This window comes from Gobio gobio, assembly GCF_949357685.1.
Source record: "Gobio gobio genome assembly, chromosome: 5".
Classification (NCBI taxonomy): Eukaryota; Metazoa; Chordata; class Actinopteri; order Cypriniformes; family Gobionidae; genus Gobio; species Gobio gobio.
Genome location: NC_137101.1, coordinates 6219410 through 6291498, shown reverse-complemented (window position 1 = coordinate 6291498; position 72089 = coordinate 6219410). Strand labels below are relative to the sequence as shown.

The 72089-nt window shown below is 37.4% G+C and overlaps 3 protein-coding genes across 14 annotated transcripts in view; 2 read left to right on the top strand and 1 right to left on the bottom strand.

Moving 5' to 3' along the window:
- cpsf6 (cleavage and polyadenylation specific factor 6) overlaps positions 1-5328 on the bottom strand; it is a 20060-nt gene extending 14732 nt beyond the window's left edge. For all 12 annotated transcript variants that reach the window (XM_079817478.1, XM_079817484.1, XM_079817487.1 and 9 more), the window contains exons 1-3: positions 5224-5328; positions 3535-3744; positions 1606-1709 (exon numbers count right to left, since the gene is read on the bottom strand). In XM_079817478.1, coding sequence (XP_079673604.1) covers positions 1606-1709; positions 3535-3744; positions 5224-5283 — 374 coding nt within the window. In that variant the 5' untranslated portion in view covers positions 5284-5328. The remainder of the gene's footprint in view (positions 1-1605; positions 1710-3534; positions 3745-5223) is intronic.
- Positions 5329-7846: 2518 nt separating this feature from the next.
- yeats4 (YEATS domain containing 4) lies at positions 7847-10832 on the top strand. Its single transcript, XM_079816544.1, has 7 exons — positions 7847-8079; positions 8170-8289; positions 8384-8450; positions 8563-8657; positions 10111-10200; positions 10276-10363; positions 10513-10832. The coding sequence occupies exons 1-7, from the start codon at positions 8029-8031 to the stop codon at positions 10680-10682; spliced, it is 681 nt and encodes a 226-aa protein (XP_079672670.1). The 5' UTR covers positions 7847-8028; the 3' UTR covers positions 10683-10832.
- A 2564-nt stretch (positions 10833-13396) lies between these two features.
- frs2a (fibroblast growth factor receptor substrate 2a) lies at positions 13397-49072 on the top strand. The gene is made up of 7 exons (XM_079817969.1): positions 13397-13770; positions 40890-40999; positions 41201-41292; positions 44202-44388; positions 44919-45056; positions 45133-45296; positions 47982-49072. Exons 3-7 carry the CDS (start codon positions 41227-41229, stop codon positions 48930-48932), a joined length of 1506 nt encoding a protein of 501 aa, XP_079674095.1. The 5' UTR covers positions 13397-13770; positions 40890-40999; positions 41201-41226; the 3' UTR covers positions 48933-49072.
- Positions 49073-72089: the final 23017 nt, after the last annotated feature.

Below are 72089 nucleotides of genomic sequence, written 5' to 3'. Positions count from 1 at the left end.
CTTCCCACAAACATAGATATTAAGTGCAAACAATAACCATAATGCCATAATCAAAGTAGGCCTACTCAATATTCAAAGTGCAAATAGAGACCACATTTTTCTTCAAGCATGATACAGAGCTAAGAGATGGTTACAACGAGATAGCTTATATATTGGGAGATATTCGCTTGACTCAGGGAGCCGCTTTCAAACAGCGGTAACGTATTGAAATCACGTTTGAATGCGCGCTCGCATTTACTTTCACGATCATGTGTACTCTTGGAATAGCATTCCCAGGGAATAGTACTGGTGGTGCTTAATGCGTATTTTCAAATATAAGTCTGATGCTTCTGCTGCGCAACGAATCCTCCGCCACGGTCCAGTTCACTATGTAACACACACACACACACACTCGTAACACGCTCAATGCGAGTGCTCGTCTTCTCGACATGTGATCAGTGCTGTGCACTATGTACGACTCGGAACCGCTCGTGTTGGGTGAACTGATGGAATTGAAGTGACTATTATCCACCTGAATTAAATTGTTTTTATTACTATAAAAGCCAAACTAGATTGGAGGCGTAATGTAAACGTAGTGTTGGCATATTCTATCCTAACTTCACCCTCACACTAGTCATTACAATATGACACGAGACAGCTTTCAACTCGACGAGAAATCTCGTCACAGTTTAGTGGCACGAGATCTTGTCACACCCCTACTCATAACTCATTTTTATACGGTTTTTGACCAATATCCTCATATACAGCTGTTTGCCTCTTCATCTTCAGACAGTCTACCTAAAAACATACAGCTGGGTCCTTTCAAACTCTTTTTAATTAGCTCATCCACAGTTATCGAATCTTCTAGCTACTCCCTATTTGTGGCATGGTCTGTTTTGACACATTTATCACATGCTGAAGGACAAAGAAGAGATTACTATTATGCAGGTGCAAGTCTCATTGAGACCTACAGTCTCATTGTGCAGTGTTTGTTACCCATATCTTGAAGGCTAAAAGAAGAGCTTAATATTGTTATGCAGGTGCAAGGTCAGCTAAAGGGAGACACAGTGTAAATCACAGAGGCTGGTCATATATTTTGCAAATATATCTGAAATGTCTAATAAAACTATCCGGTTGTTAAGTCTGACGTCACGCAGCAGAGCTTCCGGATCGAAACGCTCTCATACCACAAGAAAAACAACAAACGGTGGTAATATACACATACAATATGGTGTAATACTACAAAAAAAATTATAACCTTTATCTCCATACAAAAATTCCAGATGCTCAGACAGTGATCCATTTTTTATAAATCGTTAAAATATGAATGTCTGTGACGCTGTGAGCAGAAACTGTTGTGTAGACTAAGTTTTTAAAATGTTTGACGTTTAATATGAATAAATAGCGCTCATAAACAGCCGTCAATGGCATTCTCAAGTGAAACTAATTGAGGCTTGGACCCAGAAACGGTGTTCCTTACGTCACGACTTAACAAGCGGATACTATAAAGTCACTCCAAAACACAAGGTTTCAAAAAGATATAGGTCAACCAATACGTGTTGTTAAATGTTCGATGCAGATAACTAGAAACCCATGTAGTCGAAAGACAGAACAGATTTGACTTACCCCTTTGACTGGCCATTTGCTCTATTCTCAAAAAACTTTATCTCCAGCACATCATTGATGCCTATGGAGCGAATAGCATCTGTCAAATCTTCATCAGTGGTCCACTGTAAAGACGAAAGCATGCGCGTCAAACAGACAGAATGCAGTACAGAGGGAGACAATTAATATTCAGCGCAAAAACATCCATTTAGCGGAAAAATCTGCTGTTGGATGCTTAAGTCAACACGTAATTCAAGCATTTTATAAGAGTACTAACTGTTAAGGAACAACAGCATGTATTTGGAATATAAATGTAATTGAAGTCTATTTACAGGATAAAGATATAACAGTAACAGGTGTCCATAATGAGCGTGTGTGTTCCTGCAGAGCATTCCTCTTATCTAGTCTCACAGAGTTTGCGTTTTTGTTTTCTTTAAAGCTGCACTATGATACTTTTCCGTCCGCTAGAGGTCGCCTGTTCAAAACAAAGGCGTAGTTTTATAACGGCAAGTTTGAGTGCAGAATCTTGGGACATGTGGTCTTCACCTCACAGCCGGTGGGAAAGAATCGGGATAGGAGTCGGACAGAAATCATGTTCATGGATGAGATTATTAACGTTACTGTAGTGTGAAGCAGAGCAGGACCGAGTGTTGTGGAGCTGAGGAACCGCTGGAGCGATTATTAATAAGATAAACACAACACACGCCTCACGAGCAGCGGGACTTTTATTATGCCACAGTTGTCAGCGACATTTCCGGTCATGAGTATGAGGTAACGCAGCTCTGTATCATATTAGACACATCTGAGTGTGTTGATAATGATGTTATGGCGTTACTCTGAGCGTTCTCTCAGCGGCTGCTATGACACTTGTTCACACTGCAGTGAGAGTAAAGCGTTTCTGCAGAATAAAACCAGAAACCGAGGGTAACGCAGATATGACGCCATCAACAGGCGACTCCCTCACACGTCCCGGTTCCTTGGTTAAAATAGCAATTTTCTCACAATTTACAAATAGTTACTTTACTTTATTGTTTATTTTTACAGGGACAATGCACAATTAATAGTAATTACACCAGAGTTAGCTAATAGCTTACTTACATCTGCTGTCACTGGGCCCTAGTTGGAAACATTTGGGATATTTTAAGTACTCAACTGAACAAAATATATAACGTTGGCCTTGTCGTTTTTGGATATTTTACTGATTTTTTTTTTTACATAGCGCACCTTTAATATCATTTTAATGTAAGGGTTTTAAACTGTTTTTTGCTTAGTAGCTTTTTTGCACACAATGTATAGCACAGAAATACACTTACGAAAATTAACCATGTTTTTATTATAGTAAATCCATATATTTTGGCATAAATATATAACCATTTGCATAACCACTCCTACACCATAATTAAACTATGGATTTAAAGCAAAACCAGGGTTGATTTGTGGTTACCATGGAATTACTACACTAACCCCGTTTTATTTATTTATTAATTATTGTTTTGGTTTTATTCGTTGTAAAACCATGGTTTTATGCATGTTTTCGTAGTACTCAGCTGACACATTTGTTTGATGGACAATAGCGTGGATGTGGAATAGTGCGTTGCCAATAAAAATATATATATATTTTATTGGGCATTATATCCGATTCTTGAGCATCAAATCATAGAATGATTTCTGAAGGATCATGTGACACTGAAGACTGGAGTAATGATGAAAATTCAGCTTTGATCACAGGAATAAATTACATTACAACATATTCAAATAGAAAACTTCTCTTAAATTTCAGTATTTCACAATATTGCTGTTTTCACTGTATTTTGTTCAAATCAATGCAGCTTTGATGAGCATAAAACACATTTCCAAATTATTCCCAGTAGTGTAGATTATAATATATTGCGGAGATGCCACTGATTATATGTCTAGATATTTTGTAAATGAAGAGGTAATGAGACTAACCCATGTGAGGTTGCCTATGTACAGAGCGATTCTTTTGCCAGTGTAGGTGTAGACGACGTTCGGTGGAGCTCCTTTGGAGCCCTCATTGCCTCCAGGTGCAGGCAGGTTATCCAGGTAATCTCGGTCCTCAGGTGCGTCCCCGTTGTTGGCAGATGGCGAGATGACATCATCATACAGGTCAATCTGGTCATGAACAGGATAATCTGATTCCTGTATAAGGGAAAGACAAACATGAAAAATGCTTTTTTTTTTTTTTTATTATTATGTAGTGTGAAGACAGATGTTTGAGAAAATATGAGGGGTCACTAACTTTGTGAAATCTTTCACTGTTTTTTGAACATTTGTGACACAAAAGGGATGTCGCACCAAAGGACATTAACACATTTATAGCAGCTCCAAAAAAAGTGTAATATTTTTACAATTCTGAGACAAAACTTTAACATGGGCTTCACAGTAACATGACCTCGAATGGGATCCTTCAACCAAATAAACTTGTCAATGGAATTGCCTGATTTAAAATCAGGATATGGTGTCACAACGGAGGACAAAATGCTTTTAGAAATATAGGGATGAAAAAAATGAGTGTCATTTAATAAAATAGACACTTGAAAAATTATGCATGAGGTATTTATTAACCATTTGAATGCTTTACTTGTTCATTTATAAAAGTTGTAACTTATTGAACCATGCCTGAGACAGTCAATTTTGAGATTTGGCTCAATTTTAAATAGTTTTTATATCAACAGGTCCACGTAAGAAAGAAACGTTTAACCATTTTCTGCATTTTAAATGACGACAATACTAATTATATTACTTTTTATTTTGTGTGACAGTGAAAATGCCATGTCACATCAACAACACATTTCAGAAAAAATATACTCATTTAGGTACTAATAGTTATTAATTTTGTTGTGTTTTAAACAAAACGTAATAATACTGAAGTGACCAACATTGTAAGGAATAAAGCATAATTTACAGTACTATAGATAACATAAATAAACAGAAAATGTATATATATATTTTTAAATAAGTGTAATAAAATACATATTTAGAATATGGCCCCTTTATGAAAATACATTAAACATATTTTAAAAACACACAATGAGTAAACCATAAAAGCAAATACTACTAATAAATAAATCTTGTGCTCAATCTGCATCCCTAAAATATGAACTCCTGCTTCCGAAACTGATGAATTGTATTAAAATTACCGGCCCAACGTCACGTCTGTGCGTAAATAAAACCTTTAACAGCCTACCTGCTCAGCTTAAGAGTGTTTGATACTGCGTAAACACGTTTGAGGTGACATTTATTAATCATAACTATTAATCTGCCCCCTTGACGCGATATTTTGCCTCGCGCTAGGCCTGCAATAGTTGCACGAGACCACAAACAATGAACACACGCGACGCATTGACTTCCTTTCGCGCCACAAACACCCATTCCACATGCAAATATTAACATATAACAGATATTATTTTGTTAGATAACTACAGATACGATATTTATCAGTTTAACCCTTTATATTCGCGTATACACAAACGCGGCTCGACAGCTAGATGCTAGTTAGCAGACGGGCTAATTGCCCAGAGAGAACTGCACGATACTATGGATCTCTCTTTAATCTGTACGTGCAACGCGTACGATATATATTATTAAGCAACTCTAGATGTTTAAAGTAAACCCAACCTGATTAAATTCCTCTTCTACATCAGCGTAAATATCGATGTGGTCAACACCGTCCGCCATTTTCTGTTTCCCTCCTCCTCCTCCTCGGTGCTCTAACTGCGCGAGAAGAAGAGACGCCTATACGTGAAGTCACAAGCACCGCCCAAAAAACGAGTCATGTCTGATGAGCGATGCACAATTTCAAAATAAAAGCCCAGTTGAATTTCCCTCGCGCTCTTTTGCTGTTGCGATTCAAATGTCTGTGTATTTGTGGTTCGTATAAAGTGTATAAATTGCACAAGTCAAAATTAACCCATTATGTTCCCTTTAAATGCGGGCACTCTGCTCTGTCCCAGTCAACCTATTTGATATCTGTTATTGAAACCTTTCTTTTAATCATGATTTTATACCAGTGATTTAATGAGATATTCTATTTAAAAGATTTTTTAAAAACTAATTCTGACTTTTATCATAATTCTGACTCTTAAAAAGAAAAAACTAGTTCTGAAAAAAGTCTGAATTTTGAGATAAACTCGCAACTCTGACTCTTTAAAAAAAAAAAACAGTTGTACACTTTATATCTCATATTTCTTTCATTTTTCTCAGAATTGTGATTTATTTATGTGAATGTATGTGATTTGTATCTTGCAATTTCGACTTTATAACTAGTACTGAAAAAAGTCAGAATTTTGAGAACTTTTAGTTTTTTTACAATTGTGCTCTTTATATATCACATTTCTGACTTTTTCCTCAGAATTGCGAGTTTATATCTCACAATTTGGACTTTTATAACTAGTTTACAGTTCTGAAATTTTTTTCAGAATTTTGAGATATAAACTAGCAAATATGACATTTTTTCTTTTTTCTTTTTTTTTTTTTTTTTACAATTGTGCGCTTTATACAATTCTGACCTTGTTCTCAGAATTGCGAGTTTATATCTCTGTCTATAACTAATTTATCTCAGTTCTGAGATAAATTAGTTATAGACAGAGATATAAACTCGCAATTCTGAGAACAAGGTCAGACTAGCAAATATGTAAACTAGTTATCTAAACTATAACTAGTTTATCTCAGTTCTGAGGGGAAACAATCAGAATTTCAAGATATAAATGAGCAAATTTTATTTTTTTTAACTATTTTGGGCACTTTATATCTCACAATTCTGACCTTTTTCTCAGAATTTGGAGTTTAATTTGGACTTTATAATTACAGTTTTGAGGAAAAAAAGTCAGAATTTCGAGATATAAACTAGCAATGCTGACATTACGTTTTTTGTTTTTGTTTTACAATTGTGCACTTCATATCTCAAAATTCTGACTTTTTCTCAGAATTGCGAGTTTATATCTCAGTTTTGAGGGAGGGGGGTGCGGGGGTGAATTTCTAGATATAAACGAGCAATTTTTACTTTTTTAAACGATTGACGCTTTATATCTCACAATTCTGACCTTTTTCTCAGAATTGCGAGTTTATATCTCACAATTTGGACTTTATAACTAGTTAAACTAGCAATTCTGACTTTTTTTTTTTTTACAATTGTGTGCTTTAGGCCTATATCTCACAATCCTGACTGTTTCCTCAGAATTGCGAGTTATATCTCTGTCCTTAACTAGTGTATATCTCACAATTCTGAGGGGAAACTATCCGAATTTCGAGATGTAAACAAGCAGATTTAACTTTTTTTAACTATTGGGAGCTTTATACTGTATCTCACAATTCTGACCTTTTTCTCAGAAATATTAGTTTATATCTTGCAATTTGGACACAACTAGTCCTGAAAAAAGTCAGATTTTTGAGATAATCTCACAATTCTGACTTCTTTTTTAAACAATTGTGCTCTTTATCTCACATTTCTGACTTTTTTCTTCAGAATTGCAAGTTTATATCTTGCAAATTTGGACTTTAACAAGTTCTGAAAAAAGTCAATTATGCGCTTTATATCTCAAAATTCTGACCTTTTTCTCATAATTGGGAGTTTAATTTGGATTTTTTAATGACAGTTCTGAGAAAAAAAAAGTCAGAATTTCAAGATATAAATTAGCAATTCTGAACTTTTTTTCTTCATATCTCACAATTCTGACTTTTCCTCAGAATTGCGAGTTTATATCTCTGTCTATAGCTTATATCTCACAGTTCTGAGGGGGAAAAAGATTTAATTTCAAGATATAAACGAGCAATGTTTACTTGTTTTAAACAACTGACGCTTTATATCTCACAATTCTGACATTTCCTCAGAATTGCGAGTTATAATTACAGTTCTGAGGAAAAAAGTCAGAATTTCGAGATATAGCTAAACAAACAATTCCGATTTTTTTTTTTTTACCATTTTCTCAGAATTGCGATTTTATAACTATAAAAAAGTCAGAATTGCGATTTTATAACTATAAAAAAGTCAGAATTGTGCGCTTATTTATAACTCACATTTTCCTCAGAATTGCGATTTCATATCTCACAATTTAAACTTTAAAACTAGTTTACAGTTCTGGAAAAAACAATCTGAATTTCGAGATATAAACTAGCAATTCTGACTTTTCCCCCCTAAGAATTGTGAGACGTAAACACGGATTTGCGAGGGGGGAAAGTCAGAATAGTGAGCTAAAAGTCACTCACAGGTGAACATTTGTTGGGACTCTTAATTTGAAATTCCGTCTAAAAACGTGTTCTTGTTGTAGACGGAATGAAAAGAGCGCTACATACAGAGGCTTTCTTCGTTGAAGAGCATATATATATTGTGCTTAATGGCAGTTCGATACAGTAATTCAGTTCTGTTCATAACTCTGCTCATATCATAGATGCCAATACGAAAAAACACTTTCCTCTCTGTATACTATGTTTAAGAGGATGGCTGAATTTGGTCCAGATTCGGGGGGACGGGTAAAGGTAGGCAAAGCTAATGCTGATGCCATTCGCTGTTTATTTACAATAACAGGTGATTTATGTATTCATTTACCATAATGACTTAATTCTCAGGGAGTGACTATCGTGAAACCCATCGTGTTTGGAAACGTTGCACGATATTTTGGCAAGAAAAGAGAAGACGATGGTCACACTCATCAGTGGACAGTTTATGTGAAGCCCTACAGAAATGAGGTTTTGACACTTATATCTATTTGTTGGCTTTTTAAGTGCTGTATGCATGGTAAACTTCATTAACAACGTGTTTTTTTTATTTATTTATTCCCAGGATATGTCTGCTTATGTAAAAAAAATACAATTTAAACTGCACGAAAGTTATGGGAATCCTTTAAGAGGTGTGCTATTCAGTTGATCTTACAGTATTATAGTACAATATCAATATTTCCTGGCTTAATTCACATGCATAGCTGATCAAACACTCATTTCACACTCTTCATTTTCCTTCAGTGGTTACGAAGCCTCCGTATGAGATTACAGAGACTGGATGGGGAGAATTTGAGATCATCATAAAGATCTTCTTCATCGATCCAAATGAGAGACCGGTAAATGGCATTATATGGCTTTTTTTCCTCTGTGTGTGTACGTGTGTGCAGGGATTTTCAATATTTCCACAGACCCCCAAATATGATCATCCTCATGATGGGACCCCCTTCCCCCCATTAATAATGTGAATAATTAATATTAAAAATATGTGTAAAATGTTATTTGGGAAATATGCTGTTTCTATTGTTACATCAAAAACATTTTTTATGTTAAATGTGTTATTTATTTAATTATACATTTTTAATCAATGCATATATTAAAATCAAATAAATACACACACACACACACACACACACACACACATATATATATATATATATATATATATATATATATATATATACATACATACATTTTTTATACAATTGTGGTTTTATTTTATTTACTTAATAAATAAGTAAGTACATACTTTTTTCAATTTTGGTTTAAATTAATAATTTAATTAAATAATACATATTTGATTCAGTTATTTAAATACATTTCTATTCATTTTTTTCAATCCAATCCATAGTTTTTTTTATAAAATAAATAAGTTCATACAATTATTAAGTTTTATTTAAATAAACAATTGAATAAATACAAATTGAATTAACATTTTTAATAATTGAATGAATGTATTTATTCTAATAAATTTGTATTTACTTATTTTAATCAATCAAATCTACATTTATTTATTATTTGCATATATTTAAATCAAATAAATATTTTTAAATACAAATATTTTTATTTAAATCCAATTGTATTTACTTAATAAATAAGTAAATAGATTTTTAAATTTTGATTTAAATAAATAATTGAATAAAATAATAAATATGTTGCTTATTTAATCAATCATATCTATATGTATTTATTATTTGCATATATTTAAATCAAATATTTTTTAAATAAAAATAGTTTTATTTAAATCCAATTTATTTACTTAATAAATAAGTTTAAAAAAATATTTTTTATTTAAATAAAAAATTAATAAATTAATATGATATATAATCATTTAAATACATTTTGATTTATTATTTTAATCAATGTTTTTTATTTAAATCAAATTTTATTTACTTGTTTTAATCAATCATATCTATATATATATTTATTTATTTTAATCTAACTTTATTTACTTTTTAGTTCATTAGTTAATCTTATTTTTATTATTTAAGGTGTCCTTGTTACAGTGTAATTATACAATTAAGTACTAAGTAATAGTAATTAACTACATGTACTTACTATATAATTAGGGTTAGGTTTAGGGTTAGTTGCATGTACCTATGCATAACGGACTGTTATTACTGTAGCAACTACATTTAAAATGTGTAACAGGGACACTGTAAAATAAAGTGTTACTGAAATGTACACAGTTTTTCTTTAAACACACTGCCTTGCAGCCCCTGCATCACTGTACCTTTAGATTAAATGAATAGAAAAAGCAAAGGTTTGATGTTGTGGTGTTTCTGTCTTCAGGTCACCCTGTATCATCTGCTGAAGCTGTTCCAGTCAGACTCCAGCGCCATGCCAAAGAAGACGGTTGTGTCCGAGTTCTACGACGAGATGGTGCGAATGTGATCAGAACAGCACGACATGACATTATAGTATGAATCATAGAGCCTAAAATCTGTGTTTTTGCAGATCTTTCAAGATCCTACAGCCATGATGCAGCAGCTTCTGAACACCACCAGACAGCTGACGTTAGGTGCTTACAAACACGAGACCGAGTGTGAGTGCTTCACTTACCTTTACAGCTCCACCACACCGAAGTGTGAACATCCTGAACGTCCTGTAAAGGAGACGGCATACCTAATATAAATGACAGAATGACAGCACTTCAAATCATGTGAACTAAACACTCTGCGTTTCGTGTTGCAGTTGCAGAGCTGGAAATACGAACACGGGAAAAAGTGGAAGCGGCGAAGAAGAAGACCAGCCTGGAGATCGCCGAGCTGAAGGAGCGACTGAAAGCCTCCAGAGAAAACATCAACTTCCTGAAGGGAGAGATTCGCAGACTGGAGGAGGACGACCAGATGAAAGAGCACTGAGCTCATCCGCGGGACTGGTTTTCGGGTTCAGTTTGACAGTATGTTTAGTAATGAACAGCTGTTGTTGCATTTTCTTGTCCAGCTAAATGTGTGGCAACCTTTGTAGTTCTCATTGACTTTTTTTTGTATGAATAAAGCTTGTTTTTTTTTTACAGAAGTCAGGCTTACTGTCCAGTTTTGAGTATGATATAACAATAAATTCTCAATTATATTTTAATAGTGCTTTTTAAAAATGAACATTGTTTCAAGCAGCTATAAAAAACATCATCCATGGCTGCATCCGAATGGCATACTTCCTTACTACCGGTAGTCAGCAAACAGCAGTTTTTCACCTACTACATAGTAGTGAATGTATGTTCGGATGCAGCCTATAATAAGATGTTTAAAGGATTAGTTCGCCCCAAAACTGAAAATTAGCCCATGATTTACTCACCCTCAAGTCATCCTAGGTGTACATGACATTCTTCTTTCACACGAATACAATCAGAGTTATATTGAATATGTCCTGGCTCTTCTAAGCTTTATAATGGCAGTGACTTGTTGGGTAATTGTTGAAGTCCATAAAAGTGCATCTATCCATCATAAAAGTGCATCTATCCATCATAAAAGTGCATCAATCCATCATAAAAGTGTATCAATCCATCCATCATAAAAGTGCATCAAACCATCATAAAAGTTAATCTATCAATCATAAAAGTGCATCAAACAACATGGATTGATGTATAAAAGTACATCAATCCATCATAAAAGTGCATCTATCCATCATAAAAGTACATCAATCCATCATAAAAGTGCATCTATCCATCATAAAAGTACATCAATCCATCATAAAAGAGCATCAAACCATCATAAAAGTGCATCAAACCATCATAAAAGTTAATCTATCAGTCATAAAAGTGCATCTATCCATCATAAAAGTGCATCAATCCATCATAAAAGTGCATCAAACCATCATAAAAGTTAATCTATCAGTCATAAAAGTGCATCTATCCATCATAAAAGTGCATCAATCCATCATAAAAGTGCATCTATCCATCATAAAAGTACATCAATCCATCATAAAAGTGCATCAAACCATCATAAAAGTGCATCAATCCATAATAAAAGTGCATCTATCCATCATAAAAGCGCATCAATCCATCATAACAGTGCATCTATCCATCATAAAAGTACATCAATCCATCATAAAAGTGCATCTATCCATCATAAAAGCGCATCAATCCATCATAACAGTGCATCTATCCATCATAAAAGTACATCAATCCATCATAAAAGTGCATCAAACCATCATAAAAGTGCATCAATCCATCATAAAAGTGCATCTATCCATCATAAAAGTACATCAATCCATCATAAAAGTGCATCAAACCATCATAAAAGTTAATCTATCAATCATAAAAGTGCATCAATCCATCATAAAAGTGCATCAAACCATCATAAAAGTTAATCTATCAATCATAAAAGTGCATCATAAAAGTGCATCTATCCATCATAAAAGTGCATCTATCCATCATAAATGTGCAAAAGTGCATCTATCCATCACAAAAGTGCATCTATCCATCATAAATGTGCAAAAGTGCATCTATCCATCATAAATGTGCAAAAGTGCATCTATCCATCACAAAAGTGCATCTGTCCATAATAAAAGTACATCAATCCATCATAAAAGTGCATCTATCCATCATATATGTGCAAAAGTGCATCTATCCATCATAAATGTGCAAAAGTGCATCTATCCATCACAAAAGTGCATCTATCCATAATAAAAGTGCATCTATCCATCATAAAAGCGCATCAATCCATCATAACAGTGCATCTATCCATCATAAAAGTACATCTATCCATCATAAAAGTGCATCAAACCATCATAAAAGTACATCAATCCATCATAAAAAAGTGCATCTATCCATCATAAAAGTGCATCTATCCATCATAAAAGTGCATCTATCCATCATAAAAGTGCATCAATCCATCATAAAAGTGCATCAATCCATCATAAAAGTGCATCAATCCATCATAAAAGTGCATCTATCCATCATAAATGTGCAAAAGTGCATCTATCCATCATAAATGTGCAAAAGTGCATCTATCCATCATAAAAGTGCATCTGTCCATCATAAAAGCGCATCAATCCATTATATAACTGCTCCACACGGCTCCGGGGGGTAATAACGGCCTTCTGAAGCGAAGTGGCGCGTGTGTGTAAGAAAAATATCCAAATTTAAATCTTTATAGACTAAAATAACTTGCTTGTACCTCCACTAGAGGCTGCTAAAGCACGACAATACAGCAAAGGACAACCCCTTTTTACAGTATTCTGAGATTTGACCACCAAATTAATACAATAATTTTATTGTATATTAAGGGTAAAATATTAAGGACAAGACTTGTATATAGTATATGACATAACGAAACAAGTTTTCTTCTTTTCTTTAGCATATAGACTATTTCAGGCTATACTTTTACCGGGCAAAAACGATTTATTTGGCTTTAGTGTTTTGAAATGGTGGACTAGGAATCCTTCCTCATAAGTTTTCTTGTATTTAAAGTAATGAGTGCCTCACACATACACACACGACCCGGATGCAGTAGTAATGGGGCAGACTCTCTCTCTCTCTCTCTCTCTCTCTCTCTCTCTCTCTCTCTCTCTCTCTCTCTCTCTCTCTCTCTCTCTCTCTCTCTCTCTCTCTCTCTCTCTCTCTCTCTCTCTCTCGGGCCTGATGAGAGTGAGAGCGGAGCGTCGCGAGCTCACATTGAGTCTGCGCGAGCGCCTTCACTTTCTGCTGCTGCTCCACGAAAATATCGCATTTATTTACGCAGAATTACACCGTGAAAACGGCTAGACTTCAAAATAAGTATCGGGATAACATTTCTAAGCGGTTTCCTTATGTTTTCCCCCCGTTTCCGCACTGCAGGACATGGATAGATGGAAAAGTTTCGCTGTTTTTTGGTGTCTGTGAGGGAGTTTGATTCGGGCGATGAGTCCCGTGAAGAGATTTTTACACATTTGACTGGAAAACACTCATTTACTACGCTTATCTACACAATTAACCACTTATTAAACTCAACCAGTGGAGATATGACTATAGTAAGTACACGTTTATCTTATATTTTTATAAATCAAATCTCTTCTGCTGTGATTAGTTGTTAGCTGGCTACGTAATTAGCATAGTAGCTTCACAAACTATTATATAATACAAACCAGCTAACACTTCGGGATTTATGATGTGTTTTCTCCGTTTGGTATGTTATTTTGGAGGAGTTTAAAACTTGTCTGGTGTGTATTTGATGTAAGAGTGTGTGTGTGTGTGTGTGTGTGTGTGTGTGTGTGTTCAGTTAAACTGGAGTTTATCAAAACATCCTGATAAAAGCTTACAAATATGATGTGCTTGGTTCAAATAAGCACAATAAACATGATTTCGCTAGTAAAAGTAAAACTGGTGTGTGTATTTATCATGATAAGTTATGATGCACTAATATTGTGTTTATATAACACATCATTATAACTTTTAATGTGCATTTAATAGTGCTTTTTATGGCAAATAGTTTTTGTGGTTATCATAATACCGCACATACATGGTTGCTATTTATAGTGAATTATATTAAAGTTACATTTTGTGTTTTTTAGACGTTTTAATAAACACATCATTCCCTAGTTTGACTTTCAGAGGGTCAGCATGTGTATTATTATGTATTAATAAACCTGATAATGATCAGTGATGGTATATGAGTCCATCCATTCACATATACCTCTATTTGCATGCTTTATCACATTTCTGATGTAGTGAAATGTAAAGAAAGCATTGAATACTTAGTATACTGTTCACCCATCCATCCATACAGCTTGTATCATAACTAACATGATATGATTCATAACAGTCCATCAGCAGCATTGATCCTGAGAGCTCCTGTGTGTTTCCAAGAACCTCGCTTGCAGTCTGGCAATGTGTGTCGTTTCTGGGAAAGCAATGATGCAGCAGTTGTGTGATTAAATGTTGAACGGACCCTATTTGACCCAGGTTTACATGCACATAGGTTTTCATTTGTCTGGTGGCTTATTTAGAGATAGAGCTGGCTCATGCAAATGTAGGAGTAGGTATTGGTTTGCGTAATAGTTCATAATAACTCCAGATGTTCCACTCCAAATCACTGGCTAGGTGATGGTGGCATGAGCTCAATTGAATGTGTGTGGTGTATTCTAGGTCACCACACCTGGGCTGAATCCGAAATCGCCCCCCTATACCCTTAAATAGGGCACTATTTAAGGGGACAGCCATTTGTAGTGGTGTCCGAAACCATAGTGGACGTTATTGAGTGCACTCATTCAATCCCACATTGCACCGTGTATAGCTGATGTACACACAACTGCAGTCCGAATTCGCTCCCTTGTTTTCATTCACTCCTTCAAGTGAACAGTATTAGTGGACTAAAGTAGGGAATTGAGGGTTTAGGGGGCGGTTTCGGATTCAGCCCTGAAGTCGCGATTGCTCTTAAAGGGGCACTTCAGTGCTGGGAAGATGAATGTGTATTTAAACGCGGTCATTTATGTAGTAGAAATTATTTTTTGATTTAGTGCCTTCTAGACTGAGAAAAGACAAATGTATTTTTGTCTCATGTGGATGAAAGACAACAACTCCCAGAATGCACTTGCTTCGATGCCCTATGAGGCCACTCCCAAAGCCACGGCTATTGGTTTTCACTTGCCCACCGTGGCCCCAACGTTGTTTTGATATTCATAGTAATAAAATAATTTAGTTTAATTAGAGAATAGACACTACAATTAAAAACTGAACGTGTCTTTTCAATAAAGTGTGAGTGAGCCGAGCAAGTCACGTCACAAGCTATGTTTCCAACCACCTAATTTTATGCGCATTTTGGGATATCGCATCAAAAAATGCTGAATGGAAACGGCAAGATGCGCATAAATTCTAAAAATAAGCATAAAAAACTAGTGCGCTCGTTTGAGTCGGATACATTTTCTATCCGATATGAAAACATGTGCATAAACTACGATGGAAACGCATTTACCGAACAAATTCCTTGATGCACATAAAGAAAATCATGTGACTTTCACGATGTAACAGCATAACTGTAGACTACTAACCAGCGGAAAAATCTTGTTTGCAAAACATCTGAAGTGCTGTTTTGGTCTTTCCGAAGTCTGTTGTCAAAGATGCTCGGTATATTTCCCTCCTAGAACTGTCTTACATGACTGCGTTCCCAATAGGGCTGCCACTAACGACTATTTTGATATTGAGTAATCTATCGACTAATTTATCGATTAATCTATCGACTAATTTATCACAATAATTTTCAACTATTTTACTTAAAAACATTTAATTTAACTTGCAATGTTGGCATTCAGTAGTGTACTATATATAAAAAAGTATAAATGTAAACAAGCCCTTGACAAAATGTAAAACTAAACGAGTAAAAATGTAAAAAGGTACACATTTGTAAACCAACACAAAAAAAAGAGAATATCAGCAAATACTTTTTATATAGAATAGTGTTGTCACAATACCAAAATGATGACTTCGATACGATACCAGACTAAAATACCTCAATACCGATAAGTTACTGAATCGATACCATGGCAATAAACAGTAAAAGTAATTGAATAATATGACAGAACTTTCTATTCATTGTTTTAGGGTTAAACAACCCTAAAAACTCACTTGGCCGGCATGTTCCTGCCCTGCCCTGCTTCACACAGAATATTAGGTAAAAATATTTAACATAAAAATATTACTAATTTACAGCGTCGACGCAGCCGATTGTATCGGCCAATCGCGACAGGCCTAGTTCCCAAACAGCACATCTGCCTCTGAAAGCATAACACGTTTATTGAGTTACAAGTTTCTCTGAGATGCAAATAATTTATTATATACGAAAATGATTATATATGGATGCGTCTCCTATGTTTCTTAGTGTTTTTTTAGTGGTAGTTTATCAAGAAGTGATGATAATGTTCTCTTCGGCTCACTGGATGGAAACGGTGCTTTATTCGCAAATGTTTTATGCGATATTGCATTTTTGCGCATAAATTATATTCCCAACTTTGGATGGAAACAAAGCGACAGACGCAGCAGGAGTCAGATTTCATTCATCACGAGAAGAGCTGAGGTAAGCGCGGCTGTCATTCTCGGCGCGTGTCCAGTCTGGCGCGTTTTCAGATCATGCCTATGGAAGCTAAACTTTCAAGGAATTCAATGAAAAGTGGAAACACTCACTTTGGTCTGCACCGCTCCGTTATTAATGCCCGAGCCGAGCGGCTGTGCGCATTTACAATCTGTGAGTGAGATATTGATAATATGCAGAACCTGCTCCTGTAGTCTTTAGCCTTTTTTGGCCAAAAAATACTCAGAGGACGCAAAATGACGATATTTGTGAATTTTTTCCAGAAATAAAATGCATAATTCTTTCATCTCAGGGGGATATGATGGGGGAAAAGTACCATAATCTGAATATACTACAGGGGTTTTACTGATACAAAGCTTACTGCTAATCGCTGAAGTAACACTTTAAGTGAAGGACCTTTGGGTGTGACGAACAAGAGCATCACCACTCATAGGATTAAGCTTTGGCAAAAGTCACTAACGCTGCCTCGTGCTGATGGATGTCAAAATCCAGGGCCGCGTAAAGACATGTCAAATACACACGCTCCCTGAAATGTGTGTGTGTGCTGATGATGACTGTGTTTCTCCTGTTTGCCCAGTGACTCAGCAGCACTGCCTTTATGGTATCCCATTATTGCATTTGATGTTTTCTCTGACGCACGTCTGCGTCATGTACTCCTAGCAGGGAAAAGATGCTTTGAACGCATTAACTTTGTATTGATATTGGGTTGGGTGTGCATTCTTTTTAAGCAAGTAGTTTTAAAGGAGTACTCAGTGTTCGCTTTCTATAATATTCACATCATGTAGTGGCTCTCTTGGCATGTCTTATCATCCGCCAATCATTTAAATGGCAGAAAGGTTTTTTTTCTATTCTAAAAAATGTGTTGATTTGGAGGCTGTGTTGAATTGCAGATAATGGAGCAAAAGTTGTGAAGGCCGTCCAGTTCTTTTCAGTGGCTCGGTGAAATAGCTTTGCTGCTCTTATGAAAACACTCGGAGCAGCTCAGCAGTTTTTCTTTCATTCTTCTATCATAATAGCCATGTTGGAAGAATTGAGCTGAATCATCATCTGAGTCGCTCAATGACATGATAGACGAGAGCGTTTAGCCTTCAGTTTGAATAAAGTTTGGAGGAGCACATAAACAATTCGTGGGGGGGTCAATTCGTCTGTATAAAGTCAATGAGGTTCTGTGTTGTTTGGACCTAAACCAGGGCTCAACATTAACGCTTGAAAAATAATTTTACTTGCCCGACGGACAAGTATCCTGGTTAAAACGTCAAAAAAACGACAACCTGGGAATCACCAAAGTGCAATAATGATTCTGCATTCAGTTAGTGTAAGTGGAGATCGATAGTGGATAATAATATAAAACGAACTGACGTTAACAAGGTTGTGCTGTTGAGGCTCGCGCAGCCTCTCGAAAACAAATGAGCGGCGCACATACAAAGAAACTCAGTTACCATACACGGTTAAAATTGTGTAGTTTTTATATTTATAACATATGATACAGTTAAGCATCACACTAACGAGTGTTGTTTTCCTGAATACCATCACAACGGGAAAATGACGCTGATTTTATATGCCAGTTCCATAAACAAGTCACTTACATTTGAGATGCAATATGGACTGTTTTTGTTCCATTTCAGCAGCGAAAATAGTTCCAAAGAAAGATCACAACAGAAACGAATGATTCAGCGTTTGAATGAATCGGTTGAATCAAAGATTCAATGACCTATTCGTAAACGACCGCCTAATTCTTGAATGAATCAGCCGTTTGAACGAATCGACTCAATGACTCACTCATTAAGACGGTCGCATGCTGCCACCTACTGGTGGTTTAGTTTCATCTTTCCACCATTTCTTATTTGTATATAAAATAATCTCATAACATTATTTAATGCAGTTGCAATTTTTTTGTGTAAATAATTTAATTTGATTGGTAACAGCCTATAGTGTCTTATTCTAATTTAATTTATAGATCAAATTTAAAAATATAAAATGAAAGCTGAAGAATATCCTATATTTAATAAGATTATGGAAAAATGCCCCTTATAAAAAGGTAAAAATATCACAAATATGCCTATTTAAATATGTCAAAGCTGTTTGAACACTGGTGAGAATATTGCTTCAGAATAGATTATATTTACAAAATATATATATATATATTCCAGACAAGCAAATTTTTTACTCGGACAAGTGAATGACAGATTGTGAACAGGCTTAATGTCAAGCCCTGCCTAAACTTTCTTCAGCATTCAACATCTGCAACATTGAGACCAGCTTTTATATATTAAGCACTTTATGCAAGATTGTTTCAAAGCAGCTTCACAGTAATAATAACAGAATCAATAATGCAAACTTCATCAAATATGAAACAAACTCTGCTGTAAAACGGCTCTAAAAACGCAATAGCTTCAACATTCAGCTCCAGTGTTGATTCAGTTTCATAACAGTGTCATGTTGCAAAAATATGTCAATTATTAAACAAATTTGATTCCGCTATAAAGAAGACAATAGTGTTGTTTTCTTGTGCTGCAGAAGAAAAGTCTTACGGTTTTGGAGAGTAAATAATTTTTTGGGTGAACTGTCCCTTTAAGAGATCACAGAGTGCGCGCTTTAAAAGGATAGTTTACCCAAAAAAATGAAAATTAGCCCATGATTTACTCACCCTCAAGCCATCCTAGACTTAAGAAAAATATCCATATTTAAAACTTAAAAAATTCAAATAACTAGGTTCCGGGAAGACAGCCTAGGCAAGTCGACTTGCACCAAAAGACGCGATGTAGAAGTAGCGAAAGCTTTGACGCCGCTCGCGGTTCAAACAAATAGAGCTGGACAAATAACTCAAGCTCCTCCGACATTTCTCTTTAAAAATTCTCGTTTTAGACTCTAATTAATTTAGACCGGTGTTTTGTTTTGCTCTATCCTCTGCGCTTCTGCGTTCATCAATACGTCATGCATCAGGTCAAGGGTTATGATTTAGCTGTAAATGATGTGTACGGCAATCAGTTGGAAGCTAGTTATTTTAGTTTATAACGTTTTAAATATGGATATTACACAATCGCATTGCTTCGCTTCAGAAGGCCTTTATTAACCCCCCGGAGCTGTGTGGAGTGTTTATAATTGATTGGATTTTACTCCCATTATAAAGCTTGGAAGAGCGAGGAAATTTTTTAATATATCTCCGAATGTATTCATCTGAAAGAAGAATGTCATATACATCTATGACTTGAGGCTTGAGTAAATCATGGGGTAATTGTCATTTTTTTGGTGAACTAACCTTTAAAGGCTCTGATATACCATAAGTGAAATTGAAGAATGAACTGTTGTGACGTCATTTCGAACAAAATCAGGCCAAAAGTTAGTTTCAGCTAGGGTTGTGGCGGTGAGGAAATCTTCCCACTGGTTAATCAACACGTGACAACACTGGTAATACCGGTATCGCCGGCGGGGGCTTTTAAATTGATAATTCTAAACCGAAAGTAAAGTGCGCGTGGCCGTTATGGCATTCATAACGTGTGGAGAAGAGCGAGTGTTTTCAATGAAAATCTTCCATAGGAATGAACTGAAAACGTGAATGAACGGCGGTGCGGCCGTGGGCATTGTACTTTCGGTTTAGAATTAGCGCCAATTTTTGGGCAGAGTTGCTTGAATGGTGGGTTCATTAGACTATTATTCTTAATGAAAAACACAACAACAAAACAGTACAATGACACACTCACTTAAATAGGCGCTTTTACATTTAGTTTGAACCCAAATCTTCCGCGATCATCTTGTCAGTCTCTTGTGATGAATGAGGTCTGACTCCCGCTGTGTTTGTGCTGTGACTCTCGTTCGGCTCGTGCTGTATTGACCAGACACGATCAGTTTTTAATGGTATGTTCTCCAACTGAACTAAATGATTTTATTACTATAAAAATCAAAACGATGGTGTGGGTGGTGCCACGGTGGGAAAGTGATGTAACGGGTGTTGTGCCTGAACACCATCAACACGACTATTGCAGCAAGCCTAGTTTCAGGATTTCAAAATTGCTAGCCAAAGAGAAACGTTCTGGAAAATTTAGCTCCGGCTGGTAAACCCCTTTGAACTATCATTGGTCTGTGGCGATTATGTAATAGGAAGGTGTGGCTCTGAGGCTCCGCCTACTTTGACGTAGAAATCTTATGCTGCGTTCACAACAAACGCGAATAGAGCGTCTGGCACGATTGATTTCAATGTTAAGTCAATGGAAAGGCGCGTTGACGCACGTCTGGAGGTCCCGCGGCGCGAAAGGTGCGTTTCGCGAAGGACGCGAATCCACCTCATTCGCGCGTCCAGTTTGCGCGAATGACGCGAATTGAGTGTCTTGCGCGATACGCGTGTTACACGCGAGTGGTGCTTTTGTGCATTCACGCGTTTGAAGCGAATCCGCGTCTGACGCCCTTTGGTGTCAATTCGCGCCGCATTAACCAATCAGGAGCCTGCTCGCTGCAGTCACGTGGTGAAGTGACGTGATGAGAAACCCTGCATAATTTAAAAAGACTACTATTGTGTCACAAAATGTAGTTTTAAGACTTTTTCAGGTGAGAATGTAGTTATTTAAAGCTCAAATCTGTGGTTTATTTATAAAGAGAGCGCCTATTAAAAAAAAATTGTGAGATCCAGGCGATCACCGGACACTCACCGCTCATAACCCCGGCGAGAGCAGCCTTTCATCGGCCAGTCCTTCTGACGTCTGCCGCTGGCTCTGATGTCCTGTAGTGGTGCATCTTGTGTAGATCTAACGAGCGATCTTTGGTGTCATGAATCTATCATTTGTTGTCTGCCAAATCATTTTGACTGAGGGCAAAGAGAAGTTTCATCACTTTATTTTTAAAGGATATTTAAATATACATGCAGTGAAGATAATGTAGGAGTTGCCTGGACCACATTTGTGTGACTATTAATGTTTAAAGGGTTAGTTCACCCAAAAATTCTGTCATTAATTACTCACCCTTATGTCGTTCGACACCCGTAAGACCTCCGTTCATATTCGGAACACAAATGAAGATATTTTTGTTGAAAGCTGATGGCTGAGAAAGGCCTCAGATAGGCCTCCATTGGCATTCAGTACATTTTCACTCCCAAGACCGATAAAAGGCACTTAAAACGTCGTTACAAAGTCCATCTCATCACAGTGACTCTACAATAATCTTACGATGCGACGACAATAGTTTTTGTGCGCAAAAAAAAATCAAAATAACACCTTTATCCAACTTGTTATTGCCTTCCGTGTGTGCCTCCACGACGCATGCGCGAGAATATGACGTGTCGAACGACATAAGGGTGAGTAATTAATGACAGAATTTTAATTTTTGGGTGAACTAACCCTTTAATATATATTTTTAATGAAAATGAAAAGAGACAGTGGTGTTTTATGACATATTTCTCCTGGAGGGCCTTGAATGCTTCACTTCAAACGCTCAATTTCTACGCGCGTCCAAGTCGCCGCGGACGCGCAAATGGATTCAAAATGTTCACGCGTCAAACTAGACGGGGTAGACGCGATTTTGACGCTCTATTCACGTTTGGTGTGAATGCAGCATTACACTGGTTTTTCATGTTTGATACTGCAAAGCTACTTGCTTTTAATCAATAAATATAAACGTGAAGCGACTTTACTGGAGTGCTGAATTGCAGAGCTTGTTCAAACACAACATCGCTATGATCAGATGCATATGATCAGTCATTTTTGTTGTATGAATATTTTGTTATTGAAAGGAAAGCATGCAGCACATATTACCATATTCATTTAACACCGCTCTCAACGTCGGGATGTTCGACTAACAGCTACCGCTGCTCACGTATTTCCAACTTCTTTTCACCCCAAAACGAAGAACAAAAAAAACGTGAGTGTAACGGGCCCTTAAGACTCGCTCCTGACAGGTCAGTGGACGGTCTCTGTGTCCTCAGTAACTGCACTGACCTGTGCTTGATTTCTGTATTTCAGATGGACTTTCCTTATCTCTCTCTCCCTCCCCCTTCTCTTGTCCTCTCTGGAGAAGGATCATGCAGCGAGGTCGGCCGCTGTCTTTCTGATCTTGCGCCTCCCACACGAGTTTAAGCTTGTTTGCTATGTGAAGAGCTAATAGCCACTATTTCATAGTTTCACTGGAGGCTCCTCGTTTTCATCATAGCTCTTTATCGGCGGTTTGAATTAGATATATATTTACACCATTTATAGGATGAATCTCGCAAAAGCTTTCAAGATAATGCCTAGTTAGGCCTGTCACAGATTAACCGTTGTCATTATTCAATCCAATCACAATTAGTTGAGATGTCCGCAATCATTGTGCAGTTTAAATTTCAATCATGTTTTGCTAGTTGCATACATTGTTATAAATAAGTAATTATACAAATATGATGAATTTTCACAGCATTATTAATGCTGTGAAAATTCATCATATTTGTATAATTACTTCAAGCTTTTTTTACTTGAATCGTATGTGATGTGACAATAAAAATAGGCCCATATGATTTAATTAATTATTAATTAAATCATATGGACCTATTTTTATTGTCATATCACATACGATTCAAGTAAAAAAGCTTACACCGTAAGTGATATGAACAATTAATCACAATTATTTATAACCATGACAGGCTTATGCCCAGGTCATATTTCAACAATGAGAAAGAAATAAGAAATCATATTTTATGTAGACTTTTTTTTTTTTTTTTTTTTGCATTGTGATAATAATTTGATAGTTAGGGTTAGTATGTAGAATACTCATGATAGTATTCTCATATTCTCTTTACAAATTAATATTAATAATAACCTATTCAAAATGGGTTTAACGAGAATTTTAGGAAAAAAATGTCACAATGCAAAAAAAGTCATTACACTCTAAAAAATGCTGGGTTATTTGAACACAAATTTGGGTCAAATATGAACAAACCCAACCGTTGGTTTAAATTTGTACATTACATTTTTAACCCAAAGGTTGGGTTTGTCCATATTTTACCCAAATTTGGGTTAAAGCAACCCAGCAGTTTCTAGAGTGTACTTACTTAAGTCATGCAAAATCTAATTTCATATTTCTTTCATATGGGATTTGGGGTGAAATCTGAATAAAAAAGCACTGGCCTTAAATAGGTTTCTTTTTGTGCACAATACAATACATTTTAGAAATTTAGATTTTGGGATGAATAGTGACCTGGAAATGTTTTTGTGAGAATAACCTTACAATAGAGAAGAATAATTATATTTAAAAATCAGGGTAAAGAATATACAGTAACGCATGCACGCCAGTTTTAATACTCAGATATTGCAAAACAGATATATAATTTCTGCCTCATAGTAAAATTTTCCACACCAGAGTTGGTATGAGTTAAAAAAAAATCTCCCATTTTTGCCTCCCCCGCTCTGACACGGTGTCTCTCGTCCTCTGTGTTTCTGGTGGGAGGTAAAGTAAACTCTGGCGCTCGTTTTGAAGTGTGCGAGTCGCTCAGCGTTCACCAGCTGGCCATACTGGGAGCGCTGGGTTACCGGGGTGACATAGCCGTACGAGGAAGAACTCTCTCTCTCTCGCGTATATGCCAGGAGAGCACAGTATTAGCGTACACACTCACTGGAGAGCTCTCTACCTCCCACCCGTCCCACACACTCACTGCAGCTGCTCTTAAACATATGGCTGATCATACTAACAGCATAACTGTAGCGCTGTAATTAGCCCGTTTAGTGAATACTCATTACAGCTTGTCATTTCTGCATCACTGTACATAATGCAAATAGTCCCCTGGAGGACCCAAAAATCAATCATGCTATTGCTTACTAGGGCATTGCGACGTCTGTATCGTGTCTCGGGATAGAAATCATTTCCAGTTTCCTCATAAATATTGCAGATCATTTTTTAACTCTGGCAAAAGTCTTGGTTGATTTATGGATCGGCTGCTTTCAGAGTTTGCATATTCAGTGTTGTTTGGGGTTGTATTATCTTTTGTTGTATATATTTCTTTATGCTTTTTGAGGATGAGGGTATGTCACCCAATATGTCCATTATGTAATCTGTCTAACTGAATGACTTCTGTCAAGTGAGAGATGAATTTGCACCAACATAAGTCGTTTTTAACATGTTTATTTTCTTTAAACAGTTCATCCAGAAAAAATATTTTTTTTGTAATTGTTGCGGATAAAAATCCTTGATTTCGCGGCATGTTTTCTTAAAAAATGCGATGGAATATGCGGGATATTTATGCAATTTTATGCGATGAAATTGCGGGAACTTGCAAAAACTGCGGTTTGATGAAAAAGAGGAGCGCTGGCATTTTGTTTTTTGACCACGAAATCAACAATGTCACTAAAGAAGAGTGTTTCAGGTTGTGAGGGAAATATAACCTTGTTCAGCTTCCCAAATATCCCAGCCTTAAGGAAGAAGTGGATGCAGTTTGCTTTTCCAGAGTTCTGCAAGTGTGTTTGTTTGTTCCCGGTCATGAGTCGAAACCGCAGACAGCGAGTGAAACTGCATCAAATGTGTGTGTTTTGTTGGCAATCGGTGCGTAAGTGCATATAATGTCAACAACACGAACGTATAGTGAATAGAAAGTTATCCAGAGATAATGCTGTGTGTGTGTGTGTGTGTGTGTTCGTGACTCTTTAGCTCCGCCCACAGCACGCCTTTGGCTGTTTTTAGGAAAGAATTGATACAGCGTATCTGTCTATAAATCTGATAAAACTAAAGACTCTTTGGAGATATGAAAGATGCAATACTACTCTATAGGTACTAGGGGTGGCACGGTTCACAAAACCCACGGTTCGGTTCGTATCACGGTTTTAGGGTCACGGTTTTCGGTTCTGTACGGTTCTTGTTGTTGTTGTTTTTTAATCGTTAACACTCCAGAAATTTACTTCAGCATATGGTATATATGGCTTAATCATCCACAATTTAGGATACAGTTTTAAAAATTGTTATATCAAGTTGTTTCCTAACTGGCTGTCTACCTAGTCTGACACATTGGCGTAACATTTTTCATGTTAATCATTTCAATTTTGATCAGAACCATACACTGTGGCTTTAATTCAGCTGACCTGATGAACACATTTCACCATGAAGTGTCCCATGTGTTTCACAATCACCATATGACATCCAGCGCTGTGAAAAAATAACATAAAATACACGAAAACACAACACTGCCAGAAGTTTCTGCCCAAACTTAAAAGGCATGTTTAAATTATTAGAACTAGAAGCATATCTTAAATGTTACATTTATCATGTGAACTTATATACAACATATGCATGTGTGTATGAGACATCAAAGCACGAGACAGACAGGGGTCGGAGGAGAACACCGGAAAATGTGACAGAATGGACTATATTTGCCTGTATTTGCAATCCACGAGCCGAGGTTCAGCTGCGCGACTCGCGAGAGTGTGTGTATGCGCAACGGGCACGCGCGGCGCGGCTCCCGCTCTCCTCCTGCACTGCTAGTGCATCCTCCAACTCTGGGCAGCCTTCCTTATCTCTCCCACTTTCATTTCTACATGTGACGTGACCTGCAGCACTCCACTTTTACTTTACTGTATGTCCACACACACCTCTTATTTCGCGCGAAAAGCACACCCACTGTCTGAGGTAACATAGGGGCACGAGGATACATTGCGCATGCGCGAACCGTGCGACGCACACACTCCGAACCGAGACAAGCGAACCGAACGGTTCGGTTTTTTTCCATGTACCGTGCCACCCCTAATAGGTACTCAAGATTAACACAAGAAAAAAAAAAGTTATATATGTGCATGTTCATGGATAATTAAGTAAACCTGTTTGCTCTGGTCCAATCTTGAAATATTACTAACAATATAAAAGTTATTCTTACATTTACTTCTAAAAGTTAGTAAAAAGACGTGAACCATCAGCTGATGCTCATGCTATGCTAAATGTTTTGCAATTATACACTGTAAAAAAAAATCCCCGTAACATTTACGGTAAAAAAACGGCAACTGTGGTTGCCAGAACTTTACCGTAAAAAATAAGGCAGTAACATGTTCGGTTTTACAGGACAGCACCATATAATTTAAAGGTTTATAATGTAATAATCACAGTTTAAAAACTAATTTAACAACATTAGATGTAACATAAAACCCTAATGTACATAACTGATTAGAAAAAAATAAAACGAAACAGTTATTTCAATGGAAATACATCAAATGCGAAGTGTCACGCAGGGAAATCTGGGAAATGTCAATTTACGGTTTTTCACTGTAAATTACACAATGACTTGTTCTTTTTCACTTCTAAAAACTGTAAATGTAACAGTATTTTACTGTAAAATTAAATGTAAGGTTAGATCTATTAGTTATTCACCGTATATAGTACGGAAACGTTCTGTTAACCAATTAACTGTTTGTCACCGTAGCATTTTTACAGTCTTTTACCGTTAAAGTCACAATCATTTTTTACAGTGGCCTTTTAATTGATAAAAAAGGATAAACTAACAATTAGATTTGTATGCTGCAGGTTTTGATCATGTTGATCATTTAAAGGCCGTCACATATAATACCGTAGGGTTAAAGGCTGATATTTCTTTTGCTATTCTAAATGAACAGTTGCATTTTTGATAGATGCACCAGTGATGATTAATAACGGTCACTTGTGCGGAGAACGGATTCCCCCCTCTTTTCTAAAAGCCTATCATGAGTCTCTGATCAATAGATCTGATTCATCCTCCTGTTCTTGGATTGAGAGCTATAGCTCTTTCCCCTCCAGTCAGCATCATCTGATGCCTGTCTGGACGGTTTTGCTGTCAGAGCCATTAAAGTTGAAATAAATCTTTGTCCTAATGAGTGGGTGTGCCCGTGGCGCTTATTCATTGCCAGTTGGAGACGAGCTGTCTGTCATATCTATAGCCCTCCCTTGGGAATAGACGCTTTAAAGCAAGCATGCATTTCTGTATCCTATTTTTCCAAACCAGAAAGCCCAAGAAACCCAACGTTAAATGGTGTTTACATTCCAGTGTGAAGGGAAGGAGTGTATCTTTATTTCAGAGTTGGGACTCTGGAGAATGTAGCTTTGTGCAAGGAGTTACTGGAGGGTCGCTGCATCGACACGTGTTTTTTCCCAGGCTTGGAATGCCGTGTTCAAAGGTGTGGGGTTAGTTCATGCTAATCCCCCACTCATGACTTTCCACCATCATTCTCCCAGCGCATGTACAGTGCACATCCCTGTACCATGCATTCCTGGAGCTTTAACTGTACAGCGTGGCACTAGCAACACCAAGGCTTCAATGCATGCCCTGATAAAATGCATACCTTGAATGCAAGGCAAGTCGCTTTGCTGAATAAAAGCATCTGCCAAATGCACGAATGTAAATGTAATTCAGACCCAGAGCGTTTCAATGAGGCCTGCACAAAAATTGTGATTTTAAGATGCGTTTTTGTTTTGCTGTGCTTGGTTTAGGGCTGCAGTTAACTATAACTACAACTAAAAAACATTTATGTTAATTGAATTAATTATAGTTGAGAAAACGTAAATACGAAAAACGTTGCCTTGGCAAAAAAAGAAGTTAAAGTACTAAAATGATTAACTGGACTTAAAAATAAATGTAAATACACTGTAAAAAATCTAACTCACAAACATTTTGACTAATGATAATGTTTTAGTTAACTGGACAATTAAATGCAAAAAAGTTGGCTTAACTGGTCAAAATAAGTTGGTTCAACAATTGTTGGACCAACCTAGTATTAATTGTAAATTCGATTTGTAAATGCAAGTTAATAAGCATACAAGTTGCAACAAGTTAACAATGCATTCTGGGTGCATCATGCAAAACTCATCCATGGCTCCCAGAATGCATTTCGGTATGAAGCATGTAACCATTGTTGAGATTTATAGGCTGACTCTTGATGTCTGTGTGAGAAAATCTCATAGGAGGTCAAAGTGCTTAATGTACAATCGGTTTTAAACCTTAGTCAACTATTTTGATTAAAACCATATTTGATCTTTTCTAGAATCACAATTAAAAAAAAGCTAATAGTATATTGCTCATATTAAACTCATAAAATCTGTGAATTAAGCCACTACACAATGATTATATTCTTATCATCTTATCACGACTCAACGCCAGCGTTGTTATGGCCTAAAATAATACATGATTGATTAACTTATCCTAACATTTTTTATTTAACATTCTCTTTTCTAACATTTTTCAATGTACATTTATGAAATGCACTTTCTGTGAAGCTGCTTTGAGACAATGTGTATTGTGAAAAGCGCTATACAAATAAATTTGAATTGAATTGAATTGAATCATCGAGCAGCTGACAGCATTTGATTATCTTTTCTTGCCAAACGTTAAAAAGTCGTCAAACTGCCCAACTAAAGAAGACACTCATCACCATGATGGTGACATAAAAAAATAAAATAAAAAACTTAATCAGCTGAACAAAACATCTTAAATTGGGAGACATGTGACCTTACTCAGTTAATTGAGTTAAGTGAACTACTTTGTTTAAAATTTGAGTAAACTCAAAAAAGCTGTGCAGCAAGTTGCCTTACAATTTTAAGTTATGTCAACTTTTCTTTTTTTACAGTCTAGTAATGTTTATAAAAACATTTTTTAAAAACGAATAAAATGACAAAGGCACATAACAAAATTACATCACATTAAACCAAAAAATTAAAGATAAGATAAAAATAAAAGCTAACTCAAAATATTAATAATACTAAAATAACACTGACTATAATAATAATTATTACTACTACATATAAATATTAAAAACTATTAAAATAAAAATACAAAAAATAAGAAATATTAATAGAACAGTTCACTTTGAAATAAAAATGTAAGTATTTAAAGGTGTCATGAACTGGCCTTTTAAAAATTGTTATACTGTTGTCTGAGGTCAACTTAGGATGTTTGCATGGTTTTTACATTCAGAAACAATAATGCAATTTTTTTTTCAATAACGAAAAACGGTCGGTTTTGATGGGCGTGCCGCACTGAAGACTTGGAAGTAAACGCCCACGGCTAGGATTGGATAAGATTTGCATATTTAATGAGCTTCAGCTCCCCTGTCAGTACATGTGGGGGTTGTTTTTAAAGCGTCTGGAGAAACGCTCACAGGACAAACACAATGATTCATCTCTCATCCACCCGTGATTGATTGGAATGTTATTTTTGTATTACTTGGACGGCCCGATAATCAGTGAATATAACCGCGAACCGTACACACACACACACGTGCAAGAAAGGAATGTTATTTCTCTATTTAAGATAGCCCATCGGCAGGCCTTGATACGTTTTGGTAGCCCGTCTGAAAAACACATAGCCCTGGGACTTTGGGCTTTGTGAGCCCTGGCCCATAACTGAACCAATAACACCTTCTCCAGCCTGTGACCGTGTGCTAAGGAAGGTAATCAATAGATATCAAACGATCTGTAACAATGCAATACTAACACATCTAAAAAAACATGTTTTACTCACATAAGTGTGTGTTGCACCGTTCCTGTCGGATCCACTATAGGAGGCACAGCATTGTGTTTTAATCTCAATATGTCTGCAAATCCAGTCTCAACCTGTATCTTTTTTACAATCGTTCCACGGTGAAATGAAACGAACAAACGGCCAATGTCTTACACATGTGAGCTGGAACCGGCATGTTTATTGCTCGGTAGCGCGACCCGTTTGGCTCCACGAGTCGGTGGACGGGGCTTGAGGCGGCGCTTCTGCATTCTGAGATCTCAGTGGTCGACATATTCTGAGATCTCTCGTTTTCTGGGCCTGGTGTCAATAAAAGCTTTTCTTTGACTAACAAGGACGTTTTCAGCTCTGAAACTTACAGGATATTCTTATATCACGATTAATTTTTATATATCAAAGGCTCAAAGGAAAGTTGATTTCTCAATTCATAACACCTTTAAGTATTTAAAATTATAATTTTATTTTGCAGTACAACTGTGAAATTTCATACTAATATATCATTTTTACTAATATACTACTGCTGATGTTCTTAAAGGGATAGTTCACCCGAAAATGAAAATTTTGTCATCATTTACTCACCCTCAAGTGGCTCTCGCTTGGTTACAAACATTCTTCAAAATATCTTCTTTTGTGTTCAGCAAAACAAAGAAACTCATACAGGTTTGCAACAACTTGAGGGTGAGTAAATGATGACAGAAATTTAATTTTTGGGTGAACTATCCCTTTCATTTCTTCATTTTCAAATGTTGAACCTTGGAGCTTTTATTTTGGAGATAAAAAGCAGGGAGCCCGTAAAGCCCCGGGTATACTTCAATTTCCACGTCCGTATGCGTATCACAGTCGTGTCCGCACAGCTTACAAAGTATACTCAACCGCGGATGAGCATGGATGGCCGAGTTCAACACATTGTTGTGACTCTTCTGACTTTCTTGCACATGTGTGCACTTGCCACACGGTCTCAAAAATTGGGCTGCCTTTCTTGCGCATGCGCTGTTGAACACGGACAGTCCGCGCGGTCTCTGTTGTTGCGCAACAGCCGGTTTATAATTGCTTCTCATTAAAAGTTAGGAAAGTTTGTGTGGAGCAGCACTTGATGTGAACCGAGCTGCTCGCATGTAAAATAACACTGAAACATGCAATGCATGTACTTGTTTAATAAAACCTTGTTTATAATTACCATTACATTCCCATTAATTGCAGCCCAGTTTAATATGACATTAATAAAACATTTATGTAGCAAAATTCACATTCACTTTACATGCGGAACAAGCACTAAAACCCTGATAAAAACATCTTTTCTCAGCAGAATATCTGTTTATAGCCGCAAATGTTTCTTCTGAATGCCCTTTTATTTATTCAGCAGATATAAATAGATGCAGTTACGCTGGAATTTGCGACGCTGTCTGTGTCATGGCACGCATTGTAATGCTACAGTTCGGTTACCTGTCAGAGCTGTACGTTTCAATTTATGTGATGGACCGCGAGTAATGAGCAAATTGGCAAGATGTTGAACCAAATTGCATGTGATGGCTTCAAATGGCTGTTAATACGAGCTCTAAAGTGCTAGTTAAGAGCGTCTCCTGACTCATTCTTTCCAGCGCGCTGTTTATACTATTAGAATTCTTTACGAATGCAGAATAACACTTCAGTGCTCCAGTGACCCCACACCGTTCCCAGAATGCAAATCCAGTGAGTCACAGATTGGCCGCCGTATGACAAGCCTCTGCAGCACCGGCAATAGGAGTGGGTGAGCCGAAGATGAAGAGAGAGAGATAGAAAGGCATTTTTGTGTATGAAAAAAATCTACCTCTGTATCCACACCCTGTGCCCCGTGGAATGCGAACATTGTGCGGGGGAGAGACACAGTGGCTTCAGTCATCGCATGGTTTGTAACACACACACACACACAGCCCACGAGTATGTGTATGTGTGTGTGTGTTTGAGGGTGATGAAGTCAGAGGAGTGCAATCTTTACCCGCAGCGGCTCCCCTGTGTTTTCAGTGAAAGTGTTTGACTTGTCGTCCATCTTTCCCTGAGGTCTCAGAATGTAGTGTGCATGACCCCTTGGCCCCTCACGCTAAACGTGCCTGTTTTTCTTGTTCTCTCTTACAAATGCCATTAATTAGGTCAGCACGATTTTGTAACAATTGATTCAGGCTTTTAGTATGTCCAAAGTTCGCCTTGACATAGATAAGCATTCTTACTGTAACCAAATGATTTATGAAAGAGATGCACTGTGATTTCAGCCGCCCCCAAAGCATCGTTCACACCATAAGAAATCATGCTTTCAGTTGTGCTTGCGGTTTCAAAATAATATAAATTATTTTATATCTAAATATCTACAATTTGATCACCAGTCTTGAGCCTCGTGCACATCGGGACGATTATCGCACGCTCTTATCGGCAGCGTTTTCCGAAAAAGATTTTCACATGCAAATTCACTCCCTGACAGTAGATGGCACTTTTGATTTGATTGCGGATCAAATAGGATTCGATGTAAACTCACCATCAAATCCTATTTGATCTGCAGTTCCTCTCCATAACTCCCTCTCATCAAGATTTCTGTATTCGCTGTGGCGTTTGCCATAAAGTTCTTTGTGTTCAGACACCAAAGAGACCAGCAGCTCTACATTCATCTTGCCTCGTTGCATAGTCTACTTCCTCTTCTTCACTGTCTTCTTAGGTATCAATTCCATTTTGTGCTTGAGCGCCACCAAGTCGTGTTTTACTGTAACTTCAGCAGCTCCAGACACGTGAACAAAAGCTCCAATCTCATTGGTCCTCCAGTTTTTAATGTGGCGCTTCAAACAAAAAAAATTAACCAGAGGCTTTTTTTAAATGACGTTTTTACGCCTGGCGTTTTGTGTGTCGTGTACACACTCACATTAGCGCCCCTTGTTTAGTCACAAGGTGTTAATCGTCACAATAAGCGTGTGTGATAATCGTCCCGATGTGAACAAGCCTTTAGGTTAGCCTTTTCAGTAGATTGGGTAAACCCAGCCTGATCTGCCAGCGATTTGATTTCGCCCTGCAACTCCGTCTGGAAACCTGTACATTCATTTCTACTGCTTCTGTTACACTTTTGCGGGAGCCAATCACAGACTGGCTCATCCACCTGGTGCGCTATTGGCGGGTTTAACACGATGACGGATAGAGAAGCGATGGGTCGTTGCACGTTGATCACACCTCTTGTGGTCTTATTGGTTGAAGGACTATCCAAATGCGTGCAGAGTCATTTGAACTATGCTCGTTTATCACACCTCTTGTGCAGTAGAGAATACAGCACAGACTCCCCAGAACAATGTTCAATCTTAAATTGAGCTTGGTCTGGTGATAGCCAGACCACCTTTTTAGGGGTCTGAGTACGGTTCACGTGATTTTTGGCTCATATGTGAACAGTCCAAACGATCTCAGACCCCTTTAAAGCAAACCGAACCAAGACCATCTCAGGAGGTGGTCTGGGTACGGTTCACTAAATTTGTCCATTGTAAACACAAATCACTCCTTGCTCTCTTGATTTTTCCACAAATCGGCTGCTGCTTCTCTCAGATCTCTACAAATTATCATTGTGTAATATCATTGCGCCGCTGCACTCATGGTACGGCTAAAAGTTACGCAGGAATGAGAGTATAGTTCCTAGCCATATTGGTGTAGAAAATCACAACTTTTCATTTTCCGTCAGTCTTAGTACACGGTGTAACTACAGAAGAGTCAAGTTTTAAATAGGAAAAATATCGAAACTCTTTGGTCATTTTTTGAGCGAGATGCTAACGGTCTAATCAGATTCAATGATCTATGCTAAGCTATGCTAAAAGTGCTATCGCCAGACCCGGAGATCGGCTGAATGGATTCGAAATGGTAAATCTCAAGGGGAGCTGGAAAATGAACCTATTTTCAAAAATAGTCCCGTGTTCCTATAAGCTCATTCCACAGCATTTGTAGCAATGTCATTTTTACAAAATAATAATACAAACAAATATCTTGGTTACTGAGGCACAATGTAAGTGAATCAGATCAGATTTTGAAGGCCATAGGGTCAGCCATCAAACACTGAACTGGGCTAGATCCAAAAAGCAACAATATGAACACAAAGAGACCATATTCCTATTTTTAGAGTCCACTTTTAGGGACAGGGACAGTGTGAGCATAAAGAGAACTGGGTCCTTTTTCACTTGGTTCACCTCTTGGTCCACTTAAAGGAGTCTGAGTTTGTTTTTTTAAATCAAGTGTGAAAAAACCCGTAGGCTTGTGAGACTCATCCAGGTAGAGCCGTGATACTGGCTGCTTAAGTTTTAGTCATGTGATCTTGGTGAGTTGAGCTTGGGTGCTGTAATGACTCGCTTTGAGGCTGACTCATGCTCGTGGTTTAGCGGGGTATTGCAGGCTAGTCATGACCTCCCTTATTACGTGGGGTGATAATTGCCCAAACATGCAGTAGGAATGATTGAATCTCGACGTGCCGCTGCTAATTTGTCTCGTACGGAGAGCCAGAGATGGTGTGCGCTCTGCTGAGTTTGTCATAGGCGTTTGGACTTGAAATTTGCAGTGGGTCTCATGATGATCCTCAGTGCAGTCATAATTTAACACACACTATTAAATCTCATTCGCAGTTGTGCAAACATGCCTTATCACTGAATGCTTTCATGAGCGTTTGCATGGATGGATGGATGTTAAACTGATGGAATGTGAGCAGTACGTGTCCTGTGGTCACATGACCTCCACATACCTGGGCAGGTGGGACACATTCGGGCTGGTGCCGGGTTTTACCGGTGAAATTCCCTCCACGCTACGCCCTACATACTTCACTCATTAAATATAGAAGAAATGCTGAGCGCTGCAGAGCTGACTGTTAATTTTGCATAAAGGAGGTGTGACGTGTAACAAGGTTCCAGTCTCTGAAGATTGACTCTGAGCGAGTGTAAGAGTTTGTTTTTAGTGAATGTGTGGCTTACTAAATCAATTTCACCATGTATAATGAGTGATAATGCGAGTGAGCGAGTGGTTTGTTTCCTGCAGGAAGATGAACTGTAAACTAGAGCAGAGCTTTACTGGAGCTCATGAATTATTCATGTTTCATCCTCAAGAGTGGCGATAATGAACTGAGCTTTAGGTCATGCTGCAAATTCTTATTTAAAATCTTCTGTTGCCTTTTTTTTGTTGAAAGTTGCGCCACAACATTAACTTTGCTATGAATGCTTGTAGTTTTGGGGCTTGTAATTTTTCATCATTTATCATGTTGTCCGCTCATTGACGGATTGTTGATTTGGATTTGGATAAAGCATCTACTGCTAGGGCTGGGTAAAAAATATAGATTTCTCGATTTTAATCGATTCTCACTTCTACAAAACAATATAGATTCTTAAATCCCAAGAATCGATTACCTGTAGTCTATTTTTTTTTTTTTACAAAATTCAAAAACATAAATACCGTTTTGGCGTGAGATTGCTCTGCTGCAGCTCAGCTCAAGAGAAGCAGCAGCGCGGAGCAAACATGAACGGATCTTCTCTTCCGCTTTAATACCAGTAACAGCACGAAATAAACACGAATGAGCTTCTGAAAGTGTGTTAAAAGATACAGGACAACTTACCGAAATCCGTATCATGTCACATAGAATCGCTCAATCAGTGTTTCAACCGCAGAAAGATGCAAGTAAAACGGCTTACAAGTACACAATGTCATGTAACTTCACAGTTACCTCAGAAAAAACACATCCAGTGTCTATAAACTAATTGGAGTAGAATTATGATTATGTAATTGTAAAGTTAATATTTTAACTTTATTATTATATAAAAAAACATAATTTAGTGTCATTTAAGTGTTTGTTTGTATACAAATCAGTTAATTTTTACCTTCAATATTAGTAGGCTAATGTAGTATCAACTGACTCCCATAGTTTACAACATTAGTTCAGAAATTAGTTTTCCTTGAGAAAATGTTCCATGTATTATACCTGATACATCCAAAATAATCGATATTGAATTGAATTGAAAATCGAATCGAATCGAAAGCTTGTGAATCGAAATCGAATCGAATTGTGAAATTTACGTCAATACCCAGCCCTATCTACTACATGTGTAAAGTTGTCAGGCTTTTTAGACCATTTACAACTGGTATTAAGAAGTGTTTTCGTCAATCCGATTACAAGTGGACGATGCTAAATACAGGTGTAAACAGGGTCTAAAATGTTTTGCGCTCGTCCACTTTCAACCACTTCCAGAGGTAGTCGATCAACACATTGGACCAGATGGCTTTCGTAGTGTAAATGATCATTTGGTCGAATGCGTTCGAACAGCCGCAAAACAGTTTTCTCTCCACCTACTAACCTAATGCGTACACATTATTGGAAGCCCGTTAACCATACGGGATTTAAACTTTGTCGGCTGAAGCCCCAAGTTTGGTTTGAAGACAAAAAATTTACCAAGCACGATGTTCTCTCACCATTCCTGATTTCTAACACGCACTCTGCAAGGTCTTGTGGCTGTCAGAGCAGAAATGAAAGCTGCTCTTCTTATGTCTCCGGGCGCATTCATTATGTAAATTGCACAAACTTATTTTATCCATTACATCAAAAGACCTTATTTAAAATCTTCTGTTGCCTTTTTTTTTGTTAAAAGTTGCGCCACAACATTAACTTTGCTATGAATGCTTGTAGTTTTGGGGCAATTTTTCATCATTGTTGATCATGTTGTCCACTCTGACGGATAGTTTTTGCTCCTCTTTTGTAAGTTGATTTGGATAAAGCATCTACTACATGTGTAAAGTTGTCAGGCTTTTTAGACCTTTTACATCTGGTATTAAGAAGCGTTTACAGGTGTAAACAGGGTTTAAAACGTTTTGCGTTCGTCCACTTTCAACCACTTCCAGAGGTAGTCGACAACACATTGCTTTCGTAGTGTAAATGATCATGTGGTCAAATGCGTTCAAACAGCCGCAAAAGGCCGTCTGGGATTTAAACTTTGTCGGCTGAAGCCCCAAGTTTGGTTTGAAGACAAAAAATGTACCAAGCACGATGCTCTCTCACCATTCCTGATTTCTAAAGGTGCGTTCACACTTGTCATGTTTGGTTAGATTAAAACGAACCCTGGTGCGATTGCTCGGTTAGTGCTGTTCATTTGAACATATGTGAACACTGCCATCCGAACCCTGGTGCGCACCAAACAAGCGGAATAAGACCGCTAAAAAGATGGGTCTCGGTCCGCTTCCAAACGAACTCTGGTGCGGTTCGATTGATATATGAACACAACACGGACCAAAAACATGTAAACGAACCAAAAACAGGACGTGATGTCACAAGATGCGACGCTACAAGTCAGCTGATTTGACGACGGGGAAAGATCGGTGTATCCAAAATGAGTAGAGAGCAAATGTGGAGCAACGCATAGGTAAAGCGCCTCATCAATGCAGATCTTCGTTTCTGCATACAACAGAGGAAATCCTGCTGCTGTTTTGAATGTTTTTAACATTTTATGAGATCTTCGTGAGTTCTCAGCTGGTAAAAATAAAACCATATGTACACGCATAAAATGATGGTGTTTAATCCAGCACACCGCATTGTTTTGAATGTTCGGTAAGCAAGCCCCATAGCCAAACATACGTCATAAAAGCCGACCAATCAGGTTGTGACCGCATCCCCATGCCTTTTTGTTCGGTAACTTTAGGTTCGCTGTTAAAAATGCCAGTGTGAACGCTAAGCGGACCAGGACTATATGTTTTGTTTTGTTTTTTGGTCTGGACCAAACGAACCGAACTACAAGTGTGAACACACCCTAATGACGTTCACACCGGATGCGATTTGCGCGAGTGATTTACATGTTAAGTCAATGCAGAGACGCGAAATGGCATTCTGCGGCGCGAAGGACGCGAATTGAGCTTTTTAATCGCGGGAATCACTCAAGTTGAAAAATCTGAAATTTTTTCCGCTGATTCACTGGAGCTCACAACTCCGAAAATGCCAGATAAAATGTTCAAATAGGCACTCTTCTTATAAATAAACCACAGATTTAAGCTTTAAACAACTACATTATCGACTGAAAAAGTCTTAAAACTACGTTTTGTCACACATTAACAGTAGATTTTAACAAAAAATAGACGTAAACACAGCCCATGTCAGCCATTTCTCAACGAGACGAGCCGCTGACAGAAGCCCCTCCCTTGACACTAATTCGCGTCTGTTGTGCAGTGAATGTCACGCGCGATTGAAGCGAGTAAACTCAAAATGTTCAAGCGTCCACCTTCGCGCGAATCGCGTCCTGTGTGAACGCCACATAACACACACTCACAGCGTTCGGCAAAGTCTTCCGGCTGTCAGAGCAGAAATGAAAGCTGCTCTCCTTATGTCTCCGGGCGCATTCATTATGTAAATTACACAAGCTTTTATCATCCATTACATCGGAAGATCCCACACATTTACCCGCCTATAAGCAAGGAACACACCAAGCCGACGCCGACCAACTAGTGGCGATGAAAGCAGACTGCGGCCGCTCAACATCCAACGGCCAAGTAGCACGTCCGTTCTGCGCCTGCGTAAGAGGAAATACCTTTCCGTACCAGATGGTGGCAGTATCTGTTTTCGTTATTCAAAGCGGGAAACCGGAAGAGCTACAGGGATATAAACAAAGCAGCTCAGAATCTCGCTCAGCACAGACGGTCACTTACGGGGTTTTTTTCTCGTGCACTGGTTCGCTAGCTGAACAGCCAATCAGAATGATCAGACGGCCCGACTGACCGACGGGTCGAATCGGCCGAAAAATAGCCGACGAGGACCAACTTCAGCCGACGGGCTGTTCCGGGCTATAGACCCTCACCTCGAAGAAATCAGGACAGAAGTGGTGGAGAGTGGACACAAGAGACGGATTAAAACATCAGGTGTAAACGGGAATGTGTCTCCCTCGTCTACTTGTGATCCAATCAACCAAACCTCATCGTAATATCGGGTGTAAATTAGGGATGCCACAATTCTCAATATAATATTGAACCGTTCGGTACGGCCTTCACGGTTCAATATGCGCCTGTGAATTGCAGTTTTTCGGTTTTGCATTTAATTAAGTATTTTTCTACAGATTCTATCATTTGCCTCCATCCCAATATACTGAACAACGCGACATACATTCACATCACACGTTAGTGGTAGAGTTATACTCACGGAACACTATAGATATTCACAATCACGAAAGTTCATTATTTGCATGCGTTTTAAAGCCTTGCCGGCGTGCGCGCGGTTTAAACATGCGCTTTTCCGAGCGCGCGCACTAAACGCCTGTCAAACACGTGATTACTGGACTAAGTCGTCTTACTATACTAATACTGTCAAATACACACAAGATTTACATAAACACAGTCGGTTATGTCTAAAGTGAAAGTAAAATCGGCGCGTGTCTGTATTAGAGGCACGCAGGTCTTACATTGACAGCAGGCAGACTAGTGAACAAGCTGTCCTTAAAGGGACAGTTCACCTCTAAAATAATGTCATTATTTACTCACTCTAATATTGTTCCAAACCTGTATTCATTTCTCATTTTTGAGTGAACTATCCATTTAATGTTAATATAACAACAAAAGACAAAGAGAAAATCGCTCACTGCTCTTGACTGAAAAACTTTAATACAGTAGCTTTAATAAGAATCAGTGTATATTTTATTTATTTTAAGTCTATGTAGTGTTTTATTTTTACATTTATTCATTCAATTTCATACTTAAATGCTGTATATATTATATTATACAATACACTAGGAATGTGTACAAGGTTTTTTTTTAAGTAAAGTTTTAAGTTTAAGTAAGGTTTTTCAATTCTTTTAAGTAAAATAAAGCAAGAGTATTGCAATTAAAAAAGTCTTTTTTCTCCTTAACCTCTTGCTGTTCCTGTTGCCTAAGAATAGAATAGCAAAAAACTGATGTGACAAGCCATCAAAACCGAACCGAACCGAAAACCGTGGTTAAAAACCGAGGTATGTATTGAACCGTGGACTAACTGTATTGTTGCATCCCTAGTTTAAACACAGCCTTTTTTTTTAAAGATGCTGCATTTCGTCCAGTAGTTTTTGAATGCAAAAGCACGTCTTAGTAAAAGCCTCCCAAGAAATGCATCTGATGAATCCCTGAAACTAGCTTAATTATACAGTTGAGTTTCACACACACATCCATATGTAGCTGGAGTGCATGATCCCTGAAACACAGACTCGCAGGATATGCCACAATGATAGATACTAAATCAGACGTATGTTATTGATCACAGAAGAGACAAATCAGGTGCAAACACAACACAAGAAAAAAAAAAAAACATGAACATGGTAATGAAAACAAGCAGCTGTTATGATCTGGGACGTATTTCTCTATGTTCATGTAAATGAAGAGTGTGCATGAATTATAAACGTGCAGTCGTGGGACTCCGGTCTTTGCTTTAAATCATCTACACTGAGAACCAAATTGATTTGCTTTGAAACTCAGGAATTGTTAATTTCACAATTACAAAGAAACTGCAAGGAGCATTGAATTAGACGTCAAATTTTGAAGTTGAAAGACTGAAATCTCTCATATATACACGCATCTCTGAAGATGCCAGAGATGTGGACGAATGGCTGTGTGCTTCATTCACCGATATGCATGATAACAAAATGATTTCCTAAGTTTGTTTTCTGTTTTTGCCTCCACAGGAAGCTGATCTCTCTCCCTCACACACGCAGGCTTGCTGGAAGTGCGATGTTGAGCTGTGACGGCAGTGTGTGTCGGCGAGACAAGCAGAACTGTTGATGGCTGGATGTAGGTGAGCATTGGAGCGCTCTCTGCTGGGCGATCACAGTAAACGCACATCTACACAAATGGGACAGATGGATGTTTTGGCTTTACCAACTTCTAAATAAACTACAGCATTGCAAACACAAGTGTGATGTTTCTGAAATGTGTTTATTTTCTCTCTTCGCATCTCCCTGACTGTTTCTCTCCGCACATCTTTTCTTTTGCGCAGGGGTCCAATGGTGTGTTAAAGGCGCCATGGGGAGCTGTTGTAGCTGTCCCGATAAAGAGATCATCCCTGACAACCATCACAACAAATTTAAGGTGAGCTAGGAAGCGTCTGTCTGTCACACACGTACTGCAGTGAACAGATTCCATGTGTTACAGAGAGTAAAGTTCTCATGTGTTGCATACCAAATCATTAAATGCTCTAATAAGAAATTAAATCAGCTCTTGTGTTTCTTAGAGGATCAGATACTGTTCTTACTTTACCCAAGATGCCTCTGCGTGTGTCTGTGGCAGAACATCTGTGTTTACTGAGGCCAGATTCTTACTAGGGTTGGGTATCGTTTGGGTTTTTTTCGATTCCGGTGCCAAACCGATACTTTTAAAATGGTACCGGTGCCTGAACCGATACTTTTTTTTAAAAAAAGGCCACAAAACGAGGTGGATGACATTAAATGGGCTTTTTATTTTTTTATTTAAATTGAACCATTTATTAAAAGTTTAATGTATAATGTAACTTAAATGTATGAATATAAATAAATACAAAACAACATTTACTTATTTACAAATTATTATTGACTTATTTACAAATTCACAGTAAAACCTAAGCCACCTAACCCAACTACAACAGGCCTAATATAACTCTAAATAACAGTTACAGTAATAACAGCAATCGTCTGTATTTTTGCTCTGCTACAAACCAGCTTCGAGCTTCAGCTTTATTTTGAAATATGATCATATTCTCTGGCTAAATATTTTAGAACGCATCGCCTTAATGTTTCCATGGCGACTCGTCATGTTTCTCACATGACACACAGCAGCCGCAATAGCGCTGACAGCTCAGCTGTATCGGGTTTATTTCGTTTTTTCTTTTTATTCAAAATATTCACAAACTTCTTAACTGTGTCACAAACTATCTGATGTTCAAATGTGTGAGTGAATGTGTGTTAGTTGATCTATAAAGCGCAATGGGCGGCGCCATGTTAGTTTGCGCCTCAGAATCGGATCTGTCGGATTTACAACACATGAGTTCATTCTCGTCTCACGAAAAACATGAAAGTAAGTGACCAGTGAACTGGAAAAAGAATAGAGTAAACTATATAGTTACTATATAATGTGCATGTATCTGATGTGAATAAAACACGTAACGTTAGTCAAATTATAATCGTCTGAAACGATTTTCATTGCAGCTTTCATATACATCAGTGTGTGTTTTTTGCTAGTAGCCTACTTATGAGCATTTAAATGTCTGAAACCTGTAATAAACATGATGTGGTTGAAAACGCTGAATAGTTGTCATGAGTTGTGATGTGACGAGCGCTGAGCACGTCTGTCTCTGGCTCGGAGCCAGCCAAAGCACGAAAGCACGTTTGAATTTTGCCACCGAAGTGAGGAACCGAAATCTGCGTTCTGATTCGGTCCGGTACATACCGGTTATGGTTTCGATACCCAACCCTAATTCTTAATATGCCATATACATGTACTACCAGGTCAAAGTTTGAAAATAGTTTAGACTCATCATTCTAAAATATGAAGTTAAAAAATAATCCAAAAACTCTGAAATAACAGTGGAATATGGAAATTATGTAGTAGGGATGCTCATTTCGGTTAATTGTCCCGACCGACAACCGCCACTCATTATCCGAATATCAACCGTTAACTGATTAGATTATAGGATTAATACGATTATACTGAATTGGCATTAAATAAAAATACAATTGATGAGTATTTACCTCAATCCACACCTTTTATTTTATTTTTTAAAGTAACATGTCTACGTGATGTGGGTTAGTCCGGAGCGCAGTCTGTTGACAGTTAGACCCGCGGCAGAAAACACCCTCTCAATGACGTCCCGGGAATAAGCGCCTTTTTAATTTGCTTTCCACCAGTCTGGAGCTTGTACTACTGCTGTATTTTAGTACCATGTAGCTTATATTGCAAGTAACTCGCTCACTTCATTTTGCGAAATATGTCTGTGTAGGCACGTGTGGTTGCACGTGTCGACGCGCCCTGTGAGTTATAGCATATTTTTCTTTAACCATGCAGCAAACAAAACAATAAAAACCCCTTAAAAATAAAAATAAAAACCTTTTTAACCGTTTAACTGATTGTATTAATTGGTCAAAACATTTTTATTTTGGTTAACGGTTAAACCAGGGGTCTCCACACTCGGTCCTGGAGGGCCGCTGTCCTGCAGAGTTTAGCTCCAACCTCAAATAAACACACCTGAACCTGCTAATCAGTGTCTTACAAGGCCTTAGTTAGACATTGATAAGCTGGTTCAGGTGTGTTTAATGGGGGTTGGAGCTAAACTCTGCAGGACAGCGGCCCTCCAGGACCGAGTGTGGAGACCCCTGGGTTAAACGGTCAATATGAGCATCCCTATTATGTAGTGATCAAAAACCCTACATTTTTATTTCATAGGGGTGTAACAATATAAAGTGTCACAATATATCGCAACAATATGTATCGTGGATAGTGACAATATAGATTGTGTATAGTTCACCCAAAATGAAAATTACTGTGTGAGAAAAAATTCAAGTTTACAGAGTTTTATATTTATAATATTGCTATGGGGGAACATCTGTGCGTCCTCATAATGCCAAATGTCTTATGTTTCCAGTAAAAAGTGGCCTACATTATTTTAAATATAATCTAGTCAGTGACAGAGTGCAAGCATATTCGTCAATAAAAATAAAAAAAATCTATATTTTCAGCTTCAGAATCATGAATATGCATTGGGTTACCAGCACCAAATCTAGCACCCCCAATTTAATTCCAAATTTAGCATTTTATTCAACAGTACATTTTTTGTTAACCTTTTACCATGTCTTTGAGTATCGCAATAATATCGTATCGTGAGTTCAGTATCGCGTTATGTATTGAATTGTGACATGAGATTATCGTTTCACCCCTTTCATTTATTTACTTTTTTATAGTAAATGACTTATAGTTTAGAAGTGTTCAGATGCTGAAGGTGTTGTGTGTGTGTGTGTGTGTGTTTGTAGGTGATAAACGTGGATGATGATGGTAATGAGCTGGGCTCGGGCGTGATGGAGTTAACGGAGGAAGAGCTCATTCTGCACACTCGTAAACGAGACGCCGTTAAGTGGCCCTACCTCTGCCTGCGTCGATATGGCTACGACTCTAACCTCTTCTCCTTTGAGAGCGGCCGACGCTGCCAAACCGGTCAAGGTGAGACTCATGAGCTAACTTAGGCCGCATTTACACTGCATGGTTCAAGTGACTTAATTCTGATGTTTTTCCTGCCACGTGGCACAGATTGGATATGATATGGATTCCGATATTCTCAGATCGGTTTGAGGCCTCATTTATATGTGGAAATGAATCAGATACGTACATTTCGCAGTACAGATATATCTATAACAAATCAAACATCTCTAGTTGACTAGCAGAGTGTTAATTGTATTCGTTTCTGTTAAATAAGAGGCGATCTGGAGCAGAAATGTGTTGCTTTTGTGTAGTCCTGTTGACAAAATAAAATCTCCCTGCTTGATATACGATTACTGATGAACACATTTGGTTTTAATGAGGGGGAAAAACAACTATACGATGGCAGATTCGAACCCAGAGCCCCAAAAATTGTCCAAAAAATCTGAATTGGGCATCAAGACCTGCAGTGTAAATGCCTTAGTCTCTCTCCATCAGATCTGCTTTTACTGTATGACTGATATGTGTTGCTAAATTCATTCTTCACTCCTCAGGGATTTTCGCATTCAAATGTGCACGGGCCGAGGAGATCTTTAACATGCTGCAGGACATCATGCACAACAACAGCATCAGTGTTGTGGAGGAACCAGTGCTGGAGCCTGAGCTTCCAGTGACGCCACACACTCCCACCAGTAAGAACAGACACACTTCCAGCCCTCACATTCATATTGGACTATCTTACTAACTCCTCGATCGCTCTCTCTACAGCTCCAGGTTACCAGGTCCCAACAGTAGCCAATGGAATCGGCCGTTACCCGTCATTTGGCGACGCGTCCTCACGCCCTTCGAGTCGCCATCCTTCAGTGGGCAGCACTAGATTACCATCAGTAGGGGAGGAATCAACACACCCACTGCTGCTCAATGATGAAACGGTACGCAGACGCAATGTAGTGTTAAACATATTGATACTGAAATATCTGAAACACTTCCAAACTCTCATCTTTCTGTCAGCGAGTTGACACACAAACCCGCCTCCACTGACTCAATCTCTGCAGATTTTGTGCTCCCACCCAAAGTCACACACACATAAAGCCGCCTCTCTGTACTAAATGTTGTTATTTTTCTGCTGCTTATTGCGCTTAAACGGTGAAATACACACAAAATAGTGTCAAAATGCTGGACTTGGGGAGTATGTTTTAAGTGAACGTAAACGGTTGAGAAAGAAAATGCGTGTGCTACAGTATAAGGGAGCCGTGCGTCAGGTCTTAAAGTGACTGCAACCTAATATACCTGCTGCCAAATTATGAGATATTAAAAATATCTATATGAAAGTTTTTCCCCATGGTATATACTGTGTATATATATATATTAGGGCTGGGCAAATTAACACGTTAATGCAGGCGATTAATTTTTTCAGCTTCACGCATTAAAAATATTGAACGGAAATAACACCGCGTCCGTTTTACATATATATGGCATTAAAAATGTAAAAAATTGGCATTAAAAAGCATTAAACTAGATTTGATGAAACCTGCAGAAACCCTGTTATATCCATTTTTGCCTAGCGTTACATGATCACGCTCCTATTCATGTAAATGCTTCCAAGCGCGACAAGACACAAGAGAACGCGCTGTATGTCAATGTCCTGTCTGTGTGTGTGTGTGTGTGTGTGTGTCAGTGTCCTGTCTGTGTGGCTGCGTCTCATGTCAGCTAATCGAGGGACACTCTGACACACACACACACACACACACACACACACACACACACACACACACACACACACACACACACACACACACACACACGACGCACAGACAGACTCGCGTCAGTCTCCTGCTCACATCGAGTTCTCTTTTGCTCTTGAACAAACAATAACAACAACACAGAGAATTTTGAGTATTCTCATATTAGGAGTCTTAAATTAGTTAAATAACATTTTAAATGAACTTAAAGAGTTGTGAGGAAATGAGATGCGCGGGACAGCGCGTCAGATCCGCATCATGTTCGTCAGCGGCCGTTCTTTAAAGTGACAGGAGCACTGATGATGCCTGTCATTAATGTTCATCAAAGAACAACGGGAACAGAGAAAATTGTAGCTTTAATGATGATTCATCTATATTTCATTTATTATTTATCCAGTTAAGAAAGTTGTTTGATAACTATTACATTTCTGTATATGTCTAACAGGGAAGGCCACAGGGAAAAATAACATTTATTAAAATGGGTTTATGTAAAGATAGTTTTAAGTTCACTTAAATTAAAAGTTGTTTTTTTAAAGCCTAATAAATGTTGAAATTGGGAGCTTTCAGTTATACTGTAATGTAACGTCATTAATGTTTCATAGAGACATTAGTATCACTGATACTGACCTTCATTCATAAAAAGATGCCATTACAACACATATTTAAAATATACTGTCTTTAAATTGTTTACCCCATTAGATCAGTGGTTCCCAACCACGTTCCTGGAGGACCCCCAACAGTGCACATTTTGGATGTGTCCTTTGTCTGACACACCCACATCAGGTCTTGGAGTAGCTACTAATGAGCTGATGACCTGAATCAGGTGTGTTTGATTGAGGAGACATGCAAAATGTGCACTGTTGGGGGTCCTCCAGGAACGTGGTTGGGAACCACTGCATTAGATAACACTTTAGAATAATGGTCATTAGCTAACATCGGTTAATGTATTAACTAACATGAACTAACCATGAGCAGTACATTTGTTACTGTATATGTTCATCTTTGTTAACGTTAGTTAATATAAATACAGCTGTTCATGGTTTGTTCATGTTAGTTCACAGTGCATTAGCTAATGTTAACAAGATTGTAATAATGTATTAGTAAATGTTGAAATTAACATTAACAAAGATAAATAAATGCTTTATAAGTGCAGTTCATTATTAGTTCATGTTAACTAATGTAGTTAACTAATGACCATTATTCTAAAGTGTTACCCTACATTAATTTGGAGAGTAGCTGAAATTATTACAATATCAAAATATTAAAAACGTAAAATATTAAAAAATTGCGATTAATCGCGATTAATTACAGATTTTTTTTGGATTAATTAATTTTTATCGATTCCCAGCACTTATATATATATATTAGGGCTGTCAAAAGATTAATCGCGATTAATCGCATCCAAAATAAAAGTTTGTGTTTACATAATATATGTGTGTGTAGTCTGTTAATTATTATTTATATATAAATACACACACACATTCATGTATATATTTAAGTAATATTTGCATGTATATACTGTATATACATTTATATAATCTCTAATATATATAAATATAAATGTTTTATATATAAAACTAATATTTTTTTCTTAAATATATACTTGCTTGTGTGTGTATTTATATATAAATAATAATTAACAGAGTACACACACATATATTATGTAAACACAAACTTTTATTTTGGATGCGATCAATCGCGATTAATCTTTTGACAGCCCTAATATATATATATATATATATATATATATATATATATATACACACTCACACACACATATATGGCACATTAGCTGTCGGTTTTGTGCGTACAAGCGCTCCTCACATTTATAAGAAAACGTAAAACTCTACCTCATATTTTTCTTTTCCTGTGCAGGTGCACACTTACGTCAACACGACGGGTCTACAAGAGGAACGGCGCTGTCGTAGCAGTGGCCACGCCCCTCTGGAGCTCCGGACGTCCAATCCAGAGAGTGCACTCCCAACGGCGGCCAATGAGATTGAGCCGCACGTGGTTTTGGAGTCAGAGGGTGTAATGTTTGTTTTAGGCCCGACGCCTGTGCAGAGACAGATGCTGCTCAAGGACAGACCGCAAGAGCTCAGCGAGCAGGACGCAGGAGTGGCCAGTGCAGATAACGCCACTTCTCCTGCAAAGACTGTGAATGGCAGCACGGGCCCTGCGACGGACTGTGACACCGGTTACGATAGCGACGAGCGCAAGGAGACGCCCCACGAGCAGCAAAACGGCGTGGCGCCACCTGTCAGCTCGGGAGCGAGACGCAACAGACCTCCTATGCCGCTTCCTGACGCCCACAATGCCAACAACTCAGCCCAACGGAGGACTGCGCTGCTCAACTACGAGAACCTGCCCGCGCTGCCGCCCGTGTGGGAGACCCGCAAACCCAATAGCGAGGACGAGGACGATCTCAAGTCGCCCTCTCTGAACGGCTTCCATTCCCTCGATCCCCAACACAACTACGTCAACACGGAGAACGTCACGATGCCGCTCAGCGCGCACAAACTCCACTGCTCCAGCACTCAGACCACCGTTTTCAACTTTGACCTCCGAAGGCTCGGGGTGGGCGACCCGCTCCGGCAGCTCAACTACATTGAGGTGGAGATGGACAAAGTGTCGGACTCCAGCGGGCCTCACACCCCGAAAACGCCCACCACGCCCTTACCGCCCACCCCCACGCGCCGGACAGAGCTGTACGCGGTCATCGACATCGAGCGCACGGCTGCCATGTCCAGCTTGCAGAAAGCACAGCCACGGGATGACGGCACATCCAGGAAAACTCGACACAACAGCACCGACCTGCCCATGTGACCCGACCAGCACTGATCCAGCAACCCAGTCGGTTTACTCCTCGCAGAATGCACGAGTTTATCTCACGAAAACCTGTCAGGTCACATTTCACTGTGAAATCTAAAGAAATAATCACATTTAATCACATACACACACTCTATAAAAAAAAAAAGGTTCTACATGGCACCAAAATAGGTTCTCCCCTAATCATAGGGGAACCTTTTTTAGTGCTATATAGCACCAATTTTGGTGCTTCATTGGTTCTTCAGCGGTTCTTCAGCGGTTCTTCAGCGGTTCTTCAGCGGTTCTTCAGTGGTTCTTCAGCGGTTCTTTGACTAAGGTGCTATATAGCACCTCTGAAGAACCACTGAAGCACCAAAATTGGTGCTATATAGCACTAAAAAAGGTTCCCCTATGATTACGAGCCAAGAACCATTTTTGGTGCCATATAGAACCTTTTCTTTTTAGAGTGCATATACACACTAATGTTCTTCTCATGCGTTTATTTGATCAAAAATACAGTACACATTTTGAAATATTATTTCAATTTAAAAGAACTGTTTTCAATGTGAATATATTTTAAAATGTAATTTATCAGATGATTTTTTTTAGCATCATTACTCCAGTCTTCAGTCACATGATCCTTCAGAAATCATTCTAAGATGCTGATTTGCCACTCAAGAAACATTCCACAAAAATATTAAGCAGCAAAAGCAGTTGATAATAGCCAAAAAATATTATTAATATTTGAGCACCAATGATAAATGGTTATGATTAAGCACCAGAATGAAATCTGAAGGATCATGTGACTCTGAAGACTGGAGTAATGATGCTTTTACATGATGAATTACATTTTAAATTATATTCAAATAGAAATTGTATAAAGGTTTTTGTCAAAGCCTGTATTAATTGAACTCTAAAGTTGTTCAAATCATCATTTTTCAGTCGTTTTACGATTGTTATCATAGACAATGAAGTTGTTTTAAAAGATTTTCTGATTCTTTTTTCAACTGCTGATTCCAATTATTGTTATTATTATTATTATTAGAAGAATTTAAAGAGTATTAACAAGTATTATTAGAGTTGATCTCCCCACAAACCCGCCTTTATTGGATGATAATGAGCTTAAAAGTGCTTGAAAATAATGTCACAATGCAGAATATCTTCTTAAATGGTTTGGAAAAACTATTTTCGTTATGCAAAATATACATTTCTTTTGATTTGGGATGAAATATGACCAGGTTTTGTGAGATTCACTCAGTTTAAGTATGTGCTATATTGTTTTGTCCTGATCTGTGGCGGAAGAACGCAGGTCTGAACCCGGTACAGATGAGGAAACACTAAATCTATACCAGACCTCATTCACCAATGCTGTGATGTTTTTCTCTCCTTTTCAAAAATATCCAAGTGTTCGAGATGCGTTTTTTTTTTTTTTTGTGGTTACTTTGTCGATGTAAGTCACTCATTTTGCACTTGAGAGCAATAAAAGATGCTCGCTACGGTATTCTAGAATCACATGGTTCACTGCAGTCACTTTAAACACTCGCTCTCACTCCACAGCCCTTCTGCTAGCGTGATCCCAAATGAGAGCAAGTGTGTGTGCGTGTGTGTTTTTAGCTGTACTCTCGCGTCTGTCGACCAAAGACACGCTTCGCTGCTCCGCCGGATAGACTCCAGTGTGTCTGAGCGTCTCTTTTCGTTCTCCCGGCTCTCAGTTGCTGAGAAACCCTGATATTTGACGAGTGTTTGGCGCTACAGGTTTTTTAAACGGGTTGTCAGGTGTAGATCTGTACAAAAATGGACAATTACCCTTTTTTATGTTTATTATTGGACAATATTGGAAGCAGATTAAAAACAAACCTTAATATATATATATATATATATATATACACTACCAGTCAAAAGTTTGGAAACTGTACTATTTTGCTCACCGAGGGTGCATTTATGTTATTAAAAATACAAAAAAAAAGCTGTAATATTGTATTAAAATGTAAAATAACTATTTTCTATTTGAATATATTGTAAAATGTAATTTATTCCTGTGATCAAAGCTGTATTTTTATCATCATTACTCCAGTCTTTAGTGTCACATGATCCTTCAGAAATCATTCTAATATGAGGATTTATGAACTCAAGAAACATTTCTGATTATTATCAGTGTTTCTCAGGATTATTTAATGAATAGAAAGTTCAAAAGAACAGCATTTATCTGAAATATAAAGCTTTTGCAACATTATATAAATGTCTTTACTGTCACTTTTATTTCAATTTAATGCATCCTTGCTGAATAAAAGTATTAATTTCTTTAAGTTCTCCCCCCCCCAAAAAAAAACAATCTTAGCGACCCAAAACTTTTGAATTGTAGTATAATGTTACAAAAGCTTTCTATTTCAGATAAATGCTGTTCTTTTGAACTTTCTATTCATCAAAGCATCCTTAAAACCGTTTTCAACACTGATAATAATCATAAATGGTTGTTGAGCAGCAAATCCTCATCTCAGAATGATTTCTGAAGGATCATGTGACACTGAAGACTAATGAGTAATGATGATAAATTCAGCTTTGATCACAGGAATAAATTACATTTTAGCATATATTCACATAGAAAACAGTTCTTTTACATTTTAATATTTCACAATATTACAGCTTTTTTTGTATTTTTAATAACATAAATGCAGCCTTGGCAAGCAGAAGAGACTTCTTTAAAAATAGTGTAGTTTCCAAACTTTTGACTGGTAGTGTGTGTGTTTGTATTATTTGAAATATTGTCCAATAATTGAAAAATGTCAAAGATAAAATGTTTTTGCATTATATATATATAATTATATATATATATATATCACATTTTTTATGTGATAACATTTTATCTTTGACAGGTTGCAAATAATTAATTTTTCAATTATTGGACAATATAAAATATAGAATCACGGCATATTTTGGCTCATACTTAAAAAATGTTTCTTAAAATAATAATAATAAAAATATTTACTTATGACAGGTTACTTTTTTTCAATTATTGGCTGATATTTACCCCAACTTAAATGTGCTTCTTAAAATAATAATAATAATATTTTAAATATTTTCCCAATGAAATGTAAAAAAATAAAATGGCCAATATTCAATAATCAGGGCTTTTTTTTTTTTTTTTTTTTTTTTACCTCAAATTAAAACCGGTTTCTTAAAATAAAAATAATAATCTTTTTTTTTTTACCTGCGATTTATAATAATTGAAATATTTTGGTCACAGATATTTTTTTATTTCAATAATTGGCCAAAATTGGAAGCAGATGAAATCAGAGCTTATTTTCTCCTAAACTCATATTAATAATGTTAATATTTTCCCTTGTGTTTTATTTTTTCCAATTATTGGTCAATAATGGAACAAGATAAAACCAGGGCCTTATATATAGCCTATATGACATGTTACACACATTCAAATATAAAATGTTACACACAAAAAAAAGCATTTAAAAAAGTTAAGATTCACTGTAATTGAAGACAAAAAAAAATAGATTCATAATATAAAAATTGAATGTACACTCTGCTGTATTGACGACTGTTGGCGTGAGATTTGGGTGAGACGCTCCTCACTATAGGCCTGATTTCTTCCAGTATTTCACACACACGTCACAGTGTTGTAAATCGTGCGGTGTGACCGACCACAAACACACACTGTAGGTCGTCTTGGAGGATTGTGCGGTGCTGCAAATGTGTGTCTTGTCGGCAAACGTGATTGTGCGAATGCACTCGAATGTTCTTAAGGGTTTCCCAACAGAAGACTTGATCTGTTTACGGCGAGTGGAGCAGGTGGAGGACTGTGCTAGACATCCGGTTTGTGTAAAGTTTCTATTGTAAAGTATATTGCATTATTATCATGCTATTTTCTACCTTTTTGAGAGTGTGTGCAAATATAGGAGCGTTCGCATGGACAAAATTGACATTCGGTAGTTTTAGCAACAAATGAGTGCTGATGGAATAACTGTATACATCAAGATCATTTGCCAAATCTGAGGAGCTGAATGATTGTCGGGATCTGTGTGTGTGTGTGTGTGTGTGTGTGAGAGAGAGAGGTTACATTCCTATGCGAGTATTTCACAATTACGGACATTGTACTGAAACTAGTTTTGATATTTGCATTTGATATATTGGGTATTGATATCAGTTTAGTCAAATGTTTTTTTTTGTTTTTTTTAAATACTTAACTTAGTTACTTAAAGATTACAACTATTACTTTGCCATCAGTGCCAACTCTATTTTTGTAGCATGGCAAAAAAATCATTAAAAAAACAAAATGAAAGTCTTTCTGAGTGTCTCCATCAGTGTCATCTCAAATACTGAAGCTCAAGATGTGATGCTTTTTAGCAACAGAATCGTCTGATTTATGTGAAAACATCGATATGAAGACGCCATCTCTTCTCTTCTTTATATTTACACACTTCATTACAGATGCATTGACTTTCCAAGGTAATGTAATCCAATGCTTTTTTTGTTCTTGATCATATTTACAAAGAACAAGTAGGCGACTCCATGTCAGCAACCCACATACACAAGGCCCAAGAAAAAGTTTGACGATAAGAGATCTGTGCTGTAGTCTAATAACCAGAGGTGGACAAAGTACACAACTCTATTACTTGAGTAAAAGTAAAAGTACTACTGGTCAAATGTTACTCTGTTACAAGTGAAAGTTGAAAAAACTGATTTTTACTTAAGTAAAAGTACAGAAGTATTGCTTTTAAAAGTACTTAGGTATCAATAGTAAATTTACTTTTTTATGTCAACGCATTATTTTATTGTTGTTGCATTGTTGTATGAATGCACACGCTGTGCTATCATGGTGGTTTAAGCCAGTCAGTGATGCTCCATCCGACATGCGAGCATACGACTACCTTGAACTCATTTCAATACTTGTTTAAAAGTTACAAAGCTCTTTACAAAGCTGCTGTCACTTTAAGGCTGAATGCACAGATCCAATACACTGATACACATCCGATATTCTCCCAAATCAACGGTGTAAATATTCTTAATACTCGCCAAAACTGACATTTTGACATTATTTTGTGTGTATTGGTCACATCAGTTCTGACTGGATCTCTCCCCAAATCATCCCTCCCTAACATTTTCATTTCGTTTTTATTTGTTGAGGAAAATTTCAATAGAAATGTTAATAGTTTTTGTCATTCAAAACGGGTTTTATTTAGTTGTCGTCTCGTTTTCGTCAGTGAATTTTTTCTTCTTCTTCAAGCTTTCACCAGAAATCACACCTCAATTTTCCTCCACAGGTTGGACGGTGAGTTCTTGAAAGCTGTGATATGGTTCATTTTAGGCAAACAAATTTTTAATCTTTTCATTGTTCAAAAATGCTGGGAAATCATTGAACTTCAAGAGATATTACTGATAGACCTTGATAGAAATGTAGTGGAGTGAAAAGTACAATATTTGTCTTTCAAATGTAGTGAAGTTAAAGTCATAAGTTTCCAGAAAAAAATACTACTCAAGTAAAGTACAGATACTCAAAAAGTGTACTTAAGTACAGTACTCGAGTAAATGTACTGAGATACTGTCCACCTCTGCTAATAAATGAGGTATTGGGGCAAAATCTTCTGGTGTAAACTGAGTCAAAAGGACTCAAGAGCAGCAAGCAAAAGCCAAAAAGCTCAGAAGCTGGGGATAGTTTCAGCTCTGACCACCAGAGGGCGGTATGACACACCAGATGATAATGGTTTACATGTGTCAAGTGTTATCAAGCACTGGGTTTTATTCCCATCTATATTCTGAATATATATATAAATATATATATATACACACATACACACCGATCAGGCATAACGCACCTGTTAGTGGGTGGGATATATTAGGCGGCAAGTGAACATTTTGTCCTCATAGTTGATGTGTTAGAAGCAGGAAAAATGTGCAAGCGTAAGGATTTGAGCGAGTTTGACAAGGGCCAAATTGTGATGGCTAGACGCTTTAAAAAAGCTAAAGATAAAGGGGACTATAGTGAGAAAAACGTACTAGTAAGATACAAAGCAAACATACAATTCTGGAAAGTATGCGGCATATACATTTAGAAATGAAACTGTTATAATATTCGGTAGACTTTATCCATTGTCTTTTTATTCTCCGAAATTTTCTGGGGACCCCTTAGAAACTTCTGGAGGACCCCAGTTTGAAAACCCCTGGATTAAGGTGACCAGATTTCTGAAATCCGGGGACATTTCCCATTTGAGGGGTCAAAATCACAAAAAATCACATTTGTTATTATCTGTTAAGTAAAAACAGGGACAATATATTTTTTGAATGTTTTTTTGTTGTCTTTGTTGTTGTGGGCTCCCTAAATTATTATTAACATTAAGAATTATTATGATTTAGTTTGATTATTAAGATTTTTGGTCTGGTTTTAATACAATTCACCGCACCCACAAAAATCAAACAATGAAAACAGTAAATAGTAACCATTGTAAATCACAAGCCGTTCAAAACAATATTATAACGTAACAAAAACACATCATAACATAAATATATGATTAATAAAACTATTTAACAAATATAATTGTATTTAATACTTTAATTTTCACAAGTTTATACTGTATAAATTACTTCTTTTTACTTCAAATGTTTTGTTACATTTGTGCTTGAAAATAACTATCTTTAATTGGTCTTTTTATTTAGCATTTTAGGCTTATTTTAAGCATGTTTTTTGAGTATGTGTATTCTGCACGTGTATTTGTTTAGTTTTTTTTATATTTATAGTTCAGATGTGTGGTAATCGCTGCTTTGTGACTGCGGAAGTTTTGGGGACAAAACAATCCCGCACCCTGTTGAGGCTCTGTTATTAAAGCACATACCAACAATATTACTTTAATTTAACATGAATAGTTAGCATGTTACTACCACGAAAGTGATAACGATGTTTCGTTTGATATTTGACGATAATGGCGCTCTGCTTTCGGTTACGTTCTTCACTGTAAAATCCAACAGTTGTTCTTACTAAGACTTTTTTAGTAAACTTTACTTAATGTCCAACCATTTGTTGAACTTACTTAAAACAATGAAGTAATCTGAACTATTTGCATGCTATGCCTTCGTTACTTAGAAAACTCAAGTAAACATTACTTGACTGGTTTGAGTACCATTTTTCATCTTCCTCTCACCATAATTGTGATTAGTGTTCCCTTTGGTTGGACACTTGGAACTTCATTCATATTATAGTAATTAACTTTCTATTAATGAAGCGATGCAACAAGAAATCATAGTTGTATGATTTCAAAAGAAGGGAAGAAATATATATATATATAAAATATTTGTCCATTAATGTTATATAACATAACTATATTTCATGTCAAATAATGATCTTTTAACATTATTTTTGCTCATATTTATGGCATAAACTTTTAATTGAGTTGATATAATCCCTCTATATTTGCCACAATATCATTCGACCATGCTTGAGTGTGTCACACAGACTTCATCATTCAGCATGCAAAACACAACAATGGTAACAAGGATTTGTTTTATTTTATTTTATTTTTATTATTATTAATACGTCCTTTGCTATTTTACTTGCTGTCATTATTGGGGTTATCCTGACAAAAGACAAAATAAAGCCAAAAATAGTAAAGCGAAGTAATTAATTTATTCATGCCACAATGCACTCTGGGAGTACACTTCCTCAGATCCCAGATAGAATTAAGTTGACAAAAAACTGTTGAAGTAAGAACAACTTAATGCAATTAAGTAATGCATACTTAATTGAATTAAGGCAACAAGTTTGCACAATTAAATTAAGTAAACTGAACTAATTTGTTTTGACAGTGGTAGCGGCGCGCACGCGCGACCAAGTACAGTCAGCGTAGCTCACAGCGGCATTTGCTGGTGAAAATAATCACTACTACACGATTGTTCCTATAACCAGCGGGCTATGTAAATGTTGGGCTTTTTTGCAATGTATATGCGGGTTGTTTTGAACGAGCTGTAAAACGGGGACATTTCCGCGGACCGAACACCAAAAACCGGAAAACGGGGACATCTGGTCACCCTATCATTGATGCACGTGGGGAGTGAAGGCTGGCCCGTGTGGTCCGATCAAACAGACGAGCTACTGGAGCTCACATTGCTCAAGAAGTTAATGCTGGTTCTGATAGAAAGGTGTCAGAATACACAGAGCACCTCAGTTTGTTGTGTATGGGGTGGCACAGCCGCAGATCAGTCAGTGTGCCCATGCTGACCCCTGGCCACCGCCTAAAGCACCAACAGTGGCACGTGAGCATCAGAACTGGACCACGGAGCAATGGAAGAAGGTGGCCTGGTCTGATGAATCACGTTTTCTTTTACATCACATGGATGGCCGGGGACACATGGCACCTGTAAAATTGCATTCTACCATCTTAAAAATATATCTAAATTACGGCACATGCTCTCAATGCAAAATGCTGAACAGTTAGTTCATGCGTTCATGACCTCAAGGTTAGATTATTGTAATGCTCTACTGGGTGGTTGCCCTGCTCGCTTAATAAACAAACTCCAGCTGGTCCAAAACACAACAGCTCGAGTTCTTACTAGAACCAGGAAGTATGACCATATTGGCCCAGTTCTGTCAACACTGCACTGGCTGCCTATTAAACATCGCATACATTTTAAAATCTTGCTTATTACTTGAAAAGCACTAAATGGTTTAACTCCCCAATACTTGAGTGAGCTCTTAACATATTATACTCCATCACATCTACTGCGCTCTCTAAACTCTGGCCAGTTGATAATACAGAGAATATCCAAATCAACTGCAGGCGGTCGATCCTTTTACTATCTAGCACCTAAACTCTGGAACAGTCTTCCTAACATTGTACGGGAAGCAGACACACTCTGTCAGTTTAAATCTAGACTAAAAACACATCTCTTTACTGTGGCATACACATAAAACACTTTTTCAATGAATTGATTGTTAGGCTGCATTAACTAGGTCAGCCGGAACCGGGAACACTTACCATAACACCTGATGTACTCGTGACATCATCAGAAGAATGGCATCTACGCTAATGATAGTCTTTCTGTTTTATCCCGAGGTTTACTGCAGTCAGCCGGATCCGGGCCGTATCCAGATCAGATGGTGGACCTGCGCCCAGAGAAGACCAACACAGGACCCCGAAGTGTCTGCAGAGACCGTGTCAATTAGACTCCCCCTGCAACTGCCTCATCGACACGGCATCTCAATAAACCCGTCTGCGGCGTGATGACTCCGATTGTTTGAATATTACAATTTAATAATACTTAAATCGATATGTCATCCTCAATAAATCCATCTCCGGGGTGTTGCCTCCAATCCTTCGAATATTTCGATCTATTATGACCTCTGACCTGTATAAGTTTCCAGAAGAATAATAATCATACGCTGTTTGTTAAAGGGTAACTAAATCCTAAACCAACTTTTTTTAGTTAATGATCTGTAATACTGGGGCTTTATTAATGCTGTTCATTGATTCGAGTAAATGTTTTGACATTTGAGTATAAAGTGTTTTAATTCTATAAAATATGGTGTAAAACCGCCAAAGTGCTGCCCTCTTAAGGTTGAACGGTGGCTACTGCAGTTGAATTTTCCTATTGGACGTTGTGGTACATCGTGACGTAGGATGGTACCTCCAACGGCTCACTATCCGCGCCCCTAGCACGAGCTCACCACGCCCTCAGAAATGTTTCCGCCAATCACAGGATGCGAACGGCTTCACTCCAGTATGAACTGTCATATTACATGAAGTGGAAACATTATGAATGAAACTCTCTTGACACTTGCTTTAACATTGTATTGAAGAAAATACGGTTAAATAATGAAGTTGTCAGTACACGTCAGGCTTTTCTTGCGATATTATTGCCGCCCGTCATGTGTACAGATAATTTTCATACATGAGACGCGCTTTCAAACCCTGACACGCAAGTGGTTGCCGCGGACGCAGATAGATTAGGTCAGTTCTCTTGCGCGGCTGCTTCACTAGCATCGTCGGCATCGGGAGTTAACGCAGTTTGAGCAGCGGCTCGCATTGATAAGGCTCTGGGTCTGTGTCTACAGACAATCCACCCTCCTCCACTTCAGGTGAAGATGGAGAAATGACCGCTCTGTTGCAAAGCTGGCGTCACTCCAGTCATTCTCCATCTTTGCGACTCGCGAGTCTGACAGCTGTCAATCAATCCGTCACTGCGGGTCTCAGGTGCATGCCCTCCGCTCAGCCCCGCCCTCGGTTCGTCCCCTCTGTGTCCGCCGGGCTCTGCCCACTTTTCCAGCATTTTTTGAAAATTGCCAGTGGGTGGAGTTAAGCTCTGAGCAGGGGTTTAGTTACCCTTTAATTGGCCAGAGGAGAACTGGCACCCCGACTGAGCCTGGTTTCTCCCAAGGTTTATTTTTCTCCATTAGGTCACCTGATGGGGTTTTGGTTTCCTTGCCACTATTGCCTCTGGCTTGGCGTGCTCAGTTGGGGACACTCAATTTTTCAACTAAATATCCAAATAAATCTAATTATTAAACTAAATTAACCATATAAACTAAATTACTGATCTAAAGCCCACACTGTCACTGTTTGATAATTGAAATGAACTGATGACATCAGCGTTTTCTCCAGAACGGCTATACGGCTGAATAAAATGATGTTGCATTATTTTCCTGTTTAACACTGTAAAGCTGCTTTGAAACAATCTGCATTGTTAAAAGCGCTATATAAATAAAGTTGACTTGACTTGACCAGGATGCACTATGGGAAGAAGGCAAGCCGGCGGAGGCAGTGTGTTGTGATTGGTCTACTCTGCTCTGATTGGTCAAATGGCCCGGTCTATCGCTTACAGCGTGGGCCGGAAATCAAATGCCAATTACTGTTCTCTAAAAATCCTGTCAACAGCAACATTCACAAACATGATAGTAATATCTGGAAAAAACAAAACATAATAGAGGCACTTTAAATGCAACCTAGTCCAGGCCTTTAACTGAACATCTGATGGCAACAGAAACTTTACCAACAGTAATGATGTCAAACTCAAACGCACATGTGATACAGCAGGTCAGATCAGAGCAGAGCATCATGGGAGGCTGTAAGCAGCGCTCATTATCTGTTCCTCACGCTGGGCGATCAATGCTCGGCTCTGATGAGGTTTGCTGCATCTGCTTTGGATTCTGTCAGAACCATCTTGAGAAGATGATCCACGTCTGATCTGATCTCAGAGGTGAGCTCAGATTCTCATTGCTCGCAAGCGAATCTCAGTCAGACGTTTGACTGGCAGCTTGATTTGCCTCTCGTCTCCTAAGAAACACCGAACACGCCCTTTCTGCTCTCAGGACCTCAGTGTCTGTCACCTGGCAACCATCCTGTTGCTTAGATACAATATGCCTCTCCTTACTTCCTCAGGATCAAACGGCTCCGAGTCGAGAGAACTGATGCGCACGAGTGACGCCGGCCACACACACGTCAGGCCACAGCCGTGACAACACACTCCATGTTCTTGCACAATTCAGATTATTAATTATTGCTCAGCGTTTGACCAGAAGCAACTTTGGCCGGTCACTCGTTTCTATCTTTGCATGAAAACACATCACTCAGAACTTCTACGAATATTCCGGAACCCATGACACGAGCATTCTAAGAGTCGTGTGAAATCATATCTCACATGAATTCCGTATTAACCCCTTAACTGTCACCGCCCTTTTTGAGAATACACATGAAGATGCACTATCCAAATTTAAAGGGCTGTAATTCAAGAAGGCTTTGGAATATAGACCAAAGTTTGGTCTCGTTTAAAAGAAGACACTCAGCAGATTATTGCTGAAGTGAAAGCAATTCAAAATATGAAAAAGTTATGGAAGTTTAAATGAAAAATACTGTACTAAATATATTTGATTTCATATAAAATATATATTTTACAAAAAATGTTTTACTCTAAAATTACTATAAAATCAAAGCCATGTGTCCAACCAAGTTGTGTTCCAAATTTGAAGTTGATATCACAAAAATGAAAGTCCCCATGAGATTTTTGTTTAGGCGCTGTACCAAAAATAGCCACCGGGTGTCATTCAAATTCAATTGATTGTTTTTTTAATGCATTTTCCTGTAAATTTCCGCCCAAATATCACTTCCATCACAAAACAGTCACCAAATATGGACCCTTGAGACTCAGACCTTTCCGACGATATGTGTTTTGTCAAGATTGGAAAAGATTTTGATTATAAAGTAGTTAAAATAATTGTTGTAATATGAAACATGACGACGCCCACTTGGGGAGGAGCCCGCTAGAAGAATTTAGAGTACCGTTTCCATGGTAACACAATGTCCGATTTCAAAACGGTTTTCACGGAGGAATTTTTAGTTTGTAAGCTTTCAAAATGATACCCTTATTTATGATAATTACTTAAATATATGATACGAGAAAAAGGCGATTAAAAAAAGGGCACCAAGCGTCCCACCTGTGTGTTCACCCAAATTCTGTCATCATTTACTCACCCTCAAGTTGTTCTGAACCTGCATGAGTTTCTTTGCTCAATTGAACACAAAATAAGAGATTTTGAAAAAGCAAACAGTTGCTGGTGACTTCCATACTATAGTAGGAAGATAAAAAATCTATTGAAGTCAATGGGGACCAGAAACTCTTTGGTTACCAATGTTCTTCAAAACAAAATCTCGTGAACTATCCATTTAATGTAGCAAGATACTCAGTAAACTATGGAAACGAAATGTTTCTGCCACAGAATAAAAAATAAAAAAGGTCATTGCGACTTTTTATCTCACAATTCTGACTTTATAACATGCAACTGCGATTGCCAACTTCCCGCAGTTTCTCTAGAAGCCAATACGGAAGTGACTTAAACTGTAATTCCTCGACTGGCCACTAGAGACAGACTCCAGAAGGAGCAGAATCTCATTGAGCCTCATGTTAAAATGCCCAACTAAACAGCAGAAAAACACATGTTTACAGTCTGGGACAAATTGTGGTTTTGGTCTATACGGCTAATTTTGCTTTGACAACTGTGAGGGGGTGATTTTTTTTATAACTCATTCGTTTACATTATATAAAGCCTTATAGGGTAACCAAACCCTAAACCAACTTTTTTAAGTTAATGATATGCAAGACTGGGGCTTTATTAGTGCTGTTCATTGATTCGAGTAAATGTTTTGACATTTGGGTAAAGTGTTTTAATTCTATAATATATGGTGTAAAACCGTCTAAGTGCTGCCCTCTTATGTGGCGTTCACACCGGACGCGATTCGCGCGAATAATTCGCGCTGATCGTGCGAAGGTGGACGCGTGTACATTTTGAGTTTACTCGCGCGAATCGCGCGTGACATTCACTGCAAAACAGATGCGAATTCACGTCATGGGCGGAGCTTCCGCCAGCAGCTCGTCTCGTTGAGAAATGGCTGACATGGGCTGTGTTTACATGTCTTTTTTTTGTTAAAATCTACTGTTAATGTATGACAAAACGTAGTTTTAAGACTTTTTCAGTCGGTAATGTAGTTGTTTAAAGCTCAAATCTGTGGTTTATTTATATAAAGAGTGCCTATTTGAACATTTTATCTGCCGTTTTCGTTTTCGTTTTCAGCGCTCGTCAAAGCCGACGAGGGCAACCTTTCCTCGGCCAGTCCTTCTGCCGTCTCCCGCTGGCTCTGATGTCTCTGTGGTGTCTCGAGCTATAATTCGTCTTGTAACGGCCGATCTTTGGTCTCATGGATCTATAATTTGTTCCCTGGCAAATCGTTTAGGCTGAGTGCAAAGATAAGTTTCATTACTTTATATTTTTAGGCTATAACTGTACGTTGCAGTTGTAACGTTAGCCTACTAGCACTGAATAGTATATAGTTTCATGTATAGCTTGTTATACATTACTTATACTTTTGTATTATTGATCAAACATAAACTTGCATTTAACAAAAAGAGACTGTGTTGTGTTTCATGTAATTTAATGTTATCACAGTGATAATCATATTGTCTGAACCAGATATCAATATACAGATTTTCTCCTCATTGTTGTCACTACTAGAGCAAGCTCCTGATTGGTTAACGCGGCGCGAAATATCCGCCAAAGTTCAGATTTTTCAACTTGAGCGATTCGCGCAAACCACGCGTTCAAAACGCTTAATTTGCGTCCTTCGCACCGCCTCAATCGCGCGAATCGCACTAATCTCGCCGCCTCATTCGCGCGAATCGCACCGCAGAATGCCATTTCGCGTCTCTGCATTGACTTAACATGTAAATCACTCGCGCGAATCGCGTCCGGTGTGAACGCACCATTAAGGTTGAACGGTGGCTACTGCTGTTGAATTTTCCTATTGGACGTTGTGGTTCATCGTGACGTGTGATGGTTCTTCCAACGGCTCACTATCCGCGTCCCTGACACGAGCTCACCACGCCCTCAGAAATGTTTCCCCCAATCACATGAGAACGGCTTCACTCCAGTATGGACCGTCATTTTACATGAAGTAGAAACATTATGAATGAAACTGACTTGACACTTGCTTTAACATTGTAATGAAGAAAATACGGTTAAATAATGCAGTTGTCAGTACACGTCAGGATTTTCTTGCAATATTATTGCCGCCCGTCATGTGTACAGATAAGTTTCATACATGAGACGCACTTTTAAACCCTGACACGCAAGTGGTTGCCGTGGTAACGAACAACAATATCATAACATGCCCTCCGCTCAGTCCCGCCCTCGGTTCATCCCCTCTGTCATCGCTGGGCTCTGCCCACTTTTCCAGCATTTTTCAAATATTGCCAGAGGGTGGAGTTAAGCTCTGAGCTGGGGTTTAGTTACCCTTTAAAGTTCTGCATAATTAAGGGCGTGGCCACTTTGAGTGACAGGTGGTTTGCCGTTTGTCTGCTGTCTGTTAGTCATCACGTCACCTCAGCTCCGCCCACGTCCCGCCTCTTTGTCCATTTTCTGTTATCCGGGAGTGACGAGCTGCCAAGATGGCAACGGCCAGCTCGACCCAATTTTACACTTCAAAACTGCTCTTCAGAATCCTATGGGACGTCACGGACACTACGTCCATATTTTTTTACAGTCTATGCATTTATTTCCCACAATTCTGACTTTATAATGCACAATTGTGAGTTATAAAGTCAGAATTGCGAGATGTAAAGTCACAATTCTGACTTTATAACACAATTACGACTTTATATCTCACAATCAGTGTTGGTTAAGTTACTCTAAAAAAGTAACTAATTACTAGTTACTAATTACATCTTTCATAGAGTAATTAGATTACTCTACAAATTACTCTCTCTCAAAAGTATTTACTTACTTATTACTAATTATAAATCCTATATCGACTTCGACTAGTTAAGTAATTCAAGGATAGACATGAAACGGCTCTTTTACTTCATTCAAATAAATAATATAAAACCAAAGTATTACAAATGTTAGGATACTTAAAAACATGCATTTTAAAGTTAGACGTTAAATATTGATGTTAATTCCATTATTGTATTATATATAATTGTTCTACAGTCTATATACAGTTTTTAGTTAAATTACATCAGAAGTAACTGTAATTAAATTACAGAAAAAATAAGAGTAATCCCTTACTTTTAGCCATTAAATTACAGTAACTAATTACTTAGTAACTAGTTATACCCAACACTGCTCACAATCCTGACTTTATGTAACGCAAAACTTTATAACTCACAATTGAGAGAAAAAAAGTCAAAATAGCAAGATGTAAACTCGCAATTGTGAGATAAGTCGCAATTGAAATGTTTTACTCTGTTGCAGAAACAAGCTTCCACATTCAAAATTGTGAGATAAAAAAACCCAATTTCCTTTTTTTAATTACAAGTTTGTTACAATTCAGATTTTTCCCCCACATAATGAGTTTATATTCCCCAGAATTGCCACTTGTAAAAGCAGAATTGCGAGTCAGAATTGCATGAAGCAAAACTTTATAACTCACAATTGAGAGAAAAAAAGTCAGAATTGCAAGATGTAAACTCGCAATTGCGAGTTATAAAGTCCATTTCTGAGGAAAAAAATACTTTTTTCCTTTATATATTTTGACTTTATACCTTGCAATTGCAAGAAAAAAAAGTCAGAATTATCTTTTTACATTTTTATTCTGTGGCAGAAACAAGCTTCCACAAATGAATCATATGAATATTAAAAATATTTTTGATATTTTTAAACATTTGTGCGCATTTGAACAGCCTTTTCTAACTTTGACCGTGGTAGTATTTTTCAACAAATGTATGTACTTATTTACTTTATTTTGCAACAAAGGAAAACAATACAATAAAAACATAATAAATAAATACCTATAAATCTCATATTTATATTTTTATGGTTTATTTGGAGCTTCTTGAGTGTTTGAAATTGCTTCCAGACACAAGACATGTTAGTCACTATATTTTGAGAACGATCCAGTTGTTTTTAAACTTCACAGTTAATCTTGCTCATAATGTTCGTGATATATTCATAAACAGCAGCAGCAAGCAACTCGTTCAAAGCAATCAAACGTATGATTTCTCTCCGGTGGACGATAAAATGAGCGATTCAGTAAACTCACACACTTTGGCATCTACAAAGCAATGTTTTTGTGATCAAAACATCTTTTAATTTGTACCAGCAACTTCTTAAAGCTGGTGAAATCGCTGCAGCACACACTGGCGGCCTGCTGAGATTCATGACGCTCACAGTGTTGTTTTAATGAAGCTTTACGTGAGCCGAATGAGCGATAATCTTTGTGTTTCTCACACAGAAGTGTGTTATCAGCCGTCCGGCAGCCCAAGGACATTTGCTTTGATGAAACGCTCTTCCTCTCCGCACAATGTCAGCCGGTATCAGGAGGCACGTTTGATAGACTGATCATATACTCGCGCTGTAAAGTTTGGCTCCTGTGATGATCGATGGAAGCCCATTATAAGCCCGATTCAGCCTGCAAGCCCAGATCATTTGCATACAAATAGTGTTCCTCAACAGAGACGAATGAGACCCGCGTCCAGACGCCCAGCCGACCCTTCATGAAGGTTAAGAGAGAGGTTGAGACTCGCTCAGTCAGGCTGTGTTAGGGTTAGTGAAAACACATCTGACGCATCTTTGGTGTGTAAACAGTGTCACAATGGTATTGTTCAGCTTTATTTACAGAGCTGACTACATTCATCGCATCTTAACCCTCTGGGGTTCTTCGGGTCAAAAAAGACCCGAAGCGTTTTGTAAAATTTTTTTAAAAATCGTAGCTTCATCGGAATGGTCGGAAACTTGGTGACTTTATTGGTACTTGGCAAAAAAATTGGGGACAGGATTTGAAAAGTCTAAGTGGTTGTAAAAAAAAAAGTCACACTCAGGACCTTCGGGTCAAAAATGAACCCCATAGGAAATGCATGGGAAATTGGCAAAAATATGAAAATAGGGGTGAAGGGGTGAATCTCTAAAACATCAAGAGTGCAAAACAGACAAAAAAACTCACACACACACACACACACACACACACACACACACACACACAAAAACACAATTAGCTTTTGGAATGGCACACGTTCATTTGTATGTGCGTGTGTTTTTGTGTGTATAAGTGTGTGTGTGTGAGTTTTTTGGTCTGTTTTGCACTCTTGATGTTTTAGAGATGCACCCCTTCACTGTTGAGTCCTTTTTTTCTGCATCTTGGCTGATTTGTAGATTGTATGCACAAAAAACCTCTGTATTTTCCTATTTTTGCCAATTTCCCATTAATTTCCTATGGGGTTCATTTTTGACCCGAAGGTCCTGAGTGTGACTTTTTTTTTTTTTACGACCACTTAGACTTTTCAAATCCTGTCCCCAATTTTTTTGGGTGTTCATATACCAAGTACCAATAAAGTCACCAAGTTTCAGACCATTCCGATGAAGCTACGATTTTTACTTTTTTTAAATAAAACTATAGTGGTAAAAATGTGCTATTGCGTGATAAAAATGCTCAATGTGTCCACCGGATGGCACCGATCTCATTAAAAAAATTGCTTTCATGAGGCCTAGGCTTGACTCTAAAATGAAATACAGCTTTAATAATATATTTAAAAAAAAATAATAATAATAATAATAATATATTATATATACATTTTTTATTATATTCAACGGGTCATGGGTCATAATTATTGCATACAAATTTATTATAAATCATAAAATTATCTCAAAACACCAAAAAAGAAAAAAAAAATATTATTGAACAAAAATAAATTTCATTGATTTTACTCAAATCTTTTTTTTTTTAATCCCGCCCTCCGGGTCATTTTTGACCCAAAGACCCTGAGTGTGACCCATAAATGAAGAACCCCAGAGGGTTAAAGGCACAATATGTCATTTTCGCAGCTAGAGAAATAGCTTAATGATGCTTTGATTTCACGGAATCAAGGGAGTTGTTGTCTTCACCTCTACAGCCGGTGGAAAAGATCCGAAAGGACTCGGGGAGAAATCATAATCATGGATGAGCTAATTTATGACAGATTTATTAACACTACTGTAGTATGAGGCAGGGTGGGAGTGGATTGAGTAGACTCACACTCAGTCAAAATCAAGGGGTCAAGGATCTGTCCAAATACACTTCTCTTGTCCACTTGATGAAGTAGAGTGCACCTCAAAATGGCGGTGGGGATTCCCACGAGGGAAAGTGCTTAGGGAAGTTTGAGAGTGCATGTCTAAAAGTGGTCAAATATGTGTAAAATAATGTGTTTTTTTGACACATTCAAGCATTAAAACCTATTCTAGTAGAGCTCAAAAACAAAACCAAGGCATAATGGGTCATCTGTAATCGCGCTAGCCAGAAGACAACTTGATTTGGCGCTTTAAGCGACAGTAAACGCTGACCGATGGGAGGAAGCCCAACTCGCCCGCCTTCTCTCTTTCCGCCCGTTCTTTTAATAGCCTGCTATTTTTAGCCCTGCCGGGGGAGCGAGGGGGTTTTCCTCCATCGCTTATCAAACGCGAGCAGACGCTGGATGGATTTCCGCCGGAGAGAATACTCGCTTCTGACATCACGCGTCCGGCTTCGGTGTCTCCAATGAGGTTTTATCCCAAATTAAAATCTCTGAATTGCCTTTGTTCTTCTGAGCGGGCTGAGGGCGCTTTAAGTCTCCGGGCGGCTTTGCATACTCTAAACTCCACTGGAGAGAAGCTGCATAATTAAAAGGGAACAGAAATGATAAATATGTGTTTCTTCAGAGCATGCTTGGGGGATTTAGCACGTGTGTGAGTTTAAGCACTCGATGCAATGCCACCGTATAAGAGAAGAGATGGTCTGCGAATGGCATCATTGAGGGAGATATATGGTTCCTATGGCAACAGATGGAGGCCTGTGTGTTGCGATACCTTGAACATGTTTAAAAGAGGAAGGAGGAAGCGGAACCCTAAACCAGCTTGTTGGATTTCACAGTCGATCAAAACATGCATTTCATCATGCCTTGCATCTCTTTCCTGTTGTGTGAGAATGAGTGTGATGATCACGTTTACACCTGGCTTTGCATTCGGTTCGGCTGATTTGGGCGGAAACTGTAAATGTAGTCCAAAACCGATCACTAAGACCTCATTCGACATGTTTCTGGAATATCATTATATCCAAGATCTATTTTTTGCAACACCAAAGTCACGGGGTCGATTCCCCTGGAATGCATGAGCTTAGAAAACACAGAACTTGAATGCAAATGTAAATCGCTTTTGATAAAAGCATCTGCCAAAAATTTCAAAAATAAATTTGCAATGTAAAACAAAAAAACCTGAAAAATACAGCAACATGTTAAGTTTTACAGTTTGAACTTAAATTTACTGTAAAAAAGCAAAAACAAAAAAACATATACTCATCAACTAAAATAAACTAAACTAAACTAAACTGAACTGAACTAAACTAAACTAAACTAAACTAAACTAGAATAAACTAAACTAAACTGAACTGAACTGAACTGAACTGAACTGAACTAAACTAAACTAAACTAAACTAAACTAAACTAAACTAAACTAAACTAAACTAAACTAAACTAAACTAAACTAAACTAAAATAAAATAAAATAAAATAAAATAAAATAAAATAAAATAAAATAATAAAATAAAATAAAATAAAATAAAATAAAATAAAATAAATAAAATAAAATAAAACAAAATAAAATAAAATAAAATAAAATAAAATAAAATAAATAAAATATAAAAAAAATAATAAAAAAATAAAAAAATAAAATAAAATAAATAAAAATAAAATAAATAAAATAAAATAAAATAAAATAAAATAAAATAAAATAAAATAAAATAAAATAAAATAAAATAAAATAAAATAAAATAAAATAAAATAAAATAAAATAAAATAAAATAAAATAAAATAAATAAAATAAAATAAAATAAAATAAAATAAAATAATAAAATAAAATAAAATAAAATAAATAAAATAAAATAAAATAAAATAAAATAAAATAAAATAAAATAAAATAAAATAAAATAAATAAAATAAAATAAAATAAAATAAAATAAAATAAAATAAAATAAATAAAATAAAATAAAAATGATTAATAATAATAATAATAATAATAATAATAATAATAATAATAATATTAATAATAATAATGTTTGGGTCATATTAAGCTTTAATCAAATAAAATAATTAATAAAAAAAAATAAAAAAATAATAAAAATAAATAAATAATAAATAATTTAAAATGATTTCTGAAGGGTCATGTGACACTGAAGACTGGCGCAATGATGCTGAAAATTCATCTAATAAATTACATTTTAAAATATATTCACATTGAAAACAGTTCTATTCGATTGTAATAATATTTCATAATATTCCTGTTTTTCCTGTAATTTTTTTTTACTAAAATAAAGCTAACATACCAAAATCCGTTTTTTAACTTAATATACTGACAACATCCTTAAAACATTAGTTCACTTCAAAATGAAAATTTCCTGAGAATTTACTCACCCCCATCTCATCCAAGATGTTCATGTCTTTCTGTCTTCAGTGGAAAAGAAATTACATTTTTTTGAGGAAAACATTCCAGGATGTTTCTCCACATCATAGACTTCAATGGTTACCAAAATGTTGAAGGTCCAAATCATTGCGGCTTCAAAGGAAGGGCTTCAGAGGCTCTGCACGATCCCAGACGAGGAATAGAGTCTTATCTAGCCAAAGCATCGGTCGTTTAAATGTAAAAAAAAAAAAGAATATACTTTTTCACCTAAATTGCTCATCTTGCGCTGCTCTGCGACATGCCACGGATTGCGCAATCACGTCGGAAAGGTCACGCTAGACGTAGGTGGAATATACCACCCCAAGGACTAACACAAACGCCATTTACCAAAAAACACTCCATCTCCAACTTCAAAATCATCCGACATCATTGTTTAACCTTTTTTTGCTAAAGGATGTTTGTATTAGGGCCCTTTCACACCTACTGTACCTTGTTTGGTCCGGATTTTCAGACTTTTCTGGTCCGAATCAAAATTACAGGTTTGAAACCTCCCCCGTACCACGGTCCGGACCAAACAGACAAAATTTGGTCCGACGAAAAGAGGTCGTCCTGGTCCGGATCAAACCAAAGAAAGGTTCGGTTCGTTTCTAGTGTGAAAGCATTTTCTGTAAGGTTTCGGACTTTCAGACCATTTACAGGAAGTTCCTCTTTATGTTTAAATAGTATAATGTTATTTTAAAATTTCATCTCGGCTATTTTGATTATGAAAAGTGAAAAGATGCGCAATATGTCAGAAGACAGAAGGTCATAAATGTTTGACCACCTCATTAAGTTTTGTTTTGTAGAAAGCCTTTCTTTAAGGTGAATTTCGTTTTGTATAAATTTATTCTTAATTTTAATCAACGTTTAATCAGATAATTGCCTGGATTTAATAAATAAGAAGCAAATAGTCTATTTTGTGACATGGAGGCGCGGGAGAGATCACTTTATTTGCACATGAACTGGAGCACGTCTCATAAATAAACCAAAACTCAGCAGCTACTGCCTCACAGACAGAAACAAAAATAAATAGTCAAGCAATGCGCACTGTTCACTAGCGGCAATGATATGCGTCCGTTCATTCATTCTTGTCAAAGACGCTGACGTTAGACACACGTCCGTTTACAAACCAAACCATGTCAAGATGCCGCCCACATAAATGAAGACGGCAGGACGCAAGTGTGTCATGTAAATTTCTTTAGTGCGCTCGCATAATTGCAATGTGAAACCAAATCAAAACTAACCGAATGTATAAAATGTATCAAAACATGAATTTCGGTTCGGACCTTGGTTTCGAACTTTCAGGTGTGAAAACCGCCTTATGGTGCGTTCACACAAGACGCAAATTAAGCGAATAAATCGTGCTAATCTCGCAAAGTTGGATGCTTGAACATTTTGAGTTTACTCGCTTCATTCGTGTGTGACGTTCACTACACAACAGACACAAATTCGCGTCATGGGAGGGGCTTCTGCCAGCTGGCTCGTCTCATTGGGAAATGGCTGACATGATTGTTTTAAAATACGGCGAATAAGCTTAATTTGCCGGCTTTAACTAGCTTGTAGTCTCAATAGGGTGAATTCAGGGTTTGATTGGGACACTTTTTCCAAGTCATCTCAATGGCAAAAAGTGTCCCAATCACCCTGAAATCACCCTATGTACAGCTCAAATTGAGTAAAGAGTGTTTTTTACAACTTACCAGATTGTCCGACTTACTTTCTTCCAAGCAAGATCCTTTTTATTCCTGTTTCTATAAAGTACCTACAGCTCCGGGTCTCCATACAGGTATACATGTTTATTTTAGAAAATGGCTGATGGTTTGGCTAGATAAGACTCTATTCCTCGTCTGGGATTGTGCAGAGCCTCTGAAGCCCTTCCTCTGAAACTGCATTGATTTGGACCTTCAACATTGGTAACCATTGAAGTCTATGATGTGGAGAAAAATCCTGGAATGTTTTCCTCCACAAACGTAATTTCATTTCCACTGAAGAAAGAAAGACATGAACATCTTGGATGAGATGGGGGTGAGTAAATTATCAGGAAATTTTCATTTTGAAGTGAACTACTTCAAAAAACAAAACAGGTTGTATCGAATAAGTTCATCACAAAATAAAAATACTAATTTTTCGTAAAAATACTAATCATGTTACCATATGACACTAAAATAATGCAAAAAAACTTCGATTCAACAACCTAAGATGTAACATAAAACCCTACTGTACATAACTGATCAGTTATTTTAATTTAAAAAA

Bases quoted from the DNA above. Each gene is read 5' to 3' on its own strand.
- frs2a (XM_079817969.1), top strand. From the start codon at position 41,227: ATGGGGAGCTGTTGTAGCTGTCCCGATAAAGAGATCATCCCTGACAAC. The intron at 41,293-44,201 runs GTGAGCTAGGAA...GTGTGTTTGTAG, and splicing joins ACCATCACAACAAATTTAAG to GTGATAAACGTGGATGATGA. The intron at 45,057-45,132 runs GTAAGAACAGAC...CTCTCTCTACAG, and splicing joins GACGCCACACACTCCCACCA to CTCCAGGTTACCAGGTCCCA.
- yeats4 (XM_079816544.1), top strand. From the start codon at position 8,029: ATGTTTAAGAGGATGGCTGAATTTGGTCCAGATTCGGGGGGACGGGTA. The intron at 8,658-10,110 runs GTAAATGGCATT...TTCTGTCTTCAG, and splicing joins TCGATCCAAATGAGAGACCG to GTCACCCTGTATCATCTGCT. The intron at 10,201-10,275 runs GTGCGAATGTGA...GTGTTTTTGCAG, and splicing joins CCGAGTTCTACGACGAGATG to ATCTTTCAAGATCCTACAGC.